The following is a 72,089-nucleotide window of genomic DNA, read 5'->3' on the forward strand; positions in this document are numbered from 1 at the left end:
ACATATTACTGGTCGTATAATACTTCCATATCATTTTAAAAAAAAATTTAAATGTAATTCAATCTTATAAAATTAATTTTATAAATTAATTTTAAATTTATACTATCTCTAATTAATATAAAATCTCATGCATCATCTTATATTTACTTTTTTATATTATTTAAACATACTTATAATTTAATATTTAAAATAGAAAATATAAAAATTAATGTTTTATGGTCCGCGTTAACACCTTGTTTGTTTAGGAAAAACGTGTTAATATTTACTAGAAAAAGATTATTGTCAGTGAAATTAAAGGGAATGTGAATTTTGAATGTTTAGATAAAAATGAATGATCGAGAAAAAGGTGACGAAACATGATTATTGAGAAGTGGCAAGCATGAGAGAGACTTTAGCACTTTGAGTCAGTCTTTTTGACAAACACGGTGTCGACGTTCAGCTTTTTGGTGAGCGTTCCCAATTTCACGTTTTTTTTAACATTCAGAACTCATCACAACACGTAAGCTTCTTTCCTTCTTTTTTTCATGCCATATCACATGCGGTGGCTTCCTTTTAAAGTGGGTCCCCCTTGGTCGTACCAAACATATCACTTTTTTTTTCATTTCTTTAAATTTGGTTGTAGAGAATTTGGTATCCATCTTTTTTTAACAAAAATATAAGAAATGAGTTATTTTATTGTAAATAAATGAGTAAAATAAAACATTTCATTTATAATTATTTATTATAATAACAGAAGACAAAAAGTGTAAAGAGATAAAAAAAACACAATATTATTGACTGTAGTTATACTCTATTTTTCTCTCTTTATATATGTAAGGTTTTATTTTCTCTTATTTATTTTTGTAGTTTTATATTAAATATTTTAATCGCATTTTTTATGATCATTTACCTATATTTGGTATAAAAATAATATTATTATACAAAATAACTTGTTTACAAGATTGGAAAACTGATATTAAAGTAATAACAAAAGAAAAAAAACTATAAATCTATCCTGGAGAATGGAGGATTAAGAAAATGAAAAGAGATAAATATATTTTTTATTTTTAAATTATTTTTTAAATTTGTGTTTTATTTTTAAATTAAAATATATATTTATTTTGCGTATATGCTTTTGTATTTTATAAAAGTAATGTGAAATACTTTTTATGTATATAAAAAATGCGATTAATTTCTATAGAAGTAATGTGAAATTACTTTTTATTAAACGTATAAGATCATCTATAATTTCTAGTATAATTTCTAGTATTATTGTCAACTTCTCCTAAAAAAGTGAATAGTTACTTAATAAATTATGAATTCAATACGATGTTACTTATATTTTGTTAATAATGAATTAATACTTTTTATTGGATTAAATATGTTTTTCTTCCTCAAGTTTAAGTGAAATTGAAATTAGTCACTCTTTATAACTTTCGACCAATTCAGTCCTTCATTTTTAAAAATACGTGAATTTAGTCCTTCTAACCAAATTTTGTTAAGTTTATATGACGTTTCAAACATTTTTCATTATAGTATTTGAATTGTTTACCCCGTTTGACACATTTTTGCTTTAATGTTAACTCAAATATTATCATAAAATATATTTAAAATGTCAAATAAACTTAACAAAATTTAGTAAAAAGAACTAAATTCACACATTTCTAAAGGACTAAATTGATATAAAATTTCGAAAAGGAACTAATTTTATAATTCACTGAAACTTGACAGACAAAAACATATTTAACCTTTTTTATTTTATTAGTTACACATAACAAACTTCAAGACAATTTTTTGTTGATTAGGAATTTGAGGATTATAGTTAGAGAAATTACTAATTACATCAATTCCAATGCATTCACGTTTTATTTGTTTCGGTCATGTGTTCTTTGTTTTAGAAATATTAGCTTGTATTTTCATTAGAAAATAAATTAATTTGGATTTTTTACCATGTTTTTTGTACTGTTTTTTTACTTTGTTGTGTTCGTGCTTTCACGATATATAGATAATCATTGATTTTAAAATTTTAAAATACATTGAAAAAAAATTAACATAATTTATTTTTAATATTCACATCAAACAGAAGACAATATCAACAACAGTAAAAAAAAATCTGAACTCTAAATGAAAATATATGTAAAGTTATTTAGATAAAAGATAAAAGAGTTAAAAGGAAAGAAAAAAAAGTTATAAATCTCCAGAAAATGGTATTTTAGAAGTGATAGTGATTTAAAATTAGTGAAACTCGATTATTTTAATATTAAAATGTTTTAGTATAAATAGAATCGTTATAAACGAGTTTCATTATTTTAAAAGACATCATCTCTCTAGAAACCACTTCTCTAGAGTTCTTTGACTTCTGTTTAAGAGTTCTGTCTTTTTAGTCGTCTGATTGAAGAATTGAGATCGTAAGATTGATCCTCTCGGCTGAGCTCTTCAATTTGGATCGATCAGTTTCTCTATTCGCGTAAGTTAAGTTTTCGCTTTCTTTTTTGTTTTTTGTTGTATGTAAGCCATCTTCCGCTTGCATGCGTCATTTTATTTATCAATATGAGTCTATGTTGATCAGTGATCATAATGATATATCTTGATCATTCTTATGATGTTTCTACGTGTAGATAAAACATCCTGTGGAGTTAGAGACGTTTTACGTTTATAGAGTTATTTAAGTAGGATATCAGGTAAGGGAAACTAATTTCTCTATCTTAATTCATAAACATGTTAAGAATGCATATTGTATGTTTAATTTGTGATTGATTGATGTATCTGATATGCAGAATTGCTTGTGATGTTGAAAACTATGAAGATGTGTGTTTTTCATATTAATTGAGAATAACCGGTGGTTTAAATGTGTTTTGCATTTAATTGGTATGACTAATTAGATATAATTGATGTTTGATAATTGAATAATCTCTGCACTGGTTTTGGAGTGATATGAACTGGCTGAAGATGCACAAAAAGGGCTAGATCAGCAGAGTATGTTGGACGAGTAGTACTGGCTGAGCGAGTGAGCTGATCTGCAAAATTATACAGAACATTGATCTGCAGAAGTATGCAGATCCGCAAACTCGTTGGGCGAGTAACTCACGTTGGGCAAATTTCCAAGTCAAAAACTTCAAGACCTGGGACAGTGGCTAGGCGAGTGCTACTCGTTGGACGAGAATGGGTTAGTGGTTGGGTAAGTGCTACCCGCTGGGCGAGTAAGTCAGGACTTGAAACTTGCATTCTTGAGTGAGTTGAATGGTATTTTTGTGGTTATAGAAGCTAATTGGGATAATGATTTATTTAGATATTATATATATGCAATGTAATATAGGATTTGAAACTTGCATTCTTGAGTGAGTTGAATGGTATTTTTGTGGTTATAGAAGCTAATTGGGATAATGATTTATTTAGATATTATATATATGCAATGTAATATAAGAGGTGTTAAAACTAATTCAAGGAGCATTAATTATGAATTGTGGTAGTGTATGCATTGAGGTAGGGATTGGCTTGGCAGTTATCCTGACACTCTAATAACCATTCAAATTCTCAAGTAGAGGAGGAATGGGGTATGTGTTAACAGACTGACCTTGTATGTGGTAGAGATTTCACTCTTAATTTGTCGCTCTGCAGAGCATGAGATGTCACTACAAGTGCAGAATTGATTGGATCCGACCTCAATATATGATCCAGATTAGTTGAGTTGTAGTTTATAAATATATGTATGTGAATATCTAGATCTGCTTTGTCTGTAGTTCAGTGAAAAGTTGTTGTAAATGGTTAGCTTGTGTTTAGAGTTAGAAATGTTTAGCATGAATAATTGATATATTTATATAGTCCGATCAGATAATTTGTAAGATTGTATTAGCATACTTTATACATTTGTTTGTGTTCTGTACACTAAGGTGGAACATTCTATTTTATTAGTTTTAAACTACTAAAATTGAGATGTTACAATACTACTTGATTAGATCAATATAATAAAATAATTTAAGTTTTATATTATATATTTAAATAAAATTTTAAAAATAATTCAATAAAAATACTTTTTAAAATATTATTAAAGTTAAAATAAATTTTAATAAAATAAAAATTCTCATCAAATTTAAGAAGTACAAAATTATATTTAATTCATTGTTTTAATAATTTTATTTGAATTATTTATTTTAAAAATAAAATTATATACAACTTTCTTAACAAATATCTTCAACGAGCAAAGAAATTTTGTTGATTTTTGTGCTTAGTTTACCTTATTTTATATGCTTTATCCGTGAACCGTAAATACATGCTTTTTATCTGTGGAAACAAAGGGATCATCGTTAGGGTGACTTTGATCCCAACGGAAATAAAGGAGATAAAAATATGTGAATGGTACGAAAAAAAATGAGGTAAAAAGTTATAAAATTGAATATAATAATTTTTTTTTCAAATTTGCGGAGGAAGGTCTAAAAGTAAGCATACGTTATTATTTATTTTTTGATAAAATAAAATATGAATGTAATAAAAAAATATTTCAATTAATAAAATTGTGACATTATATATTTTTTCCATGCATGTGATTTCTGACTCTGATTTTACTGCACCTTCACAGGTTGAACACATTTAGGTTTCATTTAAAATCACTTAAAAAGTTTCCATCATATATAATAGATGCAAGAATGTGCAAATTTAGCAAAGTGTTATTATATAGTATCAAATCACTATGAACCACCCTATACACCCTATATCATTTGACCAATCCAATCAACTCTCATATTCTCCTCATCTACAACCGATGATATTTCAAACCTTTCTTCTACCATTAATGTTGTTGCAATAAACTTTGCAAATTATCTAACTTTTATGCAGAAAAGGAAAAAAGAGATAAAGAAAGGTAGGTTAGGTAATGTTTGAAATGCTATGGAAAAGGTTCAGAGGTAGATGACACAACTTTCACATTATAAGAGATTTGCTTAATACCGAAAGAAGGGAAGAACTTGTTCTTGCTCATGCCACCACAAAAAATGCTTAAAATAGATAACTTCAGGTTAGGTATATATTTTATTGAGTTAAATGTGTTTATGGTGTTTATATTCTTGAGACCGGTCTAGTTTAAGCGAAACTAATCTAACTTAAATGAGAATTGTTGAGAATTTTAATTTCTTACTTTAACTTGTGATTGATTGATTTAATTAAAAATATGATGTATGAAGCTATTCATGAATGATGTGTCATTTTTGAGCTGTACTTGATGTGTTTAGCTTGAAATAATAATTATTCTGAGATAACATGTGAAATATTGTTGGTAAAAGAGTTTCAAGGAAAATTCTGTGTGATTGTGTGGTTAGTGTATGCCTTGATATAGGAGATGTCTAGATAAAGAATGTATTCTGAACTCTAATAATCACTCACACTCACGTCACGTAGAGTAGAGTGATTATGTGGTGAGAGTGATAGGAGATCCTAGTCTTGAGAGGTGTTTGAGTCTGAGACATATTGAAATTAACCTTTTGATTGATTGGGTGATAACCTCTTGTGGCTAGACTCTGCAGAGTTTAGAAATCAATGTAGGTGCATACTTCCTTAAAATTTTATATCAAGCGCATAATCCGGATAATTGAGTTAAAGAGTCTGATTGTTTGCTATCACATGTTTTGGGTGTCTGCTTTGCTTGTTTATAACTTATTTTAACATCTGCTTGCTCAATAACATGTTAATATTTTTTTTACTCTAACTTATCCTTTCTTTTTGGTGTATATTTCATGTTTGACTTTCCTTTTTGCAATGATCACTAAATCTTTGGTGTTATGTGGAAACCCATGACGATCATCTTGGTGATGGAAATGCTGCAGAGTAGCATGCATGAGATGGACCTTGCTCTATGGAGCATTTTTTAGGGGCTTTGTTGCCTTTGTAATTCCTGACTATGTGAGCAAGCCTTTTGGACAACTGATAATTATTTATATTCTATTTATGACATATATTTTGTGCCTTATTAGTTTTTCTTGTACTTCTTGTATATAATTGTAAAAGATTATTTGTGTTTGGCTTGAACCTTATTTTATTATGATTATGCATCCCGTTTATTTATTAAAATTCATTTATTAAATGAAATGTCACAATTCATTTAACACGTAAAGGAATATAAAATTTTTTAGTATTAATATCAAATTAAATAAAAATTTTGCATAAAAATGGATTTCAATTTTTTAACAAAATTTAAGAGGTAAAAGATATTTATCCCTGTATTATTTGTATACGGAGTAGTCTCCTTCGGTGTAATAGGACACTTTAATCCTAAAAATGTATTTTGGATTCATGTAATTTTACATGGTGGAATAATAAGTTAGGAGGCATTTAGTAGTCCAAAAAAAAATGTAAAGATATAAACTATTTATGAAATTATTTCAAATCTCATTATTTCAGATTTTATAAATCTTCTGAAGTCCAAAATTCATAACCTTAATATTAAAAGTATTTCTTTAAAAAAAATAAATGATTACATTTTTACAAAATCTTTTAAAATCTACATTATTTTCTTATTTGAAATTCCTATTGAATATACTTACAACATAAAATATAACAGATCGAATTTCAATATTCAACAAACAAATATTTATACAAGCTTACACAATTATTCATTTATTAGTTTTTTAAAATCAATTATCAACATTTCCCATATGTTGATGAGAAATTTGTGCTTATAAATTTCTCTTCTTCGTAATAATTTTATATTATCTGTTAATATTTTCTTACTTTATGAAATAAAAATACATAACTAACTTTATTCTATTAACACAATTTGAGAGTCTATTAATATTGATTTAAATATTTTACGTATTAATGCTACAAAATATATACAATTTTATTATTTTTAATATTATTTACAATTTAATTTTAAGACTTAAATAATGATTTGAAACTAATATTCATTCAGTTTTTTCAATTTGGTTATAATATTTTTTTTTTCAATTTAGTTTTAATATTCATCGATTTTATTTAATTTGGTCTTTTTGTTAATACCGTTAAAATTATTAACATTTTATGGTTTTTATGTTTTTTATTTAAAAAAAAGTGTGTCAAGTCAATATCATATCACGTGTCAAGGTTTATTTTTTATATTCAGTTTGTTTCTAATATTTGTCATTTTATTTTAATTTAGTCTCAATTTTTTTAAAAATTGAACAATTTTATCCCGCTCTCAAAATTTGAAATTGAGATCAAATTTAATTTTTATATAAATGTTATACTGATATACTTATCAAAAATCATATTTTTATTAAAAATAGAGTTACAATTTGTTAGGATTTATAGAGGAAGTTTCACTTCACTAGGGAAATACAACACCAATGAGACTTGATCCTAATCACATAAGGCACTGACACTACTCTCAATCCAAAACCAAAACCTTAAGGCAATGGGCTTATGGGTCTTTATCCTTATATAGTGCTCTACTTTCTCATTTCTAATTTCTAACCAATGTGAGACTTAGACTCAAACTTGATTCTTACCACAATTGATTTAAAATTAGGGAAGAATATCATTGATTTAAAATTAGGGAAGAATATCATTGATTTAAAATTTTAAGGGTCAAAACTAATATAAAGTAATATAACCGATTAATATAATGTTTATGTGATTTTTAATACTTATGTGGTTTTTAACCTTTTTTTTAATTTTAAACCAACTCTAACCCTAAACAAAAGTATTTAATAAATATGTGAATTTTAATAAGAATGTCAATATAATATTTGTATAAAAAATTAAATTTGGTCTCAATTTGGAAAGAGAAAATTGCTCAATTTTTAAAAAATTGGAACCAAATTAAACAAAAATAACGAATATCAAGACCAATTAAATAAAAGAGCTAGTAGTCCTAACACGTGACATGATATTGACTTAACAAGTGGACATTTTTTTAAATTAAAAAAAATAAAAAAAAAAACGAAATGACATGTGTCAGATATTGTTCACAATCCGTTAATTATTTTAATGGCATTAACAAAAAAAATCAAATTGAACACAATTAACGAATATTATGACCAAATTAAACAAAAAAAATATTAGGACCAAATTAAAAAAATTAAAATAAATATTAAGACCAAATTAGTATTTAAGTCTATATTATTTTATTTTAAAATTATATTGTAGATTTTAATATATTCGTTTCTATAGAGTTTAAAGACTCATTGTCATTAATACTCTTTTAGGAATGATAGAAGATTTTAAAATTTAATATACACTCAATAAAATAGATTTAAACCTAAAATTGAAATTTATTTTTCCTATTATATAAAGTGAGTTTAAGTCTATTCTATTTTCATAAATCGGTGTATAAAGTGAAAATTGTTGAATTTCATATAAATATTATATATATATATATATATATTTATTTATTTATTGATATGAATCTCATTGCACAAGGGCTAATTTAGGATTTTTTTTCTTTTAGAGTTAGAACCAGTTATGACCACGAGATGTTTTGTGGGCAGAATTAGATATTCTTTTGAAAATTGGGTGAAGAAGAAAGTAATAAGGGGTGAATCTAAAAGTGGAAGGAAAGAATCGCTCTTTCCAAAGGAGGCAACACACAAAGGATGGCAAAATCCTTTGATACAGCCAAGGGTTCTTGAATCACTCAAGAACTAGGAGAATCACTCTCACTATTAGATAGAAAATTGAATTTCTGAACAAAACTTAACTTGATTTCATTGATAAGAAATGGTTCAACTTATATAGAGGCTTTAACCATTAGGGTTACAAAAAGACCATTAATTGTCATTGTATCCCACTAGTGCTAATAATAAACCAATCAAGCTAATAATTGTCCACTACCTAATGGCTAATTATAACTGAAATTGGGACAGCCAAAAAGTCATCCAAAATTATTCAGCAAGGTCTTTTTAGTCTTCCAAGGCTGGTTCTTAAGATGTCAAATGGGCCTTTATTTAAATAAAAGAAACTGCATTAATTTGGCGCGTTAGTCCTCTTCCATTTGGGCCACGATGCAATTTACAACTTTTGTCTTTTCTCCTTCAAACTTGGGCTTGTACTCAAATAATATTGACAACACTTGTTGTAGAGCTTCTTTCGCTTTCTTTGCTCTAGACCTTGTCATAGGTCCTCCAAGTTCTTCAAGTGGATCCTTGTCTTTGCTCATTGTCACACCTCCATCATTCTCTCCCTCTACATCAAAAAGGGATAAGTCAGACACATTGAATGTGGAACTAACATTATACTCACCAGGCAGATCAATTTTGTAAGCATTGTCATTTATTCTTTCAAGCACTTGGAATGGACCATTTCCCCTTGGTTGAAGCTTTGATTTTCTTTGTTCTGGAAACCTTTCCTTTCTCATGTGCACCCAAACCCAATCTCCAGGTTGGAAGACAACCTTCTTTCTACCTTTGTTAGCTTACCTTGCATAACTTTCGTTTTTCTTTTCAATTTGACCCCTTACTTGCTCATGTAACTTCTTCACATAGTCAGCTTTAGCCTGTGCTTCTTTATGCTTAAACATGGAAATGTTAGGCATAGGTAGCAAATCAAGAGGAGTTAAAGGGTTAAATCCATATACAATCTCAAAAGGTGAATAATTAGTTGTGCTATGGACAACCCTATTATAAGCAAACTCAACATGAGGCAAACATGCTTCCCAAGACTTAAGATTTTTCTTTATAACAGTCCTAAGTAATGTGCCTAAAGTTCTATTGACTACCTCAGTTTGACCATCAGTTTGTGGGTGACAAGTAGTAGAAAATAAAAATTTAGTACCAATCTTACCCCACAAGGTCCTCCAAAAGTGACTAAGGAATTTTGTATCCCTATCACTCACAATGCTCCTTGGTAGTCCATGAAGTCTTACTATTTTCTTGAAAAACAAGTCAGCCACATGACAAGCATCATCCACCTTCTTGCAAGGTATGAAGTGTGCCATTTTAGAAAATCTTGGAATTGGATGCCTATACTTGATGGTGATGTTGTTTATTGCTCTACAATCAGAACACATCCTCCATGAGCCATCCTTTTTGGGCACCAAAATCACAGGTACAGCACATGGACTCATGCTATCCCTCACCCAACCTTTACTCATGAGTTCAGTAACTTGTTTTTCAATCTCTTTGGTCTCTTGTGGGTTGCTCCTATAAGTTGGCCTATTGGGCAAAGCAGCTCCCGGAATGAGATCAATGTGATGCTCAATTCCTCTCAAAGGTGGCAAACCATCAGGGATACTTGCTGGAAACACATCTTTATAATCCTGCAAAAGGGACTCAATACTAGAGCACAATTCAAATTTGCCAAATTGGTCAGAATTTGAAATTTGATTTTGACAAAACAATAAGTAGAGGGGCTGTCTTGCGCAAAGCACCATTCTTACCTCTCTTTCTCTTGCTAAATAAACTTGCTTACCCTCAAATGTTTCATTTTCTCTCATTTTCCTGTCAAGTGTTTCACTCTTTCTCTCATTTGCTAACTTTTCTCTCATTTTTCTTTGATCCTCACACACCTCTTTAGGAGACAAGGGTTTGAGGACCACTTTTTTTATCTTGATACATGAAAGAGATTTTGTTAGTGAAACCATCATGAATGGCTTTAATGTCATACTGCCACGGTCTTCCCAAAAGAATATGGCTAGCCTCCATGGGAACCACATCACATAAGTTCTTATCTTCATATTTCCCAATGGAGAAAGAGACTTCAGCTTGCTGTTTCACTTGGACTTCTTCTCCTTCACTAAGCCATTGAAGTTTGTATGGCCTAGGATGTGGTTTAGTGTCCATGTTCATTTTTTACACTAATCTTGAACTCACCATATTGGTACAACTTCCTCCATCAATGATTACCAAACATACATTACCATTAACTGAACATCTTGTATGAAAAATATTCTCCCTTTGGGATGCATCCTCGGCCTTGACTTGACTTCCCAGCATCCTTCTAATCATGTATAACTCTCCTACATTAGGTTTTAACTCGCCATCACTCTCTTCTACCTCTCCATCATCATCATCAGAATCGCTTGTGTACTCCCCATTATCCTTAAGAAGAACGGTCTTCTTTGTAGGACACTCATAGGCATAATGTCCCATGCCCAAACATTTAAAACATTTCACTTCTCTAGTCCTCTTTGGTGGATGTTCAGGTTTCTTTTGAACAATTTTTTCTTCATTAGAAAGCACTGAATTGCTAGAGGAGGCAACACATTCTTTCTTTACTCTATCTTTCCAGTTTGAAGAATTAAAATTGGTAGAACTCTTTCTTGTTGTACTCTTTCTTTTAATTTGTTGTTCTACCTGTATGGCTTTATGAAATAGATCCTCCATCTCCACAAACTCCTGCAACTCAACAACATCTCTAATATCATGATTTAATCCATTAAGGAAACGTGCCATAGTTACCTCAGGATCTTCTTCAATTTTGGCTTGGATGATAAGAATCTCCATCTCCTTATAATACTCATCCACTCCCTTGCTTCCTTGAGAAAGTCTTTGTAGTTTCAATTTTAAGTCCCTATGGAAGCTAGAAGGTACATACTGCTTCCTCATGACCCTTTTCATCTCACCCCAAGTGTCCACCAAAGGCTCCTTATCTCTAATCCTCTGTCTTTACAACTTGTTCCACCAAATTAAAGCATAATCAGAAAATTCAGTTGCTGCAAGCCTTACCTTTTGCTCCTCACTATAATTATTGCAAGAAAATACATGCTCAATTTTGAGCTCCCATTTCAAGTAAGCTTCAGGATCACTCCTCCCCTTGAAAGGTGACACATTCAACCTTACTCCTTCTATTCTCCCTTCATTCCTTTGTGGCCCTCCTCCTCCTCCTCTTGGTGGGGTTCTATTCTCTAGTTGGTCCAACCTATCATGAAACTCATCTTGTTGTTGCTTCATCAACCTCTCCAAATGTTGAGATAATGCAGCAATTTGCATCTGAATATCATTCCTTTCTGCCATGATTAACAAACAGATCAAGGTAACAAGAACAAAATATATATATGGTGTTTGAAAATTTTCTCACCCACTCAAGTGTTTGCACTCACAGATTGGCTTTTATTAAAAATAAAACACTCTTGCCTTTTACCACTCAAATTCTCCTTGGTTTCTTAGGCAATTCAAGAGATTATGGCCATAACAAAGAACAATTCTCCAATATGTGCAGCGAAACGCTTGTAAGTAGACAAAGAAAGGTTAACAAAGAATAAAAAAGGCCAAGAAAAGTAGGTAAAAAGAAGGAAATCAGCAACAATCCTTCAATAACACCAATATATTACCTTATAAAAATTGTTACGAGGCATGAATCATTCGGCCCATTTTTTTTTATCACAGTTTCAGTACAATTACGAATTGTTGTAACTATTTTCTTTTTTTAATTTTTTAGAAGGGCCTAACTTTTGCAATGATTCAACACAAACATAAATAATACAAGTAATAAGGTAATGAATTGGTAAAATAAGAAAGAAGGAAGGATATTACCAATTTGACGTTCAAACCCTTAAACCGAAGCTCTGAATACCAAATGATATGAATCTCATTGCACAAGGGCTAACTTAGGATATTTTTTTTCTTTTAGGGTTAGAACCAGTTATGACCACGAGATGTTTTGTGGGCAGAATTAGATATTCTTTTGAAAATTGGGTGAAGAAGAAAGTAATAAAGGGTGAATCTAAAAGTGGAAGGAAAGAATCGCTCTTTCCAAAGGAGGCAACACACAAAGGATGGCAAAATCCTTTGATACAGCCAAGGGTTCTTGAATCACTCAAGAACTAGGAGAATCACTCTCACTATTAGATAGAAAATTGAATTTCTGAACAAAACTTAACTTGATTTCATTGATAAGAAATGGTTCAACTTATATAGAGGCTTTAACCATTAGGGTTACAAAAAGACCATTAATTGTCATTATATCCCACTAGTGCTAATAATAAACCAATCAAGCTAATAATTGTCCACTACCTAATGGCTAATTATAACTGAAATTGGAACAGCCAAAAAGTCATCCAAAATTATTCAGCAAGGTCTTCTTAGTCTTCCAAGGCTGGTTCTTAAGATGTCAAATGGGCCTTTATTTAAATAAAAGAAATTGCATTAATCTGGCGTGTTAGTCCTCTTCCATTTGGACCACGATGCAATTTACAACTTTTGTCTTTTCTCCTTCAAACTTAGGCTTGTACTCAAATAATATTGACAACACTTGTTGTAGAGCTTCTTTTGCTTTCTTTGCTCTAGACCTTGTCATAGGTCCTCCAAATTCTTCAAGTGGATCCTTGTCTTTGCTCATTGTCACACCTCCATCATATATATATATATATATATATATATATATATATATATATATATATATATATATATATATATATATATATATTGAATTAGTGATTTGATTCGGGATGATACAATGAATCTAACAAATCTCATTAGAATAAACTTTGATAACAAAAAATTGAGTTTAACCCTTAATTCATCTTCAAAATTACAGTTGTGATAAGATCCAATAATAATTTGGGTCAAGTGAAGAGTGTTGAGATAAATGAGTAAAACAAGTATATCATATCAAACCTATAATAAAACTCAACCTACTCTTGAGTTAAGAAGTGTGTTTGTTAGTGTATTAAGAAAGAGAGAAGGAAATGGCTTCTATTATTCATTGAATGAAACAGTGTGTCTTTACAATATCAGAGCTTGGCCTTATATAACACAAGCATACAATTGGGGAAGGTAACAGAAAACTAAAACAGAATAACAGAATGAAAAACAGAAGGGGGAAAAAGACAGAGAAGATATATGAAATATATCTCTATCACCCTCCCTTAAGCTAGGCATAGGGATTCCGTAAGCCAAGCTTGGAAACAACTGTGTGAAACGGTGCAGGATGGAGAGACTTGGTAAAAACATCCGCAAGTTGATGAGCGGAAGGAACGTGAAGAAGATGAATGAGACCATCAAGAATTTTTTGACGTATGAGATGGAAATCAATCTCTACATGTTTAGTACGCTCATGGAAAGTGGGGTTTTTGGCAATTTGGATTGCTGAATTATTGTCACAAAAGGTGACATAAGGGGTAGGAATGGAAAGATGTAGGTCATGAAGGATGTACTGGAGCCACTAAAGTTCACACGTGAGATAGGCTAAAGAACGGTATTCAGCTTCTGTAGAAGACTTGGAGACCGTGCTTTGTTTCTTGGATTTCCAAGAAATGAGAGAGGTGCCTATGAAGATGCAAAAACCAAAGACAGAACGACGTGTGGTAGCACAAGTGGCCCAGTCAGAATCTGAAAAAGCTTGGATCTTAAACTCAATGTTGGATTGATAAAATAGACCATACCCTGGAGCATTTTTCAGATAGCGAACAATTCGTAAGGCTTGAGTCATGTGGGGTTCACGGGATGAGGAAATGAATTGACTTAGTTGTTGAACAGCAAAACATATGTCAGGTCGCGTGTGAGTCAAATAAAGGAGTCGACCAATGAGCCTGCCATAGGAAGAAGGATCATACAGCAACACTCCTTCATCAGCATGTAATTTGGTGGCAGGATCAGAGGGCGAAGGTGCAGGTTTACAACCAAGAAGGCCTGCTTCAGAGATAAGGTCGAGGCAATATTTTCGTTGATTCAAAACTAAGCCTTGTGAAGACCGAACAACCTCTAGCCCCAAAAAATATTTAAGGTGACCAAGATCTTTAATGTGAAACTTATCATGAAGATGGTTTTTAACCATTTGAATCTCAGAAATGTCATTACCAGTGAGTACTATATCATCAACATAAACTAGTAGCACTGTGATGGTGGAACCAGAATGCTTGACAAAAAGAGAGTAATCAGCGACACTTTGAGAATACCCCAAAATGAGAAGTTCAAAAGTAAGCTTGGTGTTCCAGTTTCTGCTGGCCTGTTTTAGGCCATAGAGAGACTTGTGAAGTTTGCACACAGATTGAGGATGAGGAATAGAGAGTCCAGGTGGAGGCTTCATGTAAATTTCTTCATCCAACTCACCATGTAAGAAAGCATTATCAACATCCAATTGGTGGATGAACCAATGGTGAGCAGCAGCTAAGGCAAGAACAATGCGAACAGTAGACAACTTCACAACAGGAGAAAAAGTCTCAAAGTAATCAATCCCTTTAGTTTGTGTGAACCCCTTTGCAACCAAACGAGCTTTGTATCTATCCACCGAACCATCTGCTTTATGTTTGACCCTATAAACCCATCTACATCCAATGGACTTCTTGCCAGGAGGAAGAGAAACTAAAGTCCGGGTTTGGTTTCGATCAAGAGCAAGTAGTTCTGCAGACATAGCTTCTTTCCAGCAGTCACTTTGAATGGCTTCTTTGTATGAAGAGGGTTCACCTTGGGCAGATATGTTATGACAGAAAGAAGTATGATTAGAAGAACATTTATCATAAGAAAGAAAATTATGAATAGGATAGGGAGTAGAGAAGGCTGAATCGGATGTGGAAGCAGAACCACAGTAGTAATTTTGTAAGTATCGAGGCCTATTTTTAAGACGATTAGAAGTCCTAAGAACTTCTATTTGATTGTTATCAGAAGTTGTTAGGTGAGAAGTGTCATGAATTGCAATTTGAGAAGTATCAGAAGTAGAGATTGTAGAAATATCATTGTTTCCTGCAGCTGTGATAGATGAAATGGGAATATCAAAATGAAACAAGTCATTGTTGGTAGAGGGAGATGCAATAGTGGAATGATGTGGAGGAGATAAAGAAGTAGAGTAGGGAAAAATAGTTTCATGAAAAAGGACGTTGCGGGATACGATAATGGTTTTGGAATGAATGTCATATAAAACATAGCCTTTGGTGTCAGGCTTGAAGCCAAGGAAAACACACTTTTGGCTTGTGTATTAAGAAAGAGAGAAGGAAATGACTTATGTTATTCATTAAATGAAACAGTGTGTCTTTACAATATTAGAACTTGACCTTATATAACACAAGCATACAGTTGGGGAAGGTAACAGAAAACTAAAACAGAATAACAGAACGAAAAACAGAAGGAGAAAAAAGACAGAGAAGATATATGAAATATATCTTTATCAGTGTTAAAATATGTATTGTGAAACTCAACTTACATTAGAGTAGGAGACTCTTAGATATCTAAATATGAGTTGAATAAGTTAAATAGGAAGTTGAATGACATTTAAGAAAAGAATGTCTCTTGGACTTAAATGTTTTAAATTGAAAGTAATATTAATACTTTATACGGATTTGATTTTGTCTCATTAGTGTTTTTGAATCTACCTTGTGAATCTTTTATCGAAAAATCTATCACTCTCAAATTAAATCAAATTAAAAATTCTGGTTTAAATAAAAATAAAAATAATTTATGTAATTTTTTAAATTAAATTTATATTTATATTTTAGTTTACTGAATTTAAATTCAAAGCTGATAAATAATGAGTTTGACATGACCATATTACATCGATTACAGTAAAAAAACCAACCATATAAAAATGAGTAGACTTATTATATCAGTGGCATTTAGATGAAATCTAAAACTAGTGTAAATATTAATAAATAATTGATATTAATTTTTCTTTATACAAAAAGTGTTGACGATGTACATAAAGTAAAACTCCCATAATTATGAATTCTTCAAGTATAAGACCCATAATTTTTCATTTTTAATATTGTATCCTTGCCTCGTTCACTTTTTCTGATAACGAAGTTCTCTATATATATTTTTCCAAGTTTTAATTGGGTTTTTCATATTATGCTGTTTAAGATAAGAAGTTTATATGACTGTTCACTATTTTTAAAGTCACTTTTTCTTTTAAAAAGTATCTGTGTGCGTGTTAAATCTATGGATCAAAAATTTCAATGAATGAAACGTGTAACTGTCACTATAAGCAATTTGGGGAACACAACTTATTTTTTTAGATTTGTGTATCTTGCTTTACAACTGAGTGGGAAAATGTGGCACCAATTTGCGGAAAGAAAGTGCGATGAGTGATTATCCGAAAAATGAATGTGTAAAAAAAAAAAGTGAAAGAGAAGATATATTTTTCGTAAATGTGAGTTTAAGATGATTAATATTTGGAAATGAACAGGATAAGGTATGAATATACTAATTAATATATGAAGATTATACAAAAAATTTAAACATGTAAATAGGGATGAATGTAAATCAAACTCACATTTGTCATATCTATTTGTTTTAAACTACTAGTTAACTAAACTATAGAAGAAAAAAATGTTATATTAAAACTATTTTTTTATAATAGTAAAGACAAATAAGAAAAAGGTTATGCCATTTGTTGGTTGTATGATTTTGATTAGTGTTCGATAAAGCTAAATAACATAAAGGAAAAATCTTCAAACTTGTTGCATTAAAGATATGTATCGAAGATTGGGTCAATTAAGAAAATTTTGTGACACAGATCATTGACTTTACTAACATTAAGGCTTCATCAATACCCTGCCAGTTTTCGAATTAAAAAGAAGCTTACAGTTAATTTACTAACCAATAACATTTTATTACACAAAAAAGCAAGGCTCTGAGAGGATATTAACAACGTTAATATATTTCCATTAACTTCGTTTAACCCATCATTCGGATTCGTGGTCTATACACAAAGAGTTAATAACCTTTTCTCTGAACATAAGCATCCTCATTAAAAGATGAAAAAGGGATCATATTGATGGGAATCACCAATCTGAAGTTCTCAGTCTGCAAAGTAATGAACACCAACTCAGTCCCAAGTCACCGAAATCATAGAGTTGGCAAGACCTGATTCCTGGAAGGTTGAATTACTTTCATAGTCCAGATTTTTAGATGCTCCAGGAATTGCATGCGTTAGCCTAAATGGCCTTCTTTCATCTTCCCCTAGTTGAGTAGAAATGAAAGACCACAGCAGCTTCAACAAAAAAAACACAGAAATCAAAATCAGACAAATAAAATAACCAAAAACAATCAATTTGCATCCCAATAAGCAATACTAATACTTATTTTGAGTGATGGGTGGTGTAAGAAATTCATGAATTCAACTGAGGGTCAATAATTTTGTTCTTCAAATTAACAAGAAAATAAGCTGGCAACTTAAACCAGGGAACATAATTATTATCATGAACATTACAGTTATCCGGCAGTCATCAAATAAAATGTAACAAATCAACAGTACTGCAGAACATAAATGACTCATGCTTGAGTAAGAAGAGTATCCATGATAAATTTGATGATTAAAATATTTCACTTTGCTATACACCCATATCATATCCATTCATAATAATTACAATTTCAAAAACAATGTTGCAAATATCAGAAGACATGCAGATAATAATATCCAGTAGTTCTTTGAAGGGGGTAAAGAAGGTACAGCATCCAGAAATCACATTAAATTGGCAGAAGATCATTCCATAAGAACAATGACAACATTAGGTTGAATGAATTCCTACAGGTATGAGAGCAACATCCGTTACCTGAATTGGATCCGTGCGTAAGAAGTTACGCTGAACCCGTTGACCACCAGGAAGCCGCACACCAACTCTGCAGAGAAGATTTCTTTCAGCCTTGGGTTCCTCGGGCAGAGGTGGATATGTGGGCCTCTTAGCCAAGGTTGTTTCTTGCCCATTGACTGCAACATCAGCATCTTTATTTTCTCTACCATCCATAGCAGTTGATTCTTTCATGCTTTCCATAGAAGCTGCCAGAGCTCTTTGAACTTCCTCGTCCTCCTCTTTATTTTCATTTGATTCTAACAAGGCTATAACATCAAACAAGACCATGATGAGAACAAAATTCAAAAAGATGGTTTCATCATTAGAAATGTAAGGTAGGCATATCTCTGTGCTAAAATATAAACCTTGATTATTATAGTTACTTTCGTTTTTAACCAGCATATCAAAATTCCTAATTTCAGATCCTTACCATTTATTATTTTAATAGAATATTTCTTAGTTATGATTCTATTAATCAGGGGTTTCTTTATTTTCTATTAGCATTACTGTTAGATATGATCATACACACTAAGGATCACTTTATTTATTATTATTAATTATGATAATTTTTAGTTATGTTCTATTAGTTAGGGTTATCATTGTAGCCTTTTTTCAAAAGACATTTAATTGGAATTATAATAGCTAATAACAGATAGCTGCAAAGTTTTCACCCACAAAAACATTATGGCATGATAGCAGAGTGCGAGATGACCACTCTTTGTAATGTTATAGTTTAATAATATTAAAGTTTACAATAAACCCCCCCGCCCGCCCCTCTTTTCTACAATAAACAAGTACCCCTTGAGTTTTAAAGACACCACAGATGCAATCCCTTATTACATTTCATATGCACCCCCTTAGGAAAGTCATTATAATAATGAAAAAAGTAGAGGGCCTCAGAGTGATTTACTCTAATTATATTCAATACTCAGCGGTTAGAAAATCATATATGAATAAAACAAAGGTTCAATAGTTCAAAGTTGAAACATGATCTTTGTTTGGAACCACCATTGACTCGGGCAGTGTACTAGGTCAGAGGATAAATGGTTAAACTGCATGAACTGGTGTGTACATATATATGCATATATTTATATAAAGGTATGCATTGACACAGTGGTTGCCTTGACTAATTTTTGTGCATGTCATACATTTGACCCTTCTGAATCTAGCTTTGCAAGCTCTTTTTATAAATTGCATGCTCAATCCCATATCACTCGAGCCCAATAGGCCATCATTAACCTGAAAACTCATCTGCATATGAATGTGATGAGCCAGCCCAAGCCCTTACATACACAAACAGTTTAATTTTTTCTCCCTCGTCTCTCTTCTTAAGCCCCCTCTATGCTACAACAAATTTAAGATACAATAAAAAATTTCATTTCAGCAACTTCCCACTTCTTTTGGGTCCAGTCTAATATGATTCACATCCAGTTCAACGACATTTGACACAAGTTCAGTTTATAGTCAAATCAGCCAATCCAAACAGGCTTGATAACACTACTTGAAACTTAACAAACATAGATTGGGATTATGATAGGTTGGCGAGTATAGAATACACTTGCATTGACACCGGTTTGAGAGCCAATTCAATATTATGACTGACTGACTGAACTAGTCACAAGTTTGGTTTATGGTGAAACCAACCAGCCAATCTGACCTGAGTTTAATAACACTACATGAAATTGAACAAATAGTGTAAGCGCACCCATCATGTATCCTTCAGCATCCTGATCATATTATTTAAGATTGGGTTAATGATTGGTTGGTGAGTATAGAACAGATGTGAAGTTCCAAAAACAAATAGGAATGCTTAGGAAAACATTGGTGTGCCTGAGAGTAAGATTCATAAGTACAACTCTTAGCCATTTTCCCCCAACCATATATTCTAGTTATGATTGTTTCTTCGCTCTTCATTTGTGTGTATGCAGGACCTAGGATTAGGGTTTATGACCTGAGTTTAATAACACTACATGAAATTGAACAAATAGTGTAAGCGCACTCATCATGATTGGTTGGTGAGTATAGAACAGATGTGAAGTTCCAAAAACAAACAGGAATGCTTAGGGAAACATTGGTGTGCCTGAGAGTAAGATTCATAAGTACAACTCTTTGCCATTTTCTCCCAACCATATATTCTAGTTTTGATTGTTTCTTCCCTCTTCATTTGTGTGTATGCATGACCTAGGATTAGGGTTTAGTGAGGGTTCAGAAGGGATATTTTCCAATATTTGGGGATTAGATATCTTATTTCAAGATTTAACTAGGATTGAATTGTAGATATCATATCTCATCTTACCATAGGATTTGATCATGTCTGAATTATAGATATTTAATCTTTACTATTTGATCAAGCTTGAAGAGTAGACACTTTATCTTACCTTACTTGGGATTTGGTACATTCAAATCGTAGATGTCTTGTCACGTTTAATCTTAGCATTTGACTATGTTTGAATTGTAGACATTTTATTTTAAAATTTTGGTATTTTTATACACCAACTGAAGTAAAAAAAAAAAAAAAAAACACTGTTGTATAGGGCTAGGGTTGTGTTTCTCTTCTCTGACCCACACACAGCAACCATAGTCATGTGAGGAACCCCTGTAGAACTGCAATGTGGCCCAATTTAGCTGCCATTTTCTGTAACTTGAGCTGCAAAAAAAGAATGCAACAGACAGGTGCAACACATTGACTGTTGGGGGACAGACAGCATGCCACAACATGATGCTCTGGCACGCCAGCGGTGCTTCAGAAGAAATTGCAGTTAGTCTAGGGGACTATATTAAATGGAGGTAACTAGGAGCGTGGGTCGATCCTATGCAAAGATTCAAAAGAAAACCTCAAGAAAAGGCAGGATTTGAAAAACTCGAAAAAAAAAAAAATACCAGAAGCAGATTAAGGGAGGTGACTAACGTCCATCCAATACAATATAGAGTGTTGATTAGTAAAGTAAACATGTACAATGACAATAAAGACAATATTAAACATCAAGTCATCTAACACCAAACAAACACCTGGAATATATACAGATACAGGCAACAAACCTTTAGATTTTGGTGGGCTAGAACTTCCTCTAGGACGCTTGTGAGACAATGTAATATGATGATCCTTAGGCCCTGCATCAAGGAATGCTAGTAGACCCTGCATCAGTAGGTTAAAAAATAACCTAGTTCAGGATTTACATATGAATAATGTTTCAATTTCTCAAGAAAAAATGTCTCCATTACAACAAGTTAAAAAACTGTATCACACATACTTCCAATAAGCTTTCGGGTTCAACCATTCCAATCCAAGAGCGCATCTTTTGGCCAGTGATGGGATCAATAACAAGTACAACAGGAATTGAATCCAGTCGGTAATAAGTGCAGACTTTTCTGCCTTCAGTTGTATCATCATATACCTATATGCAAAAGTTATAATTGACAATGAAAAAGTGCATATAATACTAAAAATAATACAATAAATGTAAGTGTAATATAAGCAACAAATACTTTTGAATAAGAGGCATAGACAAAAGTTGGTTAAGATTTAGAAAAAAAAATATAATACTAAAAAATACAATAATAATTGACAATGAAAAAGTGCAAATAATACTAAAAAAATACAATAAATGTAAGTGTGTAATATCTGCAACAAATACTTTTAAATCAAGAGGCATAGACAAAAGTTAGTTAAGATTTAGAAAAAAAAATAACTCAGTTTCCAGTTAGCGTAAACCTAATTGAACTGAGTCTTACTGACTCAAGTTTTCTATACATAAATTGAAAGCTGCTGTCTAAACAACTAACGTAAAAGTTCATCAAACTAATAAACACAATTAAGAGAAAGATATACACAATTTAACTAAACACAAGAGAAAATGTAATCTTACATGCGCCCATTTTGAAGTCCAAATATCACTATCCTCCAAACTTCATGATTAATTTCTTTAGTCTTAGTGAACTTATTCTTTTATTAAAAAAAGTTACAATAAGATAAAGCTAAGCTTAACCTCATATTGTTAGTGTCATTCTGTATATTATGAGGCAAGATAATATCCACAAACTTTTTTTAAGAAATCTGAGAAATTACAACAACTCTGATAAAAATGCCATGATAAATAACATTTTAAAAATAAGACAAAAATAACTGCCAGTGTTCAAGTCAACAGAGTAGGAAACTGACCTGCCAGAATATACAGTTTGTACTAATAGTCTGAGAAACAGCTTCATTGGCCCAAGTATCACGGTTTAGCTTCACAAAGTGATCATGATATTAGTAACGCCAATACCGAAACAGATCAAGATAAATGAAGATGGAAAACCAAGAAAATAATACCATATGGGAGCTGAATTCCTTGGTAGATTGTATGTTCACCAACAACCATTTGTTCTGCAGGGAAGCAGCATCTTTTGCCTGCATACAAAGGCCAAATGTTTAGTCACGATGGTATACCATCTATATGTTTATATTTCTAAATATATACACTGCCCATCTAGGGGGACCTGCAACAACTTTTTAAGCAAAAACTCCCATAAACTATGGAGATGGAAATGATTGTAATCAAAATGAGTTTAAGGCATCAACTTGTACTATTAACAGACTGATAAAAATAAAATACGAAGTGGAAACTCAAATACTCTATCATATATGCAAACCAGAAACAATCTATTTTATATTAGAAATCTCACTAAGATAGGGCAATTCCTGAATTAGGTAGGTATTGGCCAGTTCTAATTTTGTACAAGTTATTAAGCAATTATTTTTACATTAACTTCAAATTAGGCTGTAATTGTTATGATATGACAGTTATATTGGTTTATAGGTTCTGTGACAGACTTGTAGAAGACAATTAAAGCTTCAAATTATTATCCTTTATCTATTGGAATAATGAGACTCCTTGTTAGGAGCAATGTTATCAAAATTGCGAGTATATTGGCACAATCCTAAGAGTATGGGAGACCCAAGAGAGCAAACATGCAAGGCAGAACATGAAGGTCACAGATCGTTGCAGGATTGCAACTTTGCTCATAAAATCAGTCGATCATGCATCACATCAATCCTGAAAGCGTTTTTGTGCAGGCTCGGACTTTGTTGCCCAGTCTAGTTCCCAACTCCTGTAGTTGGGCTGCTAGCATCACTGTAGACAAGGTTTGAATCACCATCTCCAACTCTCGCATCACTATTGCTGGCACTGCCTTCATCGTCATCAATCTTCATGGACATGAAACCTAGTCTTGAGGGTGCGTCAATCTTTGTTGTTGCTTTGGCTGTTCAGATTTTTTCCTCACAGAGATACTTCTTATTTTATTATTTTAGTAAACCATCACAGTTTAAAAGACATTTTCTTCTCAGTGTTTGTTCTATAATTTTTTTTAATACTTTTTTCTATTCTTGCTTCCATTTAGATTTAGAGTGTTAAGTTCATAATCCGTATTGAGCAATTATGAATTTAGTAGTTATTACGAGTTATTATATGGCTTATGGGACTAGCTGTGTTATGTATTGGATATGTTTATGATTATTACGAGTTATTTGTATTGACTATATTATTTAAATTAATGTTCATGTCTGTGTAGTTTTTCCTATATGCATTACTCGTATGAGTCAAATTGACATCTTTTATCTCCCATCCCGTTCTCTTCTGATAATTGAGTTTGACAATGTTGTTAAGAAAACACAGAGTATATACACAAATCTGTCCCAAAAGCCAATTTATTTCTTTCTTTATTTAGAATTCAGCTTGTTTAATTCTTGAGTCCAACACATTACTAGAGAAGGAAAAATAATTCAAGTGATTTTTAAGTAGTGGTGATGGAGATCACTGTGACAACTCCCAATCTTATATTAAACAAGGCTGGTTGAAGATTATATGTGAATTTTGAAATGTCATTGGCGCAATAGCTTGAAATACCAGAGTAGAAGGGTTTGGAGTATTTTATGAAAGGGATTACTAATGTTAATATGAGAAAGTTGTGAACTTGCAAACAAAGGATGTATTTCAAATTCTATTAGTGGGTTTTGGTTAGGTCCCCCCACTTTTGTATTTCATTTTCTAATAATTGTATTAAGAATATTGGATATGATTGGTACAGGTTGTAGTGCTAACCTAGTTAGGATTGCAACTCATAGCAATGCAATAGCATTCTTTCCTTTTTGATTAAAATAAATAATTTTCTGAGTGTTAATTTTCTGAAACACTCAGAGGTGGTTAGATATATTACTATCAGAGTTATTTTGACCTTGTCTCTTTCTAATCACTTGTCTATTCAGCAAATTGACATTGATAGTAGTTTCTTAATGGCTTATTAGAATATGTTATAGGATTTTCTTACATCCTAGTCTGCACTCACAAAACTTATCTCTTACAGAAATACTATAATGATGACGGTGGTTCAAATATCGATGACCAAAAATATACTTCTGCTGCTAGCACATTTCATTCCTTAAGCCCCCCAACCAAATCTCATTTATTGATGGTTCAAGAAATTAACTTCGGTTACAAAAACCCTTACTGAAGCAGAATAGAGGAGTCTTGCTACTTCAACCTCAGAGAATCAATGGGTACAGTCTCAACTGAAAGAACTACAAGCTGCTTGCTCCATGCCTACAATCTACTGTGACAATCAAAACACCGTTGCTTTGAGCTGAAGCCCTGTGCTGCACCCTCAAACAAAATGCATGGAAGTGAACACTTTTTTGTCAAAGAAAAAGGCTATAGGTCATTCCCACATTGTTGCTCGTGTTGCTCAAGATAAGATTGCAGACATTTCACAAGCCTCTCACCAAACTCAGATCTATCACTCTTCGAGACAAACCCAAGTTATTGGACATCACCAATCACCCTGAGTTGTAGGGTAGATGCTAGAGTATATCGTATATGATCAGCTACTAGTCACCTAAATTTGGTTATAATTCAGTTGTACCAACTAAAGTCATCCATAAATTGTGATCCGTGTATTTTAAAACAAAGATTATCCATAGCATCTTTTCTTTGTTTTTTCTAAATTATCTCTCTATCAAACCGATCTAAAAAATTTAATATTAATTTCACATTAGGTAGTTAAACATTATGATATGATAGTAATAGTTAGACAGATTGTGTGACAGGCTTGTGAAGGGCCATTAAAGTGTTAAAAAGTTATTCCTCGCCTTCTGAAAGGAGGAAACAGCTGTTTTAGGGGGAAACCCCAAGTTTGTACACAAATCTGTCCTAAAAACTAATATATTTTATATTTAGTGTGCTTATTTCTTGAGCCCAACACAGTACTAGAGCTGTGTTTTTTTAAATTCTGTCTACATTAAGTTTGGCTTTCATTCGTTTCCACTCTAACAGAATCCATAAAATCCAATCTAAGAAGCATGTTTACCTTATCAAAAGGACCATTGAACATCAAATGAAATGGTGGGCGATAAAGTGAAGCAAGATTGTCTCGAGAAGTCTCTGCTGTAGAAGCAGCACCTTGCTCTGGCTCCCAAACCCCTGGATTTCTCATTTCTTCTTCAAAGTTACGAAATGCGACTAGGGTGCTGGGTTCTTGTGAACGATGCCCACCCCTTGGCGCTCTGCATAAACAAGAAAAAAAACAACAACATGAATACACCATTTGAATGTCGAAGCAACATATATACTACAGCACAAGAAAGTAGACTTATAAAACTCAATGAGCCAAACTAAAACATTGGCAAATATCTCTAAAGATAAGACAAGTTATTAAACACAATTAATTGAATTATGGCTACAATATCACTTCACTTAGTACTTTTGTAGTTAACATTATGAAGATAAGAAAATATGTCACAGTTGTAACATACTTTAGTGTAATACGTTTGACAACCTTTGTTGCAATATTGCGCACATTTGTTGCTGGTTTATATATATACACACACACAACATGAATACTTCATATATGTACATAGTAGAGTTCCTAGTGTTTTCAGTCCTTGAAAATTATTTAAACTTCAGTTTTAGTCCTAAACTGTTTACAATTTTTGAAAAACCCAAACTTTAGTGCCTGTGTAGGAAAATAAATTCAAGTTTTAGGGGCTAAAGGAATTTTTTCAAAATTACATTGACAAAACATTTGTTTATAAATTGGAAACAAAAACCAATATATAGAAATTCTTCAGGGACTAAAAAGTAAAAACAACATTCATCCTATAATACATCCCATATTCCAAAAAAAATAATAATTGCAAGCATTATAATGCTTGGTGGGTCGTCATAAAACAGACACACCATATTCAAAAAAATAAATCCTTCCAGTTATGTATGGACAACAAGACTGCCTGTCCAGACTCAAAAATTCACCTTTCGTTCACCTAATTTAGTTTCACATCTCTTAAAGGCACACATAAACAGCTTCCAGATTATACAAATATGTAATCCAGAGTTTAAAAAAACACCTAATAATACAGCATTGCATCTCTGACAAAAAAAAAATAAATGAAGTACAGGAAAACGTACCCATACAGCATTGCATCATCATAGAGAGTTTCCCTTATTACAGGTAAGGGAGGGCGCACTTCTTCTGCCTCATTAAGTCCAACACTTTCACTCCCTGTTGGGTCCTTCCTAGGTTCACTGAAACAACAAGCAGAAGTTAGAGAGAAAACCCACAAAAATCACTGAAAAATACCACAAGAATCACAATACCACCTGGGAGGTTGGTCAGTCCAGGAATCAACATTTTCCAAAGGCGGAGTGTGCAAAGTTGGAGGCGGCACTGCCCCACTTTCACTACCTATCAAAAACAACTGAAGAGCCTCCTCAAGCTTCCAACTGGTAGCCTGTTACAACATCAATCACAGCAACAACCCTAATATTCCTTAGATCTGTTAACAAAGAACAATATTCTATACCTCACTGTTGATTAAAATTGGGTTTGCACCTTTATGAGTACTTAGAAGTTTCAAAATTACACAATAATGAGTGAGAGCGATGTGAAATTGGGGAATTCGGGAGAGAGTGAAACCTGGAGGAACTGGCGCGCAGTCTCGGCAGTCTGGCCCTGAGCAACCTCAAGGAACGAAGACACCATGCTCTGCTGCTCGTTCGCGGACAGCATTCCCTCCATTGATTCCGATCGATTAGGGGTTAGGGTTCCTTCCAATGCAGAAGAAGAAGATGAAAACAAATAAGAGTACTCATTAACCAACTAACACACACACGTCCATCACTCTTTCAGTAATCTTAACGTTGATGTGAAATAATAATAATAATAGTAATCTATAATTAAATATCTATCTATAATTTATAAGTATATATTTATAACAAACACGTCATTATTATTTCTATTTTATGTTTTACAATATAATTATTATAATTTTTTAAAAATTAATATAATTATTTTTACATAGTTTTTATAAAAAAATATTTTCATTATTAATTTTAATTATTTTTACATGTTTTTCATGAAAAAAATATTCATTCTTACTTTACCCTTAATAAAATCAGTTAGCTTTTTTCAATAATAATAATAATATTATTATTATAGTATTTATTTTCTAATTTGTACCACTTGTTTTTATATTTAATTTCAAAATAATTAGAATAAAATCACTTTTTTAATTTTTAAAAATATTTTAACAAATAACCAATAATTTTTGTTTTACTTTATTCTTAAAATATATTATTATATTTAATTGAAATAATAAATATTACTATGAATTTAGAGTAAAAATTCGCTTAAGTCTTTATTTCAATTTGAGTTTGACGTAGACTTATGAAATTTTAAGAATTATATAATTATAATTTACAATATAAAATATTAAGAATCATATAATTATAGTATAAAGGTTTAATTATGCCTTTGGTCCTCAATTTGGAGTCAAAATCTCAAAATGGTACTCAAATTTTTAAAAGTCTCAAATTGGTCCCATTTTTTGTTAAAACGTCTCAAGTTTGCCCTTTCCGTTAAGTCAAGATTGACACGGGAGCGCCACGAGTCAATTCCTCGATTTTTTGAATTTTTTTATTATTTTTTTTTTAATTTTTTTTGAATTTTTTTTTTTGAATTTTTTTAAAAAAATCAAACAAAATGTCACGTGTCAAGCTGTCATCGTGCCACGTGGCAGTGACAGAGTGATGTGGTAGTGACAGTGACACGTATCAGTATTATGCCAGGTGTCATTTCCTTATACTCAATTTGGTCCCCTTATTTTAATTTGTCTCAATTTAGTCCCATTTTTTGTAAAAATTAACAATTTTGTCCCTCTCCAAATTGAAATCAAATTTAATTTCTATATAAATATACACAAATATAAATAACAATTTTGTCCCCTTATTTTAAGTAAATGTTTTTAACCAAAATAAGTTCATTTAATTAATATTTTACATTGAACTTTATTTAAAATTGTTTTAAAGTTGTTAATAGAAAAAAATGTTAATAGAAAAAAATTCATAAATTAACTAGTTCATGTAACAATAAAACACATATAAATTCAAAATTTGAAAACAATTTTAAGTAAAGTTGAATGTGAAACACAATTTTAAATAAACTTAGCTATGTTAAAAATATATAATAAAAATATCAATTTGAATAAAAATATCACATTTAATAAAAATATTAGTATAACATTTATATAAAATTAATTTTTGTTTCAATTTGGAAAGGGACAAAATTGCTCATTTTTACAAATATTAGGACTAAATTGAGACAAATTAAAATAAAGGGACCAAATTGAGACTAAGGAAATGACACCTAGCATAATACTGACATGTGTCACTGTCCCTGCCACATCACTCTGACACTGCCACGTGGCACGGTGATAGCTTGACACGTGGCAATATTTTGATTTTTTTTAAATTCAAAAATAAATAAATAATAAAAATAAAAATTCAAAAAATCGAGCAACTGACACGTGACACTTCCTGTAACGGCGTCAACCTTGACTTAACGGAAAGGACAAACTTGAGACGTTTTAACAAAAAAGGGGACCAATTTGAGTACCATTTTGAGATTTTGACTCCAAAATGGGGACCAAATGCATAATTAAACCTAGTATAAAATATTGTGAGTGTTGAAAATTTTTAGAAATTATGAAACTATGAGATATATGATAAGTAAGATAGATATGTTATATGGAAAAACTTGTTATTTTATTTTACTCATGTACTTTTGCATACATACATACATACATACATATATATAAATGTAACAGGCACTACACAAAAACATGTAAATACTGACGGTTATTTTTGTCATTTACGTTATTTTTAACCGTCGTTATTTACTCTCAGTGGTGGTCCTTTTAAGGAAATATTTTATTATTTATATATTTTTTTAAAATATATTTATATATTGTTTTATTATTTATATAAATTTAGTTTAAAAAGGCTTTTTCAAAAATTGAAAACTTTGTATTTTTCCTCTTTTATTTGCTTTCTCTCCTCTTTGTACCTCTCTTTCTCACATCTTCTTTCTATCTCGATTTTCATCATCAATCTCTCATCATTTTCAAAATCAAATTGCACTAAGACGAAATTAATGAGTTAAAGAAACATTTTAGGCCGAACAATTTCTTTTTTTTAGTAGGTTGATTTTTTACCCTTTTTTGTTCGAACCAATATGTTTTCATCTTGTATGTGACTTTTCTACATCGTAGGAAGAAATCTATTTGTTGTAGATAATAAAAACATTATCAAATTATTGATCGAACTCTTCTTTGTGTAAATGAAGTTATTTTAGGCTTTGAAATTGTGTAAGAGAAGAATTTGTGTAAGAGAAAAACAATATTATGAATCTATTAAAGGTAAGAAAATCTAATCATTTAGAAGTAGTTAATTTTCATAAAATATTGAGTTTTAGTTTTGAGATTTAGGTTTGGGTATTCATAATTTTTTCTTTTCCTAGATAGGTGAGAGGTGACAAATTCATATTAGAAAAATTATGATAAAAAATCAAAAAAATTGATTTTTCTTTTTCAAGAGGAAGACTTGCATTGGCGGACCATATTAGTGACAAAGGAGACCCTGCCCCCGCCCCCAAATTTTTTATATTTATATAACTTTAAATATATTTTTAAAATATTTAAAATATTTGATATTCTAAAAAAATTTATACATCTATATTTATATCTAATTTTTTATTGTCCACTTTTATTTTTCAATTTTAACTTTTAAATATTTTTTAAATAAATTAATTATTTTATTAATATTATCTTTTAAGTGATCATTTGTTTAATTTAACCATTTTTTTATTTGATGGTTTATTTAAACTTCATCATTATAAATGAAAATTAATTATTATAAAACTATAAAAAATATTTATATTTAATTTTATAATATAATAATAACAATAATTATAATTTTATTATTTTTATTATCATAAAATAAATAAATACAATATTTTTATTAGTTTGTATAATAAATTTGAAATTAATTTTCCAATTCCTATTTTCATTAAAAAAATATCAAGTTCATCTTCTAATGTTTTTTAGTTTCAATTTACCGTTGATTTTTGAAAAAAATATGTAATTCTCGTTAAATTTCTTGAATCAGATTAATAGTTTTTCATAAAATTGACATTGAGATTATGTCAATTACACAAACAAAGCAAATCATCTTTATTCTCAAAATTGAAGTTGAGAATAGAGATGGTTTGCTTTATTGGTGTAATTGATATAATCATAAAGTCAATTTTGATGAAAAATCCTTACTCCACTTCAATTTAACAAAAATGACCAAATTACATCAATTTATAAAAATCATGACCAAATTGAGATTAAAAAAAAATCTAGAGGACCAAATTGACATTTTTGGATGAAAAAATAGACCAAAAGAGTAATTCAACAAAAAAAATTTCATCCCCAAAATATTAGTTCAAGAGGTAAGCTCCTCTAGTAATGACAATGATTATGATTCTTTGTATGATGCATTTCAACAACTACTTCATAAATCCAGTAAATTAGATGTTGCTCATAAAAAATTAAAATCTGATTTTAAGGATTTGCAAAGTAAGTTTAAAAAATCTCTTAAAGAAGAAGAAATTTTGAAAAATAAAATTTCGATTTTAGAAAATAAAGAGGATGAGAATGTTGAGTGTACATCTTGCAAGAGTTACATGTTTGATTTAAATATTCTTGAAAAACAAGTGGAAGATGCAACAAAAAAATCTCCCAAGAATACAAATTAAAGAACCGGTAGGGTATGGGTAGAAAGAGGTAAGCCTTATTCTAAGAATATAAATTGTGTAACATGTTTCTATTGTATGAAAAGGGGCACACCTCAAATAAATGTAGAATTAAACATTTTGATGTTCATAATGAAAGATATGCTTAGATTTATATTATAAAGTAACATGTCTCCAACCTTAAAAGACCCATATAAGTTTTTGGGGACCAAAATATATGTATTTTGTAGGTTAATTTCAATTTTCAAGAACAGCTTTTTCGATATCTTGGTAAGCTCTAAAATCCTTGAAAAGATTTAGGCATATTGAATATTTGTAATGTGTCTTAAACTGTGAAAAATGACCATTTTTATTGTTTTTCGAAAATCACCGTGGAAATAATCGATTATTTCAAGTCATAATTGATTATCATTATGAAATAATCGATTATTGAGGAATAATTGATTATCTTATGTTTTGGAAACTTTTGAGAAAACCTGATGAAATAATAATCAATTATCATTAGTTATAATCGATTATCATGCGAAACTGAATAAACTTAACAAATTTTGGTGAAAATAACTAAATCCACACAATTCTAAAATTGGGAGACTAAATTGGGCTATTGGACTAAAGTTTTGGAGAGAGACTAATTCCAATTTTCATTAAAAGTTGAGAGACCAAAAACATATTTAATCCAAAAATAATTTATCATAATCTAATCAAAAGTTGAGAGACATAATTATTAAAAATAGTATGATAATCAAGTTACAATTAAAAATCGACTATGAAAAATCACATAATACATTATTTATTTTTCTATATTAATAAAAAATGAATATACAAAAAGTTCATGAAATAAAAAATAGTGCTAAATGTTAAACAAATATTTCACTAAAGACAAAAGAAAATTATCTTGTTTATTTATTTAAGAATGGAAGAGAAGATATAAAAAAATGAGGACATAAATGATGAGTTTTTGTCTATCTTTTTTTAGTAACAACATGAGAAACTCAAAAGACAATGAGAGAGAAAATAAAAAATATCTTAATAATTTTATTTTTTTATATATTTGATTTTATGTTTTATTATTTATTATTGTATTTTATAAAATAAAGAAAAATACTTAATTTAATTTTCATTAATTTTCAATATAATATTACTTAATTTTAAAAAAATACATACAATTTTAAAAATTTGTATAAATTTTTTTTTAAAATATAAATAATGTAAAAAAAAAAATCAAAAAATTGGGGGAGGGGGTCGTACCCCGCCTGCCCCCTTCTAAACTCTGCCGCTATTTCCGCATCAATATATACAAGGAAACACGTTTGACACGCAAAAAACTTTAATAATTGGATTAAAATGACTATATTCATTTGTTTTTAAAGTTTGGAGACCAAAATGTATCAAATTTTCGGACATAAACGAATCTCAAATTCCAATTTCGTGTCAAGATTCAAAAACTAAAAACACATTTAACCCATAAATAAAAACCATCTATTAGGATCCAATTTTTTTAGTATCGACATTTTCTTTTTTCAATTTTATCCTTTAATAATCACCTTTTCAAATTTAAATAATTACTCATAATAAAAAATATTATAATTTTATCATTTTAATAACTACTTTTTCTAAATTTAAATAATTATTTATAATACAAAACTATTTATATAATAAAAAAACTATACAAATTATTTATCCATACAATTATATACTATTGTATAAAAATGATTAGTATTTCTATATTTTCTTTTTCCAATTTTACTTTTATGTGACTATTTTTTTAAATTTAATAGTATTTTATTTTTTTTAAACTTGTCCATCTTCTTAAATTAATTATATAAAAATTATATATAAATAAACAAAACTATTTATAATTAAATTCTAAAAATTATTTATATTTATTTTCATAATTATAATCTTATTATTTATAGCATGTGTGTTGGTTGTGATCTAGTATGATGATTGATATTGGCATGTTTGTGAATGATTGAGTTTGGTAATTATCATTTATTATATGAGTGTTTTTGGTATGTAAAATGTTTAATGAATTTTGTATATGATATTAATTGTGAAGGAATATGAAAAAAAAGTAGGATTTGAGTCATTGATCAAATTGATACTAACTCCTATGCTTTAAAGACTCTTTTAAACCAATACTCAAAGGAGGACTACCAATTTGATCTATGAAACATGTCTTGATTTCCCAAAGACCTTAATTTGATATTGTTGATATAAGGTACAATGTCGAGCCTCACCATGGCAACGTTGAACGCTGACTTTTACGAGCCGATTAGCGTTGAGCCTCACCATGGCAACACTAAGCGCTGGTTTTACGAATTGATCAACGTTGAGCGTCACTTTTTGACGTTGAGTGCTACCAAGTTTTCAACACTGCATCTTATTGGTAAAATGAAGATTCTCACTTCGTTAACCGCTAGATTAAGCTACAATTTTGGTGAAATGTTGTATGAGCATGCAAAGTTATGATGTTTAAGGAATTTCAAGGAGGAGTTCTTGGTGGTGATGGTTGTGTTAGTATTGTTAGTGTATGCCTTAATATGGGAGAATGATTGGTGGGAGGTATCTTGAACTTTAATAACTATTCACACTCATATAAAGTAAAATAAGTTATATGGTGAGAGTGGCAGGAGGTCCTAGCCTTTAGAATTCTTCTTTGGTCATAGTTGAACGGGAGTAACCCTGTATGTGTGGTTAGATGATGACCCCTTATGGCTAGACTCTGTAGAGTTTAGCAACCTCACAGGTGCACACCTCTTATGCACCCTATATCAAATACATGTATCCGGATAATTGAGTTTAGTGTCAACTGGTTGTGTGATTATAGACATAAATATGATTTCTACCATGTTTATAGGTTGTTGGCATTATATAAATACATGTATGAGTATTTCTTTTGTACACTAGCTTAACTTATTGCGTGTTTTGTGTCTTCTTGTGTTATTCGTCTCTTTTTTTGCAGTGATCACCTCTTGGGTGGGAGCAGACGAAATTGTAGGTTTAGAGAGACACCTATGGAGGATGAAGAACTACCAGTTAGAGTGTTAGAAGGTGTTGATCAGAGATGGCAAACAAACCCGCTCCCGTGGGTATTACCCGAATTCGTCCCCATTTTGACGAGGAATCCCCGCATTGACTGGGTATGGGTATAAGTATGGGGAATCCCCGACTTTTTCAATTGGGTATGGGGATGGGTATGGGGATGTACATATCCCCGTCATAATACTCGTTCTCATTTAAATTATTAAAATATTCTCAATTAATTAAGTAACCATATATATATATATAATTTTTTATTTCTTCTAATTATCTGGTTTGTCATGAAACTCATTCGCATCTCAATTATATTTTTCATCTTATCATAACCTTTATGTAATTATGTTAAAATGATGTATGTGAATTAAAAAAAATATGTCTCACATTTGAGTCTTTTTATTATTTTTTAATATTCCTATTTATTGTATATTTTTCTTTCACATGAAAATGTTTAATACTCTCAATCTAAGTATTTAGTAACACAAACCTTCCGATTACTAGGTAATATAAAAAAAATCTTTTACTTATTATTATTATTATTATTATTAGTTTTTGTTTCATTTGAATAACTCTTTTGTTTCACTAAAATAATTTTTGTTATTTCTCAACCATTGAATATATATGTTCATATTTGAAAAGCTTTCTTAGATCTCTAAGATATTTTCAACTTACCATACCCTTAATTATATTTTTGTTTTCCTTTGTGCGATTTCTTTCAATAGTCTCTCAAATTGTTTGTAAACATTTGTTAATTTTTTAATATTTTTATTTCTTGTTTATTTTCATTATGTAGAATACTATTTCGATATATTTTATTTAATTATTTTTTATTTTCTAACTCATTATCAATCATACTGTGATTTTTTCACTATAATTGTATAAATAACTTTTATTTACTAAAATATAAAAATTTAATGTAATTGTCATGAATATTTTTTTATCACCATCTAACATAATTGAAGTTCAAAAGATACAGAATCTATGTTAACTTTTATTATTATGATTATTATTTATTTTTTGTATCATTTTGATCAAATGATGTATTATAACTTTTATTAGTGTATAAAAAAGAGATTTATTAGAATTTAAAATATTAAAGTAAATAAACATTTAAAATATATTTTAATTTGAATATTTGTTTTTCTTTTATATTTTTAAAAAAATATTTTTAAATTTTATCAACTATGTTTCATTAATATTTGCAAATTTAATAATTGTTTTGGTTCTCATGAAATTTGATTTGGTATTATAATCTAAAATGTAAACAATTATAATTTATTTTAAAGTATTTGATATCGAAGAAACAATCATCCTTCTAGTATTGAATATTTAATAATATTGTATTTCCTTTATCATAATTTTTTATTATTTTATTAAAAATAATTAAAATTAATATTGAAGTAGTAAGAAAATGTGTATGAGTATGAGTACGAGATTATATCCGTTACGCGGTGGAGATGGGGATGAAACAAAAGTTTGATACCCGTTGAATTTGGAGATGAAGATGGGGTTAAATTTTTTTTACGGGGATGTGTATGGGATAACAAAACCCGTACCCGCCCCGTTGTCATCCCTAATGTTGATGAGTTTTAGTAAGTGGTTAGTTTCTTATACAATTTATTAATTTAAAAAATGTATAGATAATATATTTTTATAATTCTATCTTTTGTAAAGACTGTATTCATATACTTTATATACTAAATTATTTATTTTGAATATTATAACAAAGTTTCTTATTTTACAAATTTTAAGATGCTAAATTGAGATGTTACGAAGTTAAAGAAAAATAAACAAAAATAAGAGATTACATAATTTTTATTTGACTTTTACTTGTATTATAGATATTTTATACTTTAATTTTAATTATATTTTAGAATTAAAAAAATGAAATGAATTAAAATAAATGAAGGTATACTGTATCACACTTTAACCCATATGCTTTTTCTTAGAAGTTAAATTATTTTGTTTAAAGTTTTACTGTCGTTATGATTAAGATCCGAGAAGGAAATGGAATAGACCGAACCGAAACCGAAACCGAAACCCGAAACCCTGGTTGAAAAGCATACCGGTAAGGGGAAGTAGGTTTTATGGAGGGTTTAGAGGCGGCTGGCTCGTGCGGCGTTTGTCTCAGATCTTTTCCCGTTAACAGAACACTATAACACTTTCGCTTCTGTTTCTCTGTCTCTTATATCCAAAATGTGGACCCAATTCGCTAAGCGAGCTTCCTCAACCTTAAGGAACAGTTTTCGTCGTTCTTCGTTATCTCCGAGAATTATCGACTCCCAAACAAGTACAAAACTAAACCCATACCCATGTCAGGGTTTCGCCAGAGTCGGGGTGAGTCGGTCCTCGTTTCTGTTTTACGAAGGTTTTTCTTCTCCGTCATTGATGATGGCGGGCAGGGGTTACGCCACGGTGGCCGAGGCCATTGAATCGACGGACACCGAAGACGATTACGATGAGGTTCAGAAACTGTTGGAGGAAATGGCGAAGGCGGAACAGAAATTAGACTGCAACAGCTACAAGTACAAGATGCTGAAGAAGAGGCAGATAAAGACGGAGACGGAGGCGTGGGAAGAAGCTGCGAGGGAGTACGAGGAGCTGTTGGAGGACATGCGCGTGCAGAAGCTTGCTCCCAATTTGCCATACATGAAGTCGCTCTTCCTTGGTTGGTTCGAGCCTCTAAGGAATGCGATTCTCGCTGATCAAGAGCTTTGTAAAGAGAGCAAGTGCCGATTGAGCCACGCGCCTTATTTCAACGAGTTGCCGGCGGACATGATGGCTGTGGTCACCATGCACAAGTTGATGGCCCTGTTGATGACGAATACGAATGGCGTGGGCACCGCCAGAGTCATCCAAGCCACTTGCCAAGTAGGAGAAGCGGTTGAGCATGAGGTATATGAATCTCTGTATGTATATATCGCTGTGTCATTGATTCAATAGGACAAGTGTGATTAATTTTGGGTTTTATTGTTCAACTTGGGCATTATTTTGTTGAATTCGTAATGTTCAAGTGTTCGTTGACTGAAATGCTACCCTTGTATGTGGATCAGGCTAGGATATACCGATTTATGTTAAGGGAGAAGAAAGCCGCCGCTGACAAATCATCTCATCTTGCTCCTGCAGTACAAAGCGAAAGAGTGATTGAAGAGGACGAGGAAACGGAAAAGAAGAAGAGCAAGCTTCGGAAAAGAGTTGCTGGTTTGATGAAAAAACAGAAGAAGCGACAAGCGATGGGAATAGTTCGGGGTCAAGATGTTTGGAAACCTTGGGGGCAAGAAGCTCAAGTAAAGGTTTGTGATGCTTGTACTTGGAAGTTGTACCTGTGAACATGGAATGTTTCTTCTGTTTTATATTGCAATGTATTTATTGTACGTTCCAGGTTGGCTCTCGACTGATTGAACTGCTAATAGAAACGGCTTACATTCAACCGCCTGCCAATCAGTTTGGAGATGGTCCACCGGATATACGCCCAGCATTTAAGCATACCCTTAAAACGCTTTCAAGCGAGATACAGTGAGATTGATAGCACTCTTTCACAATCAATATCTATACTTTTAAACGACTACTTTTTCATTCCTAAACAATCGATGCTTTCTATTTAACTAGGAAGGAAACTAGGAGATATGGTGTTATTGAATGTGATCCTCTTGTGCAAAATGGCCTTGAGAAGTCTGTAAGTAACTCTAGGGAATGCTTCTACTTGAATTCATGCCCCCTTTTCTTTAAGTAGGTTATAAGCAGAATTAGTATAGTCTTCTACTTTCATCTATACTTCATTCTTAAGTTCATAAGATTGATGCTAACATAGAAGTTTGTTTATATTGACAGGCAAGGCACGTCGTCATCCCTTACATGCCAATGTTGGTGCCACCTATTAACTGGACAGGGTACTACAATTGTTAATACATTTTGTTTTCTTATTATAGAGATTTATCTTTTCTCCCTTCATTTTATCTTTAGTTTAATTCTCTAGTGTAAAACCTACAATTTTTGATGGTATAATTTGAATCACATGAACAAGTTCAAACATCTAATTACTTTGCTGTGTGCTTTACTTTTTTTTTTTGTGATAAGAACCTTTTGGCATGCCATTTCGATTGAGTAATAACTACATTTTGCTTATTGCAATGTCTTTTGTAGGTATGACAAAGGAGCATACTTTTTTTTGCCATCGTATGTGATGAGAATTCATGGAGCTAAGCAACAACGTGAAGCAGTTAAGAGGGCTACCAAGAGTCAACTTGAACCTGTTTTTGAGGTTTGGATATTCTTTTTAAAGTTATGTGTTCTCCTATGTCTGTTCATGAGCTGCTGTTGTTAGTCGTTGAAGTTAATTCTGGTATTGTTTTGTACTAGGCCCTTAATACTCTTGGCAATACCAAATGGAGGGTAAACAAAAGGGTTCTGTGTGTGATAGATCAAATATGGGCTAATGGAGGACGCCTGGCGGATTTGGTGGATCGTGAAGATGTGAGCATTAAATAAACCTTGTTGCTAAATTTATCTGTTGAATACCTAGATTTTCACAAAACTTGGCCCACTTTATTGGAAGTGATATTCCACTTGTGTAGCTTCCAGCACAACAGTATATACTTCTTCGAATCATGCATGATTTTTAATTTTCGTTGAATGCTAGGGTTTGATATGTATTAATGGATAAAAACATCTTAATTTTTATTTTACATCTTCCCATCAATTGAGGAGTAAGGGAAAGGAGAACATGGGGCATTAGTGGGAATATAGTTGACTGAACGTACAAATGCAGTTAGTTGTTTGTGAAAGAAGGATCCTAATTGAGGTATGGAGTTTCTACTCATTGAGACGAAATTGGGGCCTTTGGGCAGTGAGGAAGCAGTCCCCTGAAGTACTGCCATTCCCTTGGTTCACTTTTTATATTTTATTTCATCCTTCTACATTTATTCCAATCTGATGTCTTTGTGATATCAACGTCAATGGTCTCTTACCATAAATTTTGAGTACCCTTGCGGGGTTTGTATCAGTTGGTTTAAAGTTTCTATTAGATATAGATTTTAGAATGTGTAATCAAATATAACTCAAGATACAAGGGTGTTTCTACTGTTCTGACTATTGCTTTTTGATTGAATTCTCTTTTAATGTCAGGTTCCCCTCCCTGAAGAACCAGATACAGAAGATGAGGCAGAAATCCGAAAATGGAAGTGGAAAGTCAAAGCTATGAAAAAGGAGAATAATGAGAGACATTCACAGCGATGTGACATAGAACTTAAACTTGCTGTAAGAAATCTGCTACTCCTATTAAAGAGATTGGGTTATACAGCAAATACTTTCCTGGAGATGTTGCATACACTCATCATTGTTGCATTACATTGGTTTGTTTGGCTGTAGGTTGCACGAAAGATGAAGGATGAAGAAGGCTTCTATTATCCTCATAATCTTGACTTTCGAGGACGAGCTTATCCCATGCACCCATATTTGAACCATCTTGGTTCTGATTTATGCCGAGGCATACTTGAGTTTGCAGAGGGACGTCCTCTAGGGAAGTCAGGCTTGCGCTGGTTAAAAATACATATTGCAAATTTGTATGCTGGTGGTGTCGACAAGTTATCTCACAATGATCGAATAGCGTTTACTGAGAACCACCTGGATGATATATTCGATTCTGCAGACAGGCCTCTTGAAGGAAATCGCTGGTGGTTGCAAGCAGAGGATCCTTTTCAGTGCTTGGCTGCATGCATGAATCTCTCTGAAGCATTGAGAAGCCCTAATCCTGAGACTACCATTTCTCATATGCCAGTACACCAGGTACCTTGTGTGGGATGTCAGAAATTGTTATTTGGGAACAATATATATTAACTGATTTTACATTTTATATTACAAGTACAACTCAGCTGCCATTTTTAGTCGAAATTTTCATCTAAATGGAACAGTATAATCTTTTCTTTCAGAAGCAAAGTTATTAGCAGGAGGGTGAAGACATTTAAATTGGAGTTGCATCTGAATCATGTATATTCATGCAGATAGAACATAATTTTTATTTTCCTTTTGGGGAGGAAGATGGGCGGAAACATAGTCATTATTCTTGCTAATTAAGAAATGTGTCACACATCACTCAGGCAATTTATTTATTTTTAAAATATGTTTAATAAGATTATTTTTACCTATCTTGGAAGTTTGTTTGTCCTTGGTACATTTCTAAATTGAGTTGTGAATCAGTATCAATATTACATGTAAAATTAAATTTATATTATAGTTACATTTTCTTGTTGCAAACCAGTATATATCAACATGCTGTTCATTCGATGTGTAAGAACTTGAGCTTTCATACGGCTGTACCTAGGAATACATAATTGAAAAGCCTGACTACTTGTGCTTTAGTAACAAGCCCAGATAATGCAAGGTTTTCAGGTATTGAATACCTTAGTAATTTCATACTCTAACAAAGTTGGCATACTTAAACTGTATCCCAAAACTGTATTTGCTCTGACATATGCTATTTACTCACTGGAGCTTGCATGCTATGCTGAGGCTTGAAGGCCACCAGTCCATTCTTTAGTATTGCTCTCCTAATTTTAATTTTTCCTCATGCTTGCTAGGATGGTTCATGCAATGGCTTACAACACTATGCTGCACTTGGGCGAGACAAGGTATTTTGCATATGCTATTCTAGTTTGCGGTTTTTTTTTTTGTGGTGGATGGGCGGTTGGGATTCTATAGGAGTTTGAGAGATGTTTAGTTGAAATGTTCCTTGTCACTATTTTTGAGATCCATGACAGTTAAATCTTGAATCGAAGATCCAATGTTTTCTATCACCAATCATTATGTTGTGAATCGTACTATTCATAAACATTTAAAAAATATAACATACAAGATATATAAACATGTAAAGTGTTATTAATAGTAATAATTACATAAAGTAGGGTAATTTTTTGTAGTTTTTGTATGACAACGTTGTCTTACTTCAGTTCCCCCTCCTTTTCAATTCTGCCTCATCCACATTTTCGCTTTTATTTTTGAAGTTGGGAGCTGCTGCAGTCAATCTTGTTTGTGGAGACCAGCCTGCTGATGTTTACTCAGGAATTGCGGCCAGGTAATTATCACCAATGTTTCTAAAACTGCACTTGTCATTGAACATATAAAAGAAGTAGTTCATTGTTTGTTGGTCGAACTATGTTGAAAATTAGAATATAATACTTTGCATTTGTTAAAGTTGTTGTTTATAATTTGTTCTACGGCTTTAATGAAGCTGTCTTTTAGCTATATCTAGCTTAAGGATTAAAGGTCATTGGCTGTGTAGCCTTTTTCCTCTAATTGTTCTTCACTTCATCTTACCTTTTTCATATATATATATATATATATATATATATATATATAAATACATCAGCTGAGGCAAAGCTTACTGATTTTTTTCTATCTGAGCGGGTAAGATCCTGCTGTTGTCTTCTTTTGCTGATTCAACACTGGTTGCCAATGTCAGCCGACCAAATCATCTTTTAATGGCGAACTCAGAGTTGGGTGTACCTGGAGGAGTGCAACCCAACCTAAGAAGTCACGTGGCCTAATACTTAGGCACACTTCATCGATCAATTATCATTGATGTGCAGCTTGCATGTTGGAGTCTTGTCATACCACGTCCAACAGCTTTGTTGGCTTCTTTTGGGCACATTTCTGCCTTGGTTCTTAATTTTGACCTACTTGAAGATGTTGGGCACGATTTCTCCCTAAAGTAGTGCGTTGAGTGCCCTTAATATGGTCTTCTCAAGTCATGTTTTCCCTTTTTTTGATACTCCTATAATGCAACTGCAAAACTGAATTGGAATAATTAGTTGTTTGGTCTGGCTTAGTGGAGTTGTGGTTCCTTGGTCAAACCATTATAATCTGGAGAAGGAAGTCAGTGCTATTCACTAAAAACAAATCTCAACAGCAATGTCTTGACTTCCAACTATGCTAGTGAGATTCTAGCCATAAAGACGGATACAAATGTTATTCTCTGACTACCACAAGTATTATATGTCCGTTGATGCCAATGAAACATGAATACTGTGACACTAGCAAATAATGTAGGGGACGACGACACAAATATGCCACAAATATGCTCACACAAATATATTTAACATCTTTATGAATTTTTTACATTGGTAATCAAGATTTATATATTCAAAATATTCTAAAGAAGAGCTAGTCAAGCATAATAGTTTGAACACATTGTTGCCCAACAAAAAAGGGATCTAATTCATCTATCTAAAATTAGGAAAGTGAAAAGAGGATTTATTAAGCTCGGCAAGAGGCTGTGGGTATTGTTTGGTTGCAGTAAATCAGAAAAGAAAATCAAACTCCTAATATCGTTTAGAAAGTTGACAAGTTGACACATTCTTGTGGTCTTCCTTGACAAGTTGGAGATACACATTGGATATAAACAACACATGCCTCAACAAGTTGCGACGTGGCAGTGTGGTGATGATTGGTAGAGGACTGTGAGGCAGGTCAGCCAGGCACACGACGGTTGTGGATATTGTTTGCCCTGTATGGTAGAGTGGAGCAGAAATGGGAAACTGTGAAATCCAAATACCAGACAGAAAAATATAGGCAATTTTTTTTCTCTTGTACATCTAGTTAAATTTGGTTTTGGTCTTTTGTACTTTTGGATTGATGAGTTGGTCTTCAATTAAAAAAAAATACATGAATGTAGTCTTTCCTCCCTCCAACTATTTGATAGTCAAAATCCGCTGCCGGATGATGTTAAATTTAAGCACATTGAGAGACTAAATTCCTATATTCTCAGCTGTTAAAGGACTCGTTCATCAATTTAAAAGTTTAGGGATCAAAACCAAGTTCAACAGAAAGTACCAGGACAAAACTCATTTTCCCTATTGAATGTTATGTGCTGTATGCCCTCACATTCATAAATACAAAAGAATCAATCTAAAGCCTTAATTTGTAGTAACGAATAATGTAGTAAATTTGCTTTCTATTGCCATTTTGTGTCATCTAATTAAGAGAGTTTGGGTTCTTTCTGCACCACCACGTTTTTTTTAATCACAATTGTAGGTTGTCTGTATTTCTATAACCAATTGGATTTTCACAGTCCACCACGCTTTGCATCTCTGGTGCCTATGCGGGTTGTCTGTGTACTAGCCCTATGACTAATCCCAGATGAATACTGCAATGTTGAAATTCCTCACTTTCAACGTAGGAGTTGAGTCTCATACCTTCTTGCTATTCAATCCTAGTATTTTTCTACCATGGATTGGTATCTAAGTAATAACGAAAACTTTAAGAGAAAATGCTACTCGCCTTTTCATTTTCTCTTTAATTATTTGATTCCATTCTATAGGTTCGTTGTAGTATTTACCCCACACGTGCCTGAGGAGACTGTATTAAATTATCACTACTGTTTTGTTTATTCCTCTATCTATGGATACTCTCTAAATTTATTTGCTGTTGGAAAGAAGTTTATGACATCTTTGTCTCTGGCAATATGGTGCAGAGTACTTGAAATCATGAAAAGGGATGCAGAGAAAGATCCCCAAACTAATCCAAATGCATTACATGCTAGGCGCTTAATCAGCCAGGTTTCTTTTAATTGGAAGTTTCAAACAGTTATTTTTCTTTTTGGAATGTTTTCCTCTCGAATATTTGAAGATGGATTGATATGAGCTTGTAGACCTATTATTATTAAAAACATTGTTGTTGACTAATCTGACATTACAAGTGGCTTTTATATTTTTTCTTTATAATGTAATATGAAAGGAAATACAATTTTTCCAGCCTTGAACTTACATACATTAAACACGATCATAATTAACATTAGGTGGACCGAAAGTTGGTAAAGCAAACAGTGATGACATCCGTCTATGGAGTGACTTACATTGGGGCCAGGGACCAGATAAAGAGGAGGTTAAAGGAGCGTTGTGCCATTGAGGATGATATAGAGCTGTTTACTGCTGCTTGCTATGCTGCCAAAGTATGAAAATTAACATTTCTAAATCTATTCTATTATTTATTTTACTTTTACTTATTAGTCATTGTTTTGTAGACCACTCTCACCGCCTTAGAAGAGATGTTTGAGGCTGCAAGGAGTATTATGGATTGGCTTGGTGATTGTGCAAAGGTATGTACCTCTCTGGATTGAACACATAGGAAAGTGGTCCACAATAATAGATTATGCAAAACATGCCAAAACTAATCATAGGTGAAATGAAATGGCTTGGCAAAGTGCTATTTTTAAAACAATATTACATAATTTGTCTAACTCTTACACTCCCCCTTAACCTAAAACTTACTATATATATAATAATAGAAATAAAAAAAATAAACTGCAATAAGTTTAAAAATTGTAAATAATTTAATAATAATAATAAATTATTTATGTATTAATTAAAAAGAAATAAATATTACTAATCAATAGATATGTTTTTATATAATACATCCTTATGTAAAAATGTAAAAAGAATATTTATATCTGTGTGTGCACGAGTGTCTAGTTTATGAAAGATTATTTTTTCAATTTTTGTCTTCTTTTTTTATATCTGATGGTAAAAAAATAGTTCCAAATTGGAACCATTATAATAAAAGAAAATGAAAGACGAGGAGGAAGATTAATTTATTCCAATGTTACTGAAAGATTAACACTCTGAGAGAGTTACTTCTCATCTTCACTCTTTTTTATCTAATGTTGAAAGAATGAGTTACTCTTTAGAACCATTATACTAAAAAAAATAACGAAGAGAATGCAGATTAGTTTTTTTAGAGTTAAATCTTGGAGTAACTTGATCCATATTCTCTGCATATATGTTTAAAGTTATTATCCGCAATTCTGATATAAGTAAAAGGGCTAAACCTGGAGAACAATTTGTCAGTAGCTCCAAAATTAATCCATATGTGGCTTTAGAATCTCTTTAGGTACTAAGAAGAGCATCGTAAAAAGAAATACCATTTTGGGATAGAGATGATATTGGATTAATTGACATTTTGGTTGAGAAGAACTGATGCAAGTGCTCCAATTGTTCCTTGGTGAAAGAGGGTAACTTGGAGTTATCTTCTGCTCCATGTTTCCTCTATTGGGGGCTTGAAGTGTCCTACCACCTAAATTTTGTTTTACTGTTGGGTGGCTTGCCATATATTTTTCGGCAAGTATCCTTTGCATTTCATGGATTTCTTCAATGATCATCCAAATATTACTTCACAGATTGAGCCCGTTCAATGTAGTTTCTTCCATTTAGTTTCTGGATTATAACTTGTAAACTGGACTCTGAGGACAAAGCATGATACCGGTAGTGTCGAAGCCGTTTTGACCCCTCTAGAAGTTACATAGGCAGAGATGGATAGGAGAGGTCCAAATATGTTTACAAAATAATGTTAGATGGGATAGGGAAAAAGTAAAAGCAAATAAGGTAAACTCAAATCTAAATTATTCCTTGATCTTAACTACCTGAATCTTCTATAATCCTTATTTGAAATTTAAATTTAAAGTAAAGTTCATACAGTTGTAAAGTTACATGAACCTAAACTTTTAATGCAGCACATCCCAGTGTAGTTACCAACAATCACCTGGCATTTTGACATCAGTTAGCCGAAACTTCTGTTATATAATTTTTTACAAGAGATCTTTAATAATTGCAGTATTTTTTGGAATGGAGATGGAATATTCCAAGGATGGTATCATAATTTTCTACGGAAAGTATACGATGGGAATCCTTAAGGAATCAGTTCTGTAATCTGTAATATGCCAAGCCTGTTGACGCCCCTATGAATTCAGGTGTCAAGGTTTTCTGAAATTAGGTGACATTTCCAACTGTAAATTCAAATAATCAGCTGGAATATGTATTCTTTAAGTCATTGAGATGTCTTAAGGTAAGTTTTATGTGACAAGTGTGGTCATATATTTTATATGCTCCATATTGCGTGGGACTTTTAGAATGTATTTGTTGTTAGGGTAACTGCAAATCCTTGTATTTATTATTGAGTTTTGTTTCGTAATATAGGCACAGATTTTTCAACATGCCCTTTTTTCTCTCCAAAAGTGCTATTGAACATGTTATTCAAGAATTGTATGTGGCTATTCCAATACTATGTTCCCATGCTTTTACCTGTTTACATCTCAATCGTCTTAATGATTTAAATTTCGAACATGGAATAGGTGATTGCTTCCAATAACCAAGCTGTCCGGTGGATCACTCCCCTTGGTCTACCTGTAGTCCAACCCTATCGACAATTAGGAAGGCATCTTGTAATTTCTTAACTGTTGGCCTATTTTCTTATTTTCCATTGTCTCTTTTTTCTTCCTCTACTAGTCAAATAAATCAGAAGTTGACACATTTCTTGTCACTAATGTGGTAATTGGATATGATGTATAGATCAAAACTTCCCTTCAGATATTGACATTACAACGGGAGACTGACAAGGTAAGCATTGATTTGATTGAAATTGACCAACCATATATGTAGACTTGTGTTTGGAAGTACTTTTTCCTATTTGAATGTCACAATTTCATGCTGAATAAGATCCTATATTTGTAAGATACTTGACACATCACCATATCAACTTGTAGTTTATGTTCTGAAGGGCTTAGTTAAACTATCTAATTTGTGTTCCTATTGTTGTCTGTATTACTTTGTTATTGTGTTGGTATTACTTGTCGAAACCTGCAATGCCCTTGGGGCAATATGGAAGGTGTCTTTCCCTAAGCATGCTATTGTGAAGCTAATAGAATATCCACACTAATGTTACAGGTCATGGTTAAAAGGCAGAGAACAGCTTTTCCCCCAAATTTTGTTCATTCTCTTGATGGTTCTCACATGATGATGACTGCAGTTGCTTGTAAAAAAGCGGGCTTAAACTTTGCAGGTGCTCAGTGGTTTATATAAAAAACATAGACAGTCTTAGGTGAATGCAATTTGACTATCCATTAGGAATTTAAATTTGTAAACCAATGCTTAATTGCAGGGGTTCATGATTCATACTGGACTCATGCATGTGATGTTGATGAAATGAACAAGATACTCAGGGAAAAGTTTGTTGAACTCTACGACGCTCCAATACTGGAAAATGTAAAGTATTTTGTATTTGTATTTTGTATTTTGTATCTTTAACTATTTGGGCTCTTTGATTGGGTTGAGCTTGCCTTGTAAGTTGGTTACTTAGATGTTAGATTGCCAAGCATGAAGCATTTTCTCCAAATCAATCCATTCTGACTTAATCCTTTCCTTTCATACTGTTAACTTTTGGTAAATGCTTTTCTGATGTCATTCAACCCACTCAAACTTTGTTTTTATGGCTTCTTTTCCTTTGCAAAAGTGAATTACGTAGTGGATTGTAATAATGTGAAGCTAACCATTTGCTTATGAAGCCTTTTGATGCATCTTGTAACTATTCATGGTTTATCTTGGATCATCATCTTCTACTTGACCAAATCAATCAACGTACCAGACTCAATTTTTTGGTATCTTTGGATGCATGTTACTTTTGGAGTTATTATTTGACATATTTTGCTTACAAGTAAACTCGTCATTGCATACCAAATAACTTGATTGTTTAACAGTTCATTGTTTACTTGTAAATGCAGTTGTCGGAGAGCTTCCAAAAGAATTTTCCCACATTGAACTTTCCTCCCTTACCAGAACGAGGAGACTTTGATCTTCGAGAGGTTTTGGAGTCTACCTATTTTTTTAACTAGACTCTCAGAAACTCGGGTTACTTATCTAGTCCCACCTTTTCCTGTGGTCCTGGGAGGCAATTCTAATCGATGAAATTGGTATATATACATGCATGGGATTGTGAAAGCCTCAATGACAACCGTCATGGAGAAAAAAGAATTGTGTTGTACTTGTTTTATTTATACATATTCTTTCGAAGAGGCATATTTCCTTGACGAGATGTCCCATAGTTGGTACTCTAGTTGTCTTCCAAATGGGCTATGTATACAAAAGGAATGAGGTGATCTAACATGGGTTTGTCATGAAAGAAAGGTTTTGTAAATTCAGGATATGTTGATGTGGAGTGTCAAAAGAAGAAGCATCTGTTTTAGTTGGTGGTTGATGTGACAGACAAATGAAGGATTGGAGCACTGGTAATAAGTTCTGGTGACTTCTCAGATCTGGATGCTGCAATCTGCTGGATGCTACAGATCTGCTGGCTTTCCCTCTTACGGAACAGGCGAAATCAAAGTTATTGGCAAGATCCACTGTTCTGCTGCTTTTATACATTTCGTATTTTGTTTCATTCTTTGTTCTTATATTGGTTTTTCCATTTTTTGAATTGAATATATGTAAAGTAAATAAATACCAAAATAACAAACACTTACGGTTTCAAATTTTATATGGATATATGCTTTTTTTTTTCTTTCGTGTACCTCTCGATTTGTGGTGTAAAATGTAATTTGATCACTAATGATAGAAAGGTTTCTAAATAATATTTCATGCAAGTTTAATATTTTTTCGTCATGCATTAAAGTCAATTTGTTAATAAAAACTTACAGAAAAGCTGATTTGAATTTTTAAATGTTATGGGAACATGCCTTTGACAGGTAGAATATGGTGTGTTAATTTGAAAGTTGTCAAAAATTTGGACAAAAATCTCCGCTTCTCATTTATTTTCACATGATTCTCCACGTGTGTGACGGATGGTGTGAATTTTTTTCAAAAAGACTAAATCTAATCAATTATTTTCTTAATAATTACTAATTTGTATTGTCCATTTTAGGTACATATAACATAGTTTGTATTAATCTTAACCTAACTTTTTACTTATTTGTATTTGCCTTCCCACGTGTTCGCAAGAGCTAGCTTGAGATTTTATTAGAATAACTCTAATGTAATTTCTTATCATTAGTGTGGTCCGTTTTATGTACATTGAACATAGTGTGTTAATTTCTAACCTCTTAAACAATTTTACAAAACTCTAACGCAACTCTAGTGATTTGCACATAGATCCCACTAATGTGTGATAACTGATGTGACAATTTTTTCTATAAAGAGTGAAACTAATCTACTATTTTGTTCTTCATAATCAGTTCAGTGTAAATACCTTGTTCTTCTCATTACATTGACTAATTTGAAGTTCTTTACCCCCCATTATGTAATTCTCTCCACGAACACAATAAAAACAAAATTCACACTTACAAAAGACCAAATGATGTACGATATCTCAATGAACACGAAGGATGGAATGAAAGAAACCTATACCCTAGAAACAAGCACAAAGTGGTAAAGTCCTACCGTATTGAACAAAGACGAAGCGTTAATGATCGCAAGAACGGACCGAACATGAAAACATACTCAAAAACCACTGATTGCCGTAGAGAACACAATCTTCATGCCTTGCTTCTCTGTTCACTTAAATTGGTTCTCCCTGACAAAGGTCTGAACTTTTGGAGTTCACCTTTTGTCTATCAAAAAAATTAAAGTTTTGCCTCTTTCCCCCACACGTGTAACACATCCAAAGAAAAAACGAAGAAAAAAATGGAAAAAGGAAAAAATATCATTTTTGTAGAGTTTTATAATCAACTTGTGGCATATTAAACGATCAAATCGACTTTCAAATTTTACAAGTGGGGCGCCTTCAATGAAAGTAAAAATTGATTGCATTTACACTAATTCACATCCCCTGGTGATGATATATACATACTATAAATTGAATATATAGTCGCTCATACAGATTAGAATTACTAATTGACAAAGAACTTGAACACTATTAGCAATTCTTAAAAATGAAGAACATTGATGCAATTCAGATACAAACAAATGATTGCAAAAGATAGGTGAGTAAAGAACACTTTTGGGTTCACCAGTTAGTCTGAATGTAGCTCAGGAAGGTGCAGATAAAGCAACAATTGTCCTCCACCAGCAACTCCCAAGGCACCTCTCGAATCATCGGTAGCAACACATGCAACATGGCCATCTGACATCAAAGACATTTCTAAAATTTGGTGAAAAACGAAAGAAATAACTTGATAGAAAACAAAATTGCCACTCATGGAAATCAATGACAAACCAGTCAACATTTTGTTTATACATCACAGATACTATCTCAAGAATGAAACCTAAAGTCTTTCCTTTTTAATTTGAAGAGGTCATGTATGTATAAAACATAAATATTAGTTAAAAAAAACGGAAATGTTTTAATAAATTGATTTTTAAATGCAAAATGAAAAAATATATAATAAAAATTGGTCAAAATGGGGTGGCATCCAATGGGAAAAGAAAAAATGTAACGGATTAATCCAATCTATATTTTACTATGAAGCACGAAAACAGCTCATCAATGGGGTATTGGGTTATGACATGTGTTAAAAACTCAGCTAAAGGGATTGAAACGTGTGTACTTACTTTTAGTAGATGAATAGTTTGTATATGCTATTCAAAATGTAATAAATTTAAAATATAATTGAGGATGAAATATAGAAATGAAATATGTACACGTAAGGAATGGAAGAATTACCATTGTATATTGTTATCTATAACAATATATAAAGGGGATTCCCCTTTTTGTGTCCACTTTTCAAAATACCAATTTTACTCCTCTAAATATAATAATTTATTAAATTTTTAAAAATTGACCGTTATTTTTACAAACCTTTTATAAAATCAGATGTTTCTATTTCTTCTCTTCTTCTTTATTTATCAATGGTTAGTCTTTTATCTGTTCTGATATATTTCACTTTATTTTTAATAAATATAATTTTAATATATATATATATATATATATATTAACTTAATAACATTATAATATTATCACCTATTAATATAATGTCACACATATTTAATAAATGTATACACACAGGAGCGATAACGCCTATGTTACGCTAGTAAATTATAATGTATATATGTATATTTTAATAAAATAATATCACATTCAACTTTTGAAAGGTATAATTATTTAGAAACAGATCGATAAAACCGCCATACAAGTCCACCGGACCTATCCGCCTCTAAATAGAAACAAATTAATGACTTTAGAAAAAACAAATAACAAAAATGTGTTTTTCTATATAAAAGAAATCATGTTTAATAACGAGTTTCATAAAAAAAAAATAGTCTTCTTACTAACAGTGAACAAAAAAAGATTAAATAACAAAATCAACCTTAACACATCAGTAGTGCTAAGTGGTCAAGGAAAAGGAGTGAAAAAGGAATTGAACATACCTTGGAAATGATGCAGAGTGTGAAGTTTGGCTCCTTTAGACAACTCCCACATATACACCACACCTTCGCTTGTACCGATGATTCCATAACCACAGGAAACACCAATACCGCAAGTCCTGCATAGAGTTAATACATTAAAAGATGTAAATTAAATGATAAATCTGAATTATGGAATAACCAATAACTTGGCAGCTATTACATACAGTATTATACTGAGATGTCATCAGCCCTTCTATAGATGCAATTTCATATATCTCTCTATCCATATCAGTAAAAAATATTTATAACTAATGGCTCCTTACAATCTTCATGATTAATCTGAGATTTGAATGGAAGTGAAAAATAGTAAAAACTTTCAACGGAATAAAGAACAAGACAAACTACATTCAAATTCAGAAAAAAAAAACTTTATAGCACCTTATATCCAAGGGACTTCCAAAATTTATGCTATTTTTCATTACAAGTGCAAGCCTCCAACTTCTAGCTGTATGTATATCAAAACTACTCGAAGTTGAAATAGGATTTTGGAAAAATTCCTGATCAGAGTAAGTCGAGACAAAAAGCCACATAGCAACATCTTCCTCTAATGGTGAAAACCAAGAGGTCTCTCTTTGCTGTGAGTACCACGAATTGGTTGCTTTTAAGAGTTTATCAGCCTGCTCCTCCATGCTGGCATAGCTGAATCCCGAGTCTTTTGTTTGCCACTGGAATAAGCTTATTGGAAAGAACTCATGTATTGGACTTTTTATAGCGGAGAATCTTGCAACACAATTACAATTTGCAATATCCCTGGGCAAAATGTTGAAAATAGTGAATGAGATACTATCATATTAATATAATTGTAAACCCAGATTAAATGATACTTAAACTTTTCTAACGTAATTATTTCTCCCTTCTAAATTTTGAAGCAGATAAAACTAAGTTTTGAAACCTCCTAATGTTGAAGATTTGCATACAGAAGAGGGGGTCATTATGGAAGAAGTAAACAGACAAAATTCGTGTTCTGACTAACTTGAGTAAAAAGAAAATAAGATCCAATAAAAACATTAACTAATGCCCTAAATGATACTGACTACATAATGGGCAAAAAGTGTAAGTGAATTCATTCCACAAATATGATAAATTGATAACACATCTCGTAAAAATGCGAAAGCCCCACATGAATAACCCCCAAATGTATTCCTGAACAATTTGGCATAGACTTGTTAGGCTAGAGAATGTTTAAAATGTCAACATGGTCCCCAAACAACACAACAGTCCTAGAGAATGACTGGTGTATTAGGTGTTTCAGAACTAATATGAGCAATATTTGAGGTTTAAAGCACGTTGAGTGATGCAAACACAATGGGAAACCCTTTCAAGGTGAATGAGAAAGCATACCATAAACTAAATTCCCCATAGCTATTAAAACCAACAACCAAATGAGTAGACTTAGGAACCTTCTTTAACTCCACAATGCCAGGAGATGCAGTGCCATCAGCTGGAATAATGAAGTGCTCTGTTTTTTCACTGCCAAAATATGAATGTTATATATTTAATTAAGCTAGCTATAAAACCAACAATTTAACGAGTATTGGCAATACAGACGTCATTGACAAACAGGAAGAAATTCTATTAAATTGTGGCATTTGCACTTCTAGAAAAGAGGTCGGTAAAACTGATGGCAGGTCTTAGATTCTGAGCAAATTAACTTTAATAAAAACTAGGAAGCTTTTAAACCAAGACCAATCTGTCATAACATATCAAAAACACAGTTTGCCAAATATTCTCATGCAATCTTAGAGGAAATCCAAAGGGAATTCATATCCATGCTAACAGCTACAAAAGCAAAGGTACAATAAATCAGAAATTGGATTAAAATAAAATAAAACATTAAATATTCATACTCTGAAAGGGACATAAATGGTCCTACGGAATGTAAAGAGTGAGAAGAGTCACTAAATCACCTCCAATTTGAATTCATGACCCACACCTGCAGTTTCCCACTCTCTCCAACAGAAACAAGTCGGTTAGGTTCACACACCAATATAGAATGCGCATTGTCAACCGTTTCCAATGTTGTTACAACTGATACATAACCGTGTTCTACTTGGACAATCTTCAAAACATTCTTCTCAGACAAGACTGACGTACATTTTGAGCAAGAACAATCAATTTTTCCTTCCCTGGGATGACACACTATTTAGTTATTCTACTTAAACGGATATTACCTATCAATTGAAGCATGTAGAAACATTTAACCTGCAATTGGGGGTCTTTATGCTGCCTATTAAGACAATGTACTGTCCACCAGGAGTCAGCTGCACCCCAGATCTTTCCACCAGAGTCTAGCATAAAATGATAGATTTTGTCACTTACCAAGTAGTAGTGTACTAGGTTACATTTTGTTATGACAGCTGTACTCTAAACAGATTTTGACAGTGATCGTTTATCCAACCAAACAGTTGGAATATAAAATGGAAGAAGGGATTGAGATTGCACCAAGCAAAAAATAACTTACTTCTTTTATGAAGTTACGGTTTGGATTGGGTAACAGTATTGAGCTGTGAGCCATGACAGAAGGGTATCCTAGAGTTGGTCCAGCAATGGCTACCTTGTAAGTAAACATGGTCCTGTACTGATCTGTCAGTTGGCCACATAAGACACAAACATGGACTTCATCCTCTCTTGTGCTTAAAAATAATGATGAAACAGGCATTGGGTGCAAGTAACATCCCACAAACTTAACACTGCTTCCCATAGTACTCTTGAGTTCCTGGCTTTGCAGCGGCATTGGTTCTGAAATTAATTGAGCCTCTTTGGTACCAAGACACTTATTTTCTTCAGCAAACAGGGTTGGATTCTGAGATTTTGCTAGGCTGCGTTCCACTAGATTACTATGTCCAATCAGAATATCCTGACAAGTTTGAGATGTTTGAACACACAAACCTGCAGCATCATTTGATTCACGTGGTTTATCATTTGAATTGTTTATTAGAAAAACTTCCGAGGAATGTAAAGTGTCCTTGGTAGTACACATTTGAGGAGTAGGAAGTTTAAACTTGTCCCCAGAGAATACATTGCTAACACCTGCGTCGTGTTATAAAATTTGTAAGAAATGGTAATCACTGAATCAGACTGAACAAGTCAAGTAAGCAACAGCCTCAGCGCAATTATGCTTAATTCTTCACTTGAGTCCTGGCCCCAAAATAAGCTATAATTTGCTGCAACCATGACCAGTGATGCTGGATCATGTGATTGGGTCGATAATAGCTCAAGATCAGTGGACCATTGGGTATGAATACCATTATGAATACAGGTATTAGGGTACAAGATTCCTAAATCTAGAGGGTACAAAAAGTTTCTAAATCTAAGGTATGTGGGAGAATATATCATATAAAATATAAAAACAAAACAAACATTAAAATGAAATATAACTACAATTTTCATAGTGTTCACGCAGTGAGGAAAAGATATTTAAAGGCACAAGTTTTGAAGAGAATGAAACAGCAATTTGTTCATTTACTAACATATTGTTCTGCATGGACTAGTTTATGCTTGATCCAATTGAGTATTGGGTGGCCATTCGTACCCAATAAGTACAGGAACCAATTTGTGCATCCAGTATGGGTATAACTACCAAGGAGGACAGTGCACCATAGCTTGACATGAATCTCAGTTCAAAAATAACTGAAAAATTACTTTGCAATATGCCATATTTATAATAATTTTGTCAATGTCAAATGTCATAAACACATTACCTCCAGTGAAATCCTGAGCAGATGGCAACTCCTTTTGTGCAGAACTGAGACTAACATGTGCAGGATTTTCTTTCACATCTAAGTAGTCATCATCTCTTCTTTCAGAATTAACCTGATCCTTAACAGACATGTCATCTAGAACAGATTCAGGAATGCATACATCAAAATTCTGAGGACTTTCTTCAAAGTCCACCACTGAAGCATGACTTGTGGATGTTATGTTTGGCATCTCATGACCAAGAAACTGCTGTGAACACATTTCTATATTGAAACTAGATCTACCAGCTTCAACAAGATCAGTGCATAACGTTTCCTGATTCTATAGGCAAGCAGGAAGGTCAAGTGGGTTTTGTTAGATACACAATGTCATGGATGGATTTGATAATGGAAGGGAAGGGCTTATGAACCGGGAAGTTACCTTGTTTTTATAATCATCACATTGGCTATATTCAAAACTGTCAGGAACGATACACTTCATATGCTCAGAATTAGGAGTGCCTGTATGTGGGTCTGTATGCCCGTGTCTCGTCTCTCCATTTCCCCCCTGAGCAGCCTCTATCATTATTACATCTGCCATATAAACATTTTTTTAATAATGCATAAGGATATATAAATGCTCAAACATGAAAATGAAAACATAGATTGAAATGACAACATACTATATCAAATGTTTTGACACAGACAGTAATAACAAATGCTTAGAAAAAATATTCTAGATAAGGTAATATTTACCAGATGAGGGTACATCCAAACTATGTCCAACTTTAACATGTTCGTCCTTGAAATTGACCTGAGAAGGTGGCATATCTGCAGGACTAATGATAAGCTCCATATCTGTTGAAACAGACCTCAGTAGAGGAACTGCCTGAGGAAGCAGAAGTGACATCATTGAGTTTGCTACATCATGGCCAGCTGGACCAAAGTCACCTTTTTCAGAGCATGGATTTGAATTAGATTTGACCGCATTTTCATGCTCTGCATTTAACAATTCTCCAGAGGTGATCTCACAAGCTGTCTCAATGTAAGCATTTTTATCCAGTTCACTTGCAGCAGAATCAGGATTATTTTCTGCAGTGTACTAGAGTAAGTGATCCGGTTCAACAGGAAAATAGAGAAGATAAAAGGGAAATGTGACAGAAAGCAGCTATTAAAGGAGACTTTTGTAGAATGAAGAAATATTGATATTAATAAATAGAAAAAAGCTTAAACATACTGATAAAAAGATTCCAAGAGATTTTACAAGATGTGTTTTTGATGAGAACTACATTAGAAAAGCCAAAGACCACCCATAAATTTATAAATATTGTATTATAATTAGTGGAATCAACAAATGTCGTATATTTGACAATACCACAAGGCATTTCACACTTTTATTCTGTAAAGAATACACTACACTATTCAATAATGCAAAAGTTATTAAGCAGTATCACCTAATATTTAATAACCCAAATTGCAAAGGTTTAAAATTAGATATAAACCCCAAATGTTATAGAAAAAGTCAAATAACTGACTATGTCAACATCTTAGCCAAAAAGTCTTCCAACCCATCAACTGAAATGAGCATGAGATGCAAGATTGCAGGTGTAGAAAATCATTAAAAGTGAAAAGTAATAGGTTTTATAGTACAAACAAAATACAAGTACCTTGCACAAAATCCAGGGTATCAGGAGCACACAGATCAATGTCAATACAACCTACATACTCCTTAGAATGTGACTGCATTAGTTTATTGTCTTCAGATTTCACCAACAAATTAGGCATCTTCAACTCCACATCATGCGACCTATGAAGCTGCAAGAAGTTAAGATATTTTCTTCTATAACAAAATGAACCATAAATTTTATTTATACCCTATCTCTGGGAAAGTTTCAACTGAATCTTATGCTTTTGAGTTTATCAAGATCAAGAGAAGGGAAGAACATGTTTTTAATGATAACCATTCAATAGATTGCGTTTTATGAAGCAACATGTTTCCAATTAATATTGTCCACTAGAATATAACAAGTTTAAAGGTATGCTTACAGGTTCTTCTGTGGACAAGTTTTCAGTCAGTTCTTTAGCCCTGCAATTTTCAGAAAAGAGAAAACCAGCTGATCCTTCAGAAGGCACAGCTCCCACTTCTTTATTATTATAAATTTCAAGAGGATTCAGCAGAAAATCATTTTTGGATGAAATGCAATTACTGCTTTTACAAACGGAAGATGCCCTTTGCAATGGAGCTGGCACACCTATATGATTGTGGACCTCAGTTACTTCTGAACTATAATGGGTTGTAGAACTCCCCTGACCACGACTCTTCTCATTCTTTACATTTGAGGGTTCACTACCTATGAGTTCTGGAGATTGAGGTCGAGCTCGAACATTTAATTTTTTGTTTTTAAGTTCACATCTGCTTCTCTTCCTTGTAACATGTGATTTTCCGAGGTAAAGTAGTAAATTAGGATATGTGCCTACATTTGGGCAGCAATCATCATGATCTGCTCTAGCAACCCCCTCACAGGTGTTTGGGGATACCAAGCTCCGTTCTGCTATTTCATTTACATTTGTTACCAGTTCACGGAGCAACCTCTGGATAGACTGGTTTTTGAACCCAAAAAACTGCATATGATGAAAATAAAATAAAATATATTAAGCCAACATATAACTATATTAAAAACAATATAGTAAAAAAGATGCACGATTATGAAATAACACAAAGGAAAAAGAGGGAGAATTATGAGATTGATCAACCCATAATGGTTACAAATCCTATAAATTCCACACTTTTAGATACCTTTATGAAGAAGAAAGTTTATTTAACAGAAAAAAGGAAGGGTTTAAAGTAGAGTAAAATATCATATCCTCACAAACAAAAGAAAGGAAACAGAAAAAATAAGCAAGGTCGTTAATATGATAAAGCTTTCCAACTCCACTGCATATATCCCAGAACTAGAAGACTTGTTAAAGAAACCATGAACGGAACCAAAGAGAAGTTAAAAAAACTTAATCAATGACAACATAAGATACAGGGTTGTTCTTGCACAATTGCACATTGCATAATAAACTTATGTTGCTAGGAGCAGGTCATAATTGGTTTTATCTCTATCACATGCCCCTTTGGCTTAAAGTTATGCAAAATTTCTACTTCAATTAAAAGGATATAAGAAGCAAGAATTAAACTCTTAATCACTGGAGTCTTAGATATAGTTGATACAAACCTGAAGACTAGTAACCCAAAACCTAGCCATCAAGGTTGGAAAACCAAAGGTCATATGAACTCCTAGTAAAAATCCCATGTGGAACTCAAATTCCATAATTGGCATTTGGATCCTAATTCCCATCATCCCTAACATCCTTAGCCACACAGGTGGCCTGTGTTTGATGCCTCTAGAAGCCCAAGGAGCAGAACACTGTAATGATGGAATCACAATCCACAGAAGTATTTGCAACTAAGAGGCATGGTGGAAGTCCATAATGCCATATTAACGACCAAGTCTTCTAAAAGTTTAAGCTGTAAGGTAGTGATCCATAAATGATTTTATCTCTTAACAGAAGTTCACTTGCTGAGACAAAATGTAAGGTTTGCTTCCTTAAAACCAAATTCATCAAATAAATAACTGTCCCAGTTTGGTCTTCATTGCATGCATAATACGTATGATCAGTTATATAGCATAAATGATTGACAGAGAATGCAGGGGAAAACAACATGCTACTGGTTACTCACTCTAACCTTTTTTATGTGAAAACTGATAATAGTCCGAAAAAACATTTAGTTTTATATTTTAACATTTAAAGCCTAGTTGTTTCTTACTTTATCCTAAAAATCAATAATAATATCATTGTTGATGAAGAATCTATTTTGTCCGTGACTGACTAAGGTAAGATGTAAGATATAAGAAACAGAAAGCATAGTATGGATAAAATATCATATTATAGCAAACAAAAAACATGGTAACATACAACATAGAAAGGGAAATTTCTGGAAAAATCAGAAATTTTACAAAATGATTTAGTCAACATCACAGATTTCTACCTCCAATCCATCCATCCTAGATGAAAGTCTCTTCCCATGCCAAATCTTGATGCGGGGGCAACTTTTCTTCTGAAATTCCTCCCATGGTTGGTCAGGAGTTTTCCCAGAATATGAATTCCCATCATCAGAAGAAATCTGCATTTACAGTACACAACTGAATCTGTTCAATAAAACCCAAAGCAAAATGTGAACCTTTATCATATTACATCAAACTTTAAAACATAAATAAAACAAATAGAAGCCCAAATACGAACCAAAAATGTAGGGCCATTGACACCTTCACAAATTTCCATCTTAAAAGTCGTCCCATTATAAGCTCGAACAGCCTGATAACCAACAGGATATGGATACCGATCTTTTCCCTGCAATGTACTCAACGTAAATGCATTACATCAGTCACCAAAGAAAAACAAACAAAAACAAATTGTTAATCCCGCACAAATCCCGATTTCCCATGCAATGATCTTTGATATTTCAGAACAAAACAAAAAACACATTTTTCAATTAAATTGCAAAAGCAGCATAAAAAACATTTTTATTTCTAAAGCAACCTATACGGCAACGCAATTTTACTAATAATCTATAAATTTCGTCAAAGATGGTTATTACGAGAGAAAAAAAAAACAAAGAGTTGATGAAGAGTAAAAGAAACTGAAGAATGCGAATCGATTGTGTGAAACGGCGGGAAAGACAAAAAGGAGGGAATGGAATCAAACCCTAGAGGTAGTCCAGTACTTCTTGTCCCATGCTCCTTTGTAGAGTGAACCGATGGAGATTATTTCGAGGCCATCGCCACTGTCCGCTGTTTCTGCTTTCGCTGCTTTCTCACCGCTTCGAGTCTTCGCCATTGGGTTCAGTGAGAAGCTGCCAACGTCTCAGAGAGAGAAAGTGCAACAAAATTATCTATATATGGCGGGAAAGTTTAGCTTTCACCAATTTCACAAATGTTTCCCTCCATTTTAATTTATTTATGGACTTATTTAACCGATTAAACTTCACAGATAATAAATTGAGTTAAATCTGATAAAGTTTAACTCGATCCAGTGTGACTGATACAAATTTAGGTAAGAGCAATTCATAGATATATGAATAGACTAAATTTTAAATCAATAATTATAATTTACTATAATATATATCTGTATAAAATTTATATATTAAAATATTATTTTAAAAAAGTATCTTTTAAACTATAATTATTGTTTTAAATTTCACTTTCTTTTAAATGTGGTCAAAACAATCCGAAGTTAAACTAAAGAAAATTATTTTATCCATTTTAGATGTTGTCAGGATTATCTCTTTCCCTGTTTTATATAACCTGCCTCACTTGTTACTTTATTACTTAATGGTTCTATTTTCAAATATTACGGGAATAATAAAAATACCTATGATATATGCGCATAAAATTTGTGATGATAATCAGTATGTGTAGGTATTTATAACTGCATAACGAATATTTTAATATTTATTTATAAACGAGTTGGGTATGTGTATTATTTTAAAAATTAAAATTAAAACTGTATTTTTATTAAGTTAAATTTAATTAATATTTAAATTATATTTTATTAAGTTAAATTTAATTAAATTTAATATTTAATTTATATATTATATTTTTTTATATAATTTTATTTAAAAAATATAAAATATTTTTCTTAAAATATTCAAAAGTATGTAGGTATATATGGGTAACCACAAATTTTAAAAAATTCGTAGGTATTTTTTTAAGTGGGTACTCGAAAGATAAACAGGCGGGTGGGTAGCGAGTAGATATTTTTCTTGCGGATCTGAGTTACGGGTAGGCACAATCTATACCCGACCTGGCTCGTTGTCATCCTTACTCTTAACCACCGTTACAATTAGGGATTAATGGGGATAGTAGGATATGAGTAGTAGTTCTCCCATATCCTACCTGCGGGATTAGGGATGTAAATGGGGCAGTTAGGATACGGGTAATAGCTCCCTCATACCCTATCTGCTGGATAAATATTCCTCTCGTATCCATATCTGTGCGGGTATCCACATATTTTTTTAATATTCATGGGTACCCGCTGATATTTACAAAAAAAATATATTTAATAATGTATTTTACATAAATTCAAAAGATACAATGCATGACATTCATAAATTTCAAACAAAGTGTAAATAACCCAGTTAAATGGTGTTGAATGACAGTTTACAAAGAGACCAAAATCTTTTTAAATAAAACCAATGGATAAAAAATAACCCATTTAAAATTAATGTGTTAATGTTTTAATCATTTTTTTTATTTAAAGTAGAGTATAACGAGTATGAGTATCAACATATATGGATACTATGATATAGATACTCGTCCTGTTAACACGCACAATATAAAAAAATACACGTATCCATTACCTGTATATATTTATCTACAATATTCATTTCCTACCTATCGTGGATTTTATCCGTAGATAACTGCGAGTACAATTTTTTTTTTTACATTTCTAATTACAACAAGAAAACACTAAATTTATATAAAAGAAATAATGTGATTATGAATAACTAATCGTTAACAAAGCCATGATTTAATAAATTAGGTTAGTATTTTTAATTTTCGACTTTAATTTAATTAATTTATTTTAAATTAAAATAATTGATAGAATCAATTTCTTTTATCATATTATTTGAATAATAGAAATATATAATATTATAATTTAAATAATTGATATTTATAAATTTAATTTTTATTATTAATTATAATATAATAGTTTATTATATAAAAATAATTATTATTTAAATTTATCTAATTAAAAATATTAACTGATCAGTTACTAAATTTAAAAAAATTATAATTAAGTATACTTGAAACAAAATTTAATTGGCCTGCCAATTCACCTTTTAACAATACTAGCGTACACATGTGCTATCGTGTCTGTGTATATGCATTTTTTAAATATAAATTATAGTATTTTAGTAGGTGATAATATATAAAATAAATTTATATTTATATTCATATTTATTAAAAATGAAATGAAATGATAAAAATAAAGTAAAATGAATAGAAAAGTTAATTATTTATGAATAAAAAAAATAAGATAAACAATTTTATAGAAAATAAGTAAAATAACTATTAATTTTAAAAAATAATAAATAATTATATTATAAAAGATATAATTATATTATGAAATGTAGAAAAAAAAAAGAAAATCCTCCTTATTATTGATATAGATAACTTAGGGTTTTCAATTCTTTTTTACTATTTCATACTTATTCTCTCTCAACCTTTTTTATTTAGACCAAATTACTCACCTAGTTTGCCACTCGTCCTAAAATCATGAATGCAAGTTCCATTATACAACAAATATAGTATGTTTTTTCGATTCTGAACATTAATTTGGTTTCTTCTTAACAAAATATTCAAAGAACAATTATAAAATCATTGGTTTATGAATATTCTTTCATAAATAAAATTGTTATAAATTTTTTTAAAAAAATAATGACACAATTAACCATAAAAATTAAATTGAGACCTTGATGACGTTTCTTTGAATAATTACTTGTCAGAAGAACTTTATGAAGTTATTATGATAGGATGGAAGCTACTGTTTCATGAGTAAAAATATTTATTCTAAATGAAGATTGATTATTTTAAGAAGAGTTTTTTTATAATGTTTAGTATACAAATACTATTTTTAGGTAAACATCCGATTATAATGTTGTTATTGAAGTAATTAACTTATTTATTATTTTATATTAATAAGAAAGACTTCAACATTATTTTCCTCAGAAAACTAAGAACATGCAACAGTTTCTTTAGAGTTTATCGTGACGTCCTAATTTTTTTTCTCTTACTCATGCAATTTTAAAATATTATGTACTATTTAAATAAAAGGTTTAAATATCTTTTTGGTCCTCATTTTTGTAGTGTTTGTTGCGGATAGTCCTCATTTTGACAGAATGTTTAAAGTGGTTCTCATTTTTACCGAATGTTTAAAATAGTCCTCATTTTTGCAATTCGTGTTTTATTTGGTCATTTTCTGTAATGCCGTTTAAATCATTAACAGAGCATTGTACATGTAGCACAATTTGTATTAGGGTGTGTTACTTGTACTGTACAGGTGTGGTAATTAAATATTTGAGGATAAATAAGTGAGCTAGGGTTTTGGTAAGGAATGTTTGGGCAGTTGGTGAGTTTTGACAATCTTGTTCCTTCATTCTTAATTGGTGTTGTTGCAATCTTCTTCTTCCTACAATTCCATTATATAGGTATGTTACGGTCTCAATCTTCTTCCTTTACCTCTGGTTGTAATCGTTGGAGGCAACCGTGTTGTATCACTTCGTGCACTATTGGTGGTTCAACGAGTAATGGATATTAATCCTGATTTGTAGCTGCGGAGAGATGACAGCTTTGAGGATGACAAAAACTCCAAAGAATATTGGTAGAAAATTTTGGGTACAATCTGTTTTTATTTTTGTGTTAATAATAAATTGGTTTTAATTTTTGGTATTTTTGGTTTATTGATTTACAGAGTGATGGTTCCAATAATGTGGGCTGCAACTTTTTCAAATGGTGGTGTTGATGAAAAGGATGTCATCATCATGACACAAAGGAGGCATATTAATGATTTGGAGAACTCATTGGAGGTTGTTGATTAGTAATAGGGTTCACTTGTGTTGTTATTGTATTATTTGTACCGTTATTGTGTGTAATCTTTTAAAGTCCAATTTGTTTTGTACTATTGTTAAATGAAGAAATGAATTAGTTTGATTATGTTGATTAGTCCCAACATGTTCAACATGTTCAAAATGACATCTTAATCTGAGCATTGAAGTAAGTGGTATTGATCTAAGCTTGGGAAAAATTAAATTGATCTAAGTCTGAAAGAAGTTCATAACATTAATTCATCCTCATCAAAATGCACTACATCAATGTTTGACAAAAGTGAAATTGAATGAAGTTGAAGGAAAGTCAAAATGCAGTACATCAATAATGAATTCTACATCAGAAATTCCAATAAATAACTAAGACGTTTGTAGCTGCTATCATGGCCTCCTCCTAATATGTAATTTCATCCTAAACTGCTGAGATGATTAACTGGAAAATTGAAATGAAGAGCGCAATTGCAATTCAATGATGAAATGACAAGTATTAGCTGCTTCCTCTGCAAATCCGAGCTCAAGAAAGACGAAGATGAAGAAGTTTCCCTAATTGCAAAATTTATCCTAAATTGAAAAATTAACGTTAATTAGGCATATGTACAGTACACGTAACACACCCTAATACAAACTGTGCCACATGTACAATGCTCCGTTAATGATTTAAACGGCGTTACAGAAAAGGACCAAATAAAACACGAATTGCAAAAATGAGGATCATTTTAAACATTCGGTAAAAATGAGGACCATTTTAAACATTCTGTCAAAATGAAGACCATCCGCAACAAACACTACGAAAATGAGGACCAAAAAGGTATTTAAGCCTAAAGAAAATTACAGCACGTTAATTATTCATTAAACGTTCTTCAGAATATTATTTATATTGATATTATACATAAATTAAAGTCATAATTATGCATCGTTTACTTACATACATCTATTTATTATTTTAAATAAAAAGTAGACGGTAAATCTCATTTTATTATAAAACAAATAAAATAAAACAATTCATAACAATATTTAAAGACATGTCAACTCAATAAAATGTATGATTACACGGTCTTTTAAAAGTTCAAACCATACAAAATATATTATTTGTACAACAATATCAAATCTTTAAAAATATTTCTATATTGAACGTACTAACCACTCTGATCTCTGTTATAATATCGAGACTCTTATTACAAACTCTTCATCCTTTAGAGATGTTTCTAAACCTGCATCTTCATCTGCTCGCACCAAGATGATGATCATCGCAAACGAAGAAAATAACACAAGACCATAAAGTACAATGATAAGTTACAAGACCACAAAGTACAATGATAAGTTAGTATACAAAAGAGTTGTTCTAAAATCATTTAAATCATATTAATTATAATTCACACATGGGTAACTACAATTAATTCACATAACTGCACACAAATAGTTGACACTAAACTCGATTATCCAGATACATGCATTTGGAATCGAAATCACTAGAGACTTGCACTTGTGGTGGCCTCTACTGCTTTGGGAGTCATTGCCAATGGGTTTCACCCTACCACACACATTATTAATGTTAATCAATGATCATATAAGCCCATTATCCTACCATAGACTAGGACCTCCTTCTACTATCACCACATGAACCATTATATTCTATTTGAGTCTGAATGATCATTAGAGTTTCAAGATATCACCTTACTTGAATCCATAGTTCAATGTATATAATAAATTAACACCACCACCATAAAATCTCCCCATGAGATCCATAAAATTACGTCAAACACATACAATACTCGTGTGTGTGTGTGTATATATATATATATATATATATATATATATATATATATATTCACAAACCCATTATCATCCCAGTTTCACAACAATACTTTCACAATCATGTACATCCTTAATCATATTTTCATATTCACACATTAATAATTCCATCTTAAATTTCAAATATCAAAACAATCACATATTTTACAAAAACATACCAAGTCAAGTCTCAAAATAGCAACATCATCCATGCATAACTTCATACAATCACATAACTTCATACTAATTGAAAACTACACCTTTGTGTTGTGTGATATGATGTTCAACCGTGTAGATTGGTCTGACCACCACCCCATTAAGACAACTTCTCAACCTTTGTTCCAAAAGCTTGAACTATCATTTACGCTTGACCAACAATTTGTATCTACTATACAAAACTCAACTTTCATATGCTCTTTACCACCTCTTATAGGTTGTACCAAAATCTACAGATAACCTTGGTTACCAATTTTTCAAACATGTTAGACATCATTATCACACCACATTTTTTCCTTCTTGAAGCACCATTTAATTGACTTGATCACACACGACTTCGGTATACTGACAATATTTGAACACCCTTTATCATCCCTATCCATAACCACCCCCATAACATCATACTTCCATTACTAACTTTGGCCACTAGGTAACAAAGTCCATAACAATGCTAACCCATTTCCAAACAAGAACTTCAAACTGTTGCAACCACCATACTCATTATAGCACTCCATCTTCATTTCTAATCCACTAACTTGTAACCATCCTTCCACCCTATCCTTAGAACCACATTTTTTCTTAACTTGAAATCATTAGTTTAATCAGTACCTAGCAACCCTACGATACATTTCAAATTAGGATTGTTCGATTTGCCTTTTTCCCAACCATTTTGAGAAACTCACTAGTTATAGTAAGATGACTACACTAATGAAATTTCCTTACAACTTCACTTCCCAACTTAAGCACTTATACTTCTCTACCAACTTACTCATACCTTTTTAAGCATCTACTTTCACTTCTCACTTCTCACTTCTAAGTTGATACCCCCTCTTGAAACCATAGCTCAAATAATCTTTTACTTCTTCTGTCCATTTCCTCTTATTCAACTCTACACTTCTACCTCTGGATGGTCATTGAATACCTTTAATTAATCTACATAAGAATGACACATTTGCTGTTTTTAGAGAACTCCTAACTACATCAACCACCAAGTCATGAGTAAGACAACTTTTCTCATGCACTTCTTACCATTGATAAGCATAATTTACCATTATTCTGCTGCGCTACTCTAATTCATACACAAACTCACTTCTAGTGTGTTGAGTCATAATAGACCTCAAAGGCTTACTTGTGTCAAGAATGATTAGCATTGAAGCATCGATCAAGCTCTTCTTCAACATCCTGAAGACTGTCTTCACACTTGAGAAACTGATAATGTCCATTTTTACCTCTTTTTGTGTGCTTATTGTCAGGAATAAATAAACTATTTCCTAGTTTTTGTCTTGTTATATCTTTAAGTTTAGTGTGTTTTGTATTATTTTTTTGCTTTAGCTGTTTTATGTTTGTTTTGCCTATAATCTCTCTTTTAAGTGTTAAATAAGTTAGTAGGAAACATTTGTTGTGGAAGAAAACAAACAAGAACTCAAGGGAGCATGATTCGACAAGAAAAATTTGATTTTGAAGCAAATACCCACGTCGGGCGTCATTGGAATCACACCCAATGCTTCAAATACATAATGCTGTCAAACTGCCCAAGACTGAGCGATGGAAAACTGGGGATGAGTGCCACAAGAATGAGTGGTGGAAAGTGGGTTGAGCACTATTCAATTCGTAAAATCTGGCGTTGAGCGCTGTTGAGACAAGGTTGAGCACTGCTGAGACAAGGCTGAGCGCTGTTGAGACAAGGTTGAGCGGTGACGTCGCTGACATGTAAAAAAAGGGTTTTTAATCTTGTTTCTTGCGAGGGTATGGACCATTCCTCATTTTTTATGATAAAGAAACACTTTTGGGTGCTTTGAGAGCCTATTGGAGGTTGCTAGGAGTGTTGGGAATCTTTCTCACTTCTCCTTGGGTTTTCTCCTCCATTTGGTTTCCACCTTTGTGGGGTTGAGAGGAAGATGGGTTGCAAATTGGAGATGGAGACGCAAATGAGAGGCGCAATTGGAACATAGAGCAATTACCAAGAACCTTGGGAGAGAGTTTGCTTCTTCTCTTTGGTTTCCATTTCTTCCCTATCTCTTTAATTTGTAAAACCTAGGTTTTCCACCATGGAGAGCTAAACCTATTTGTTGAGATTAAATGTAATGAACTGAATTCTTGTGTATTGTGTGATGTTAATACATATGCTTTCCATTTCTCTATTAGTATTTGATTTCCTTGCTTAACACTTGCTTTGGTTTGGCCACCCATGCATGATTTGTGGTTCTTGGGGTGTTGGAAAATGTCTCTTGAACCTAGAACTGAAATTGAATGCCTAATGGAGCTTGTGTATAAGGATAGAACATGATTTATTAGTAATCTTAAGACTCTTGAACTTAATGCATGATTTCACTTGTTGAAGACTCAAAAAATTGGAACTTGATGAGTTATCATAAACTCAAAGTCGTTAGGAATAGGATTTGAGTATTCTTGTGAGTTGATTTTGACTTGAAATTGAAATTGAGATGTTTGTGAATGAATGAGAATAAAGTGAATGAAATCTAGTTTCGACATTTGTGTATAATCTATGTTAAATTTCTGTTGCACACCAACTATTTGATAAAATACCAAAAAGAGTTTCTTTGTGTTATTATGAGCTTTGTTATTTATTTGAGATTTGAATTGTGAGATTTGTCATGTGTTGCACAAGTCCCTATGAAGAGAACTATATATTTATTACTTTCTACGTGCGACTGATGCACTTGTCGTGTTGGTTTTTCACCTAACAGAAACTTGCCACAAAACCTTGATAACACCAATAGTCTGCTTGAAATTCCTTACCTTCATCATGTTTCCACTCTTTAAGACCACAAGTCTTGAAAGCCATTCGTCCCTTATCTAACACTTACCCTTGAATGATTTAACATACCACTACCTTTCCTCCAAGATCCACCAAACTCATCGTTATTCTAGTGATTACATTGAGTCTACACCGTTACATCTCTAATAGTTCCCCAACCCTCTTCATTTATTTTTACACTTTTAGCAAGAACCACCCAATTAGGAACTATTGGCATTGGTTATGCTTCAAACACCGATGCAATAATGAACCCCACCACTCCTATGTAGAAATTCTAGTACCTGCTTCGGAAACATGTTTAGAAACTCTTCCATAACTGATATCTTTTGTGTTTATTCTTCCTTTGCCTTTGTTAAAAACCTCTGATTCACATGACACTCTTTCCCCACCTTTTAGTTTGCTCCTCACTTGATACACAACCATTGATTTATCTTTTTGAATCAAAGAATATCATTGCGTTGAGTATCACATCCCATAGGAATGAGATTTGAAAAAAACAACTAATTTTATCTCTGATATTATATCCCAATCTTACAAAGGAAACAATTCAATTGACTTGAACTCGAATCCTTTGCTCACCATGAGACATGCTATATATCCGAGAAATCTTCACTTGGCCGTAACGGTAGAAAAAGCACCAACTAAACTCCAACTCCCCGTTGCATACAACCATGACTCATTCACCATACTGGTGACACCAAGAGGTATACAACTCCAAACGGAACCAAAATCCTTAGTCTAAGCACCACTTTGTAAATAGTATCTTTGAAATAGACCACTCATGCTAATCATATCGACACCAGCTATCACGAACACCCTTTTTGGCTACGCAAGACTTTTCTTCTCCTTTAATCCTTTATTGTGCTCTGACATCACTAGTTTTGCCTTTCCTACAAGATCAAACTTAACGATGCACTTCTTCTTCCAACACTTGAAATCCCCCACCTCAACCAAGTCAAACTTTTCTCCCGTGTAAACCACTTTATTTGGAACATCCTTTTTATTCTCCACTTTAATGATGGTAACTGTTGAGAAAGTCTAGCTACGTCTTATTGATGTTGATTTGGTATAAAACCCTTAATATACTCCCTTTCGTCAGATGATTGTTTTTCTCCTTTACCCGGAAAAAAACCACCCTGCTGGATTAATCTTCCAAGCTCTGCCTCAACTTAGCTTCCCACTTGAAATTTACCTTCCTTATACCCTTCATGGTCTCCACTATTTTTAGCCTTAGCCTCAAACGTTCTACAACTTTCCACCTCAGACCTTAGACATTGTTGGGATGTAATACCAATTTGATTTCTCAAACCTTGTTATACAAGTGCACACCAATATCTTCCCTTATTCTAACCTCTTAACTCAACTCCTCTTGCAAAACTTGTAGTATTCGTCATAAGAACCTATTATTGAAGCTCCCTCAGTCCAAAGCGTTGCTTCTAAGCTCCAACATCATATCTTAACCTACTAAAACCAAAATTTAGCTTTCCTCATCCACCGATATACAACCCTCTACATATTCACATCTTCGAGCAAGAGATTGTCTCAAAGGCCTTACCCAACCCTTGCAAAGGTAAACAAGTCAAGTTTGACCTTGAATATGCATTTCTCTACCACTACAAACACCAAACACAAACCAAAGTGCGCAAACATGACAAAAAAAGGTATAGAAGACAAAACTCAAACTATAACTGTACTCCCCTTTTCCCAAACCTTTAAGTTAAGAAAGAAAAACTATCTTTGATATATGAGTGTGCACTCTCATCACTCTACCAAGACATTTTCTCTTCTTAATGCTTCCAACCCTTTAAACAAACTCCACTAAACTCAAACTCTTAAACAAGCTAGACATGACAAACTCGCAACCCTCATGTCATCTAAGGAAGAAATGCTCTGATACTATTAATGTAACATCTCATTTTACTAGTATAAAACTAATTAAATAAGACATTTCATAATAATATTCAAAGACAAATTAACAAAATAAAAAATATATAATTATACAGTCCTTTAAGCGTTCAAACTATAAACAATATACTATTTATAAAACAACACAAAACCTTTAAAGGTATTCCTATACTGAACGTACTAACTACTCATACCTTTGCCACAATCTCACGACTCTAACTACGAACTCCTCATCTTTCAAAGGTGCCTTTAACCCTGCATCTTCATCTACTCCCACCAAAATGGTGATCATCGCAAAAGAAGAAAATAACACGAGACTACAGAGTGCAAGAGTAAGCTAGTATACAAAAGTGTTGTCCTAAGACCATTTAATCATATAAATTATAATTCATAAATGGGTAACTACAATTAATTCACATAACTACACACAAATAGTTGACACTAAAGTCGATTATCCGGATACATGCACTTGGAATCGGAATCACTAGAGACTTGCACTTGTGGTGGCTTCTACTGCTTTGGGAGTCATTGCCAATGAGTTTCACTCTACCACACACATTGTTAATGTTAATCAATGATCATATAAGTCCATTATCCTACCCTAGACTGGGACCTCCATCTACTATCACGACATGAACCATTCTACTCTATTTGAGTCTGAATGATCATTAGAGTTTTAGGATATCACCTTACTTGAATCCATAGTCCAATGCATATACTAAATTAACGACACCATAAAATCTTCCAATGAGACCCATTGAATTACGTGAAACACATACAATACTCGTGTGTGTGTGTGTGTGTATATATTCACAAACCCAATATCATCACAATTTCACAACAATACTTTCACAATCACGTACATCCTTAATCATACTTTCATATTCACATATCAATAATTCCATCTCAAATTTCAAATACCAAAACAATCACATATTTTACAAAAACATACCAAGTTAAGTCTCAACATACCAACATCATCCATGCATAACTTCATACATCATACTTTTAAAATTAACTCAATCAATCATAGGTTAAAAAGTAAGGAATTAAAATTTTGCAGTATTCTCGCTTAAGCTAGATTTTTCTCGCTTGAGCTAAAAGACTCTCGCTTAAGCTAGAAATTTCCGCTTAAGTTAGAATAGCAGATTTTCACTTGTTTTAAGCATGCAAAACCATAAAACACAAACCATCACAAATTTTACATGTACTCATCAATTCTACACATCAAAACACAACAATTCAAGCAATTCAATCTATCAAATTATAACATGCTAGACAAATTTTACTTCCATCAAAAGAAATAGTTTTCCTCACCTCAAACGTAGACCAAAGCTGAAACAACGAAGAACCCCCGATATGATTTTTGAGTTGTAAA

At 32.1% G+C, this 72,089-nt stretch overlaps 3 protein-coding genes and 1 long non-coding RNA gene across 8 annotated transcripts in view; 1 reads left to right on the forward strand and 3 right to left on the reverse strand.

Moving 5' to 3' along the window:
* Positions 1 to 17,381: 17,381 nt before the first annotated feature.
* Positions 17,382 to 27,558, reverse strand: LOC114179458 (plant UBX domain-containing protein 7). Its single transcript, XM_028065804.1, has 10 exons — positions 27,335 to 27,558; positions 27,019 to 27,149; positions 26,827 to 26,943; positions 25,730 to 25,925; positions 22,698 to 22,775; positions 22,545 to 22,613; positions 21,637 to 21,780; positions 21,425 to 21,521; positions 18,368 to 18,651; positions 17,382 to 17,805 (listed from the first exon to the last, which is right to left on the reverse strand). The coding sequence occupies exons 1-10, from the start codon at positions 27,434 to 27,436 to the stop codon at positions 17,641 to 17,643; spliced, it is 1,383 nt and encodes a 460-aa protein (XP_027921605.1). The 5' UTR covers positions 27,437 to 27,558; the 3' UTR covers positions 17,382 to 17,640.
* Positions 27,559 to 36,613: 9,055 nt separating this feature from the next.
* Positions 36,614 to 48,917, forward strand: LOC114177667 (DNA-directed RNA polymerase 1B, mitochondrial-like). 3 transcript variants are annotated; one of them, XM_028063113.1, is made up of 19 exons: positions 36,614 to 37,426; positions 37,585 to 37,824; positions 37,914 to 38,047; positions 38,141 to 38,207; positions 38,363 to 38,421; positions 38,675 to 38,792; positions 38,891 to 39,004; positions 39,656 to 39,787; positions 39,899 to 40,315; positions 41,107 to 41,157; positions 41,530 to 41,600; positions 43,998 to 44,082; positions 44,322 to 44,474; positions 44,547 to 44,621; positions 46,650 to 46,739; positions 46,867 to 46,914; positions 47,242 to 47,356; positions 47,456 to 47,559; positions 48,075 to 48,917. In XM_028063113.1, the coding sequence occupies exons 1-19, from the start codon at positions 36,728 to 36,730 to the stop codon at positions 48,183 to 48,185; spliced, it is 2,883 nt and encodes a 960-aa protein (XP_027918914.1). In that variant the 5' UTR covers positions 36,614 to 36,727; the 3' UTR covers positions 48,186 to 48,917. The 3 variants fall into 3 exon arrangements, 1 of the variants encoding a protein (XP_027918914.1); XR_003603161.1 differs by lacking the exons at positions 47,242 to 47,356; positions 47,456 to 47,559; positions 48,075 to 48,917 and adding an exon at positions 46,133 to 46,291 and having other exon boundaries at positions 46,867 to 46,920; XR_003603162.1 differs by lacking the exons at positions 46,867 to 46,914; positions 47,242 to 47,356; positions 47,456 to 47,559; positions 48,075 to 48,917 and adding an exon at positions 46,133 to 46,363.
* A 1,155-nt stretch (positions 48,918 to 50,072) lies between these two features.
* Positions 50,073 to 60,292, reverse strand: LOC114176166. Of its 3 annotated transcripts, none has more exons than XM_028061112.1 (15): positions 60,120 to 60,291; positions 59,658 to 59,765; positions 59,404 to 59,538; positions 57,414 to 57,989; positions 57,035 to 57,182; positions 56,124 to 56,459; positions 55,810 to 55,961; positions 55,392 to 55,710; positions 54,152 to 54,720; positions 53,893 to 53,978; positions 53,598 to 53,816; positions 53,032 to 53,160; positions 52,069 to 52,440; positions 51,652 to 51,767; positions 50,073 to 50,407 (listed from the first exon to the last, which is right to left on the reverse strand). In XM_028061112.1, the coding sequence occupies exons 1-15, from the start codon at positions 60,249 to 60,251 to the stop codon at positions 50,298 to 50,300; spliced, it is 3,507 nt and encodes a 1,168-aa protein (XP_027916913.1). In that variant the 5' UTR covers positions 60,252 to 60,291; the 3' UTR covers positions 50,073 to 50,297. The 3 variants fall into 3 exon arrangements, 2 of the variants coding, with proteins under 2 accessions (XP_027916913.1, XP_027916914.1); XR_003602974.1 differs by lacking the exon at positions 50,073 to 50,407 and adding an exon at positions 51,855 to 51,969 and having other exon boundaries at positions 60,120 to 60,292; XM_028061113.1 differs by lacking the exon at positions 53,032 to 53,160 and having other exon boundaries at positions 60,120 to 60,292.
* Positions 60,293 to 65,159: 4,867 nt separating this feature from the next.
* Positions 65,160 to 72,089, reverse strand: part of LOC114176061 — a 7,465-nt gene continuing 535 nt past the window's right edge. The window contains exons 2-3 of the long non-coding RNA XR_003602964.1: positions 72,029 to 72,089; positions 65,160 to 65,243 (exon numbers count right to left, since the gene is read on the reverse strand). The exon at positions 72,029 to 72,089 is cut by the window's right edge and continues 13 nt beyond it. This is a non-coding gene — a long non-coding RNA (uncharacterized LOC114176061). The remainder of the gene's footprint in view (positions 65,244 to 72,028) is intronic.

Source organism: Vigna unguiculata, chromosome 3 (assembly GCF_004118075.2).
Source record: "Vigna unguiculata cultivar IT97K-499-35 chromosome 3, ASM411807v1, whole genome shotgun sequence".
In the NCBI taxonomy this organism is placed as follows: domain Eukaryota; kingdom Viridiplantae; phylum Streptophyta; class Magnoliopsida; order Fabales; family Fabaceae; genus Vigna; species Vigna unguiculata.

Bases quoted from the DNA above. Each gene is read 5' to 3' on its own strand.
- LOC114179458 (XM_028065804.1), bottom strand. From the start codon at position 27,436: ATGGAGGGAATGCTGTCCGCGAACGAGCAGCAGAGCATGGTGTCTTCG. The intron at 22,614-22,697 runs GTATTATTTTCT...CACTTTGTGAAG, and splicing joins AGGAATTCAGCTCCCATATG to CTAAACCGTGATACTTGGGC. The intron at 18,652-21,424 runs GTTTGTTGCCTG...TTGATGTTATAG, and splicing joins TAGCCCACCAAAATCTAAAG to CCTTGTTAGAATCAAATGAA.
- LOC114176166 (XM_028061112.1), bottom strand. From the start codon at position 60,251: ATGGCGAAGACTCGAAGCGGTGAGAAAGCAGCGAAAGCAGAAACAGCG. The intron at 59,539-59,657 runs GTTCGTATTTGG...CTGTAAATGCAG, and splicing joins TCAATGGCCCTACATTTTTG to ATTTCTTCTGATGATGGGAA. The intron at 50,408-51,651 runs GTATGTTCAATT...CTTTGATGTCAG, and splicing joins CACTCTGCATCATTTCCAAG to ATGGCCATGTTGCATGTGTT.
- LOC114177667 (XM_028063113.1), top strand. From the start codon at position 36,728: ATGTGGACCCAATTCGCTAAGCGAGCTTCCTCAACCTTAAGGAACAGT. The intron at 37,427-37,584 runs GTATATGAATCT...TATGTGGATCAG, and splicing joins GAGAAGCGGTTGAGCATGAG to GCTAGGATATACCGATTTAT. The intron at 39,005-39,655 runs GTGAGCATTAAA...TTTTAATGTCAG, and splicing joins ATTTGGTGGATCGTGAAGAT to GTTCCCCTCCCTGAAGAACC.